The sequence below is a fragment of the Notolepis coatsorum genome (assembly GCF_963971535.1).
Source record: "Notolepis coatsorum genome assembly, chromosome: 14".
NCBI classification, from domain to species: Eukaryota; Metazoa; Chordata; class Actinopteri; order Aulopiformes; family Paralepididae; genus Notolepis; species Notolepis coatsorum.
Window position 1 is genome coordinate 94938070 of NC_140178.1, and position 63583 is coordinate 95001652.

General features: G+C 44.2%; 1 protein-coding gene across 2 annotated transcripts; it reads right to left on the reverse strand.

Moving 5' to 3' along the window:
* Positions 1 to 20466: 20466 nt before the first annotated feature.
* Positions 20467 to 59377, reverse strand: LOC311240967 (uncharacterized protein). Of its 2 annotated transcripts, XM_084329604.1 has the most exons (5): positions 58665 to 59377; positions 41911 to 42078; positions 34047 to 34171; positions 27776 to 31985; positions 20467 to 23550 (listed from the first exon to the last, which is right to left on the reverse strand). In XM_084329604.1, exons 1-5 carry the CDS (start codon positions 59205 to 59207, stop codon positions 22888 to 22890), a joined length of 5709 nt encoding a protein of 1902 aa, XP_084185730.1. In that variant the 5' UTR covers positions 59208 to 59377; the 3' UTR covers positions 20467 to 22887. The 2 variants fall into 2 exon arrangements, with proteins under 2 accessions (XP_084185730.1, XP_084185731.1); XM_084329605.1 differs by lacking the exons at positions 34047 to 34171; positions 58665 to 59377 and having other exon boundaries at positions 41911 to 42003.
* Between the last annotated feature and the right edge of the window lie 4206 nt (positions 59378 to 63583).

Here is a 63583-nt window from a genome sequence, read left to right on the forward strand (position 1 = left end):
CTCCGCTACCTTTGACTCAGAAACCGTGAGGGGTTCGGGGTCGGTGAAAGCTGTAAGAAGGCCGCCGTATGTCGCCTCATCGCGGACACATGCCAACGAAGCCCGTGTCTGTGCGTTTATCAGGCGGCCATGTCTAATGTCCACGAGGAGACCGTGTGCACCCAGGAAATCTGCCCCGAGTAGTGGGAACGAAATGTCGGCCGTGATGCAGTCCCACGTGAACCGCTGGCCCCCAAAACACAGTTCCACGGTCCTTGTACCGTAGGTGCGGATAGGGGTATCGTTGGCGGTCGTCAGGCGTGGACCTCTATCATCGCCGGCGGTGTCCTCTTTCGTAGCTGGCAGGACGCTCCTCTGCGCTCCGGTGTCGCAGAGGAACTTGCAACCGGAGAGTGTGTCTCTAATGAAAAGCAGCCGGTTCGACATACCTGCGCTCACCGCTGCTACTGGGCGCAGGTGTCTGCGTTTATGCGTCATGACGAAAGTGCAAGGGGAACGGCATCTTGTCGCCCTCGCGCCGAAACGTGTGTGGTAATAACTGCTCCTGTTCTTCCTCGCCCCTCCCCCCTGCGGCGTGTAACCGCGAGTCGAGGCTATTAGCCCTGGGGCAAAGTGTCGAGTGGCCAGGTAGAAGCGGTCTGCCTCTTCTGCTAAAGCACGGGGATCAGTAGTCGCTGAATTGGCAAGTGCCGTCTGCACGTGTGGCGGCATGTGCCTGAGAAACAGTTCGATAAACAGGAAATCAGGCCGTTCCGCACCCAGCAGGTTTAACATCATCTCCATGTGCTCTGAAGGTTTGCTGTCCCCCAAGCCTCGTATAGCCAGCAAGCGTCGGGCCCGCTCTGACTGTGACAACTCGAATATTCTGAGCAGGTGCGTCTTAAACGCCTCATATTTATTCCGGGCAGGCGGAGCTGTTATGAAGCCTACCGTCCTCGCCGCTGTAGTGCTCCCGAGGCTCGAGACGACGTGGTAATATCTCGCGGCGTCGTCGTCAACCCCTCGTAGGGCGAACTGCGCCTCTGTTTGAGCGAACCACGCCGCCGCAGAATGCTCCCAAAACTGCGGCAATCGAATAATAACGGCATCGTTTGCCATGTTCGGTTCGGTCCCTGATACTTCAGCGAGATCACGTCGGGGTCACCAGTGTAGTGCCGAGAGATGGGAGACGGAGACGGTAGCTCGAGGTAGAGCGAACAGCATTTATTGGGTACACAAATACAACATGCTACTGCTACGTTGCGTGCAGTCGACTCGTGTGTGGTGGCAGGAAGTGCCACCTCATATAATGTTCGGGCGGAACTCTTGTTCCTAACAATAGTTCCGTGGGTGAATTATGTACAATTAACAATCACTACAGTATATACATTTGAGGGGGAATACATTTACATTTAGTCATTCAGCTGACGCTTTTATCCAAAGCGACTTACAAGTTCTGTACGACAAGCCATCAGGAAGGGCACAACTCTATCAGCTGAGTAACAATGTTCATAAAGTGTTGAGTGCTACAGTGTAGGTTAGTTTATTAGGACAAGTGCATGACAGTAAGGTTAGTTAGGGTTAGATTTTTTTAATTTTAATTTTTTAATTCAGATAATGGTTGAAGAAGTGCGTCTTTAGTCGACGGCGAAAGATTGGACGGGTTTCGGCTGTCCTAACTGGGGTGGGTAGTTCATTCCACCATTGTGGGGCAAGGACTGAGAATAGGCGGCTTCTCTTTGATGACCCTCCCGGAGCTTGGATAGGAGTAGGAATAAACTGTACATATACAGCACTGTTTGAACCTGGCACACAACATACTTCACATGTCATTTTTCTTTTTGTGGAGACGAAGATGATGAGTACCAGTCTTCTCCTTAGACATATACAATCAGTTTTTCAATACAAGTACGACTCAAGACACAGAACATTAGTATGCAAAATAAAAAATGAACACAGATTTTGAGTGTGAATGAAAACTTTATTTTAACAAGATTGCAGAATGGGTACAATACAGTACGGCTCAATACACACAATTGTTAAGAGGATGCAGACCAGAGAAAGACGTTTGTCTTGTTTACATCAGGGTCATAGCGAGAGAGCCCCCCCCCCCCCCCCCCCTCATCCGCATGCGCAGTAGTGCAAATACTTGTCCAGGCCACTAATACTTGTCTACGCCACGAAGCCCCGCCTCAAACCCGTCCACGCCTGGCTCTGCAGCTCTGCAGATACCCCCTACTCTCCCACTCAGGGCATTATGGGGTAGAACACATAGTAGTAGCATACTACAAAAACCTAGGGGTCCGCAAAGACGACTTCAAACTAGAAATGGTAACAACCGATGAGGTACTCAAAACATTTTGCGCCCTCCAACCTAACAAGGCCACTGGCCATGACAACATCCCCTCCAAATTCCTCAGAGACTCAGCAGCCGCCATCACCCTAGTCATCACACACATAATAAACCTCTCCATAAAACAGGGACACGTCCCCAAGGACTTCAAAATTGTGAGAGTGACCCCTCTGCACAAAAAGGGCAGCAAATTAGACCCAGGCAACTACCGCCCTGTTTCTATTCTTACCTCCATCTCGAAAGTCATGGAGAAAATAGTCTACGAACAGGTCGAAAAGTACCTGGCGGAAAAAAATCGAATCTACGAATTCCAATCTGGCTTCAGAACATCCCACTCCACTGACACATGCCTTCTCTATTTGAACGACCACATCAAACAAGAGGTGGACGCGGGGAAAATACAAAAGGCCTGCGACACTGTCAATCACTCCATTCTGATTGACAAGCTAAAAGCAATTGGTTTTGATAGTTTATCAGTGAGCTGGATGCAATCCTACCTGGAGGGGAGAGAACAGATGGTGGAGGTAAACGGTACCCTATCCCCCCCCCCCCTCACAATGAGCTGTGGTGTTCCACAAGGAAGCATACTAGGACCGCTACTGTTCCTAATTTATGCAAATTACATGTCGTCAGCCCTGCTGGTCTCTGACAAGAACAAGTTGCAGGTTGAAAAAACCCTCAGCTCGGAACTAGGCAAAATCTGCATATGGCTCGCTGATAACAAACTATCATTACACATGGGCAAAACAGAGTCCATTCTCTTCGGTTCAAATAACAAACTCAGCAAGACCGACGGCTTCTCAGTTACAGTGGGTGACAATATTGTCACAAGGAAAGATGAAATTACCTACCTGGGTTCCATCCTAGAGGCAAATCTTTCCTGTGACAAAATGGCATCCAATGTAATAAAAAAAGTCAACCAACGAACTAGATTCTTGTACCGGATCTCCTCTCTGGTAAACAAGAATACCCTGAAGACTCTGGCAGGAGCACTCATTCAAGGGTACTACGACTATGCTTGCACCTCATGGTACCAAAGCACCTGGTACCAAACAAACTGGTCAGACTACTACTTGACCTTACCCCTAGAACCCACCTCACCCCTGCCCACTTTGACAACCTAGGATGGCTTAGAGTAGACGACAGAGTACAGCAACTTGCAATGGGCCTGGTCTACAAGATACACTATATGACTAAGGTACCCATGTACATGTCAAAATACTTCCCAAAGGTCAGTGAATACCACGACCACAACACCAGAGGAAGCTCAACAAATCATGTTAAACCCAGATTCGGCTCAAACAAGGGACTAAACACGTTTCGCAATTATGCCACATCAATGTGGAACGCCCTACCCAAAGCTGTAAAGGAATGTGAATCCCTACCCACATTCAAAACCGCTCTTAAAGAGCACCTACGGGAGGCTGCAATTCGAAACTGGCCACCGTAAATGTCCAAACCCCCCACCCCCTCCTAATAGACAGTCTCCTCCCCACCGCATGTATATATTCTCTCCCCGCCGTATGTATATTTCTCTCTCACCCACCCACCCCCTCCAAATGTACAGTCTCCTCCCCACCGTATATGTATATTTCTCTCCCACCCACCTACCGCCTCCTAATGTACAGTCCCCTCCCCATCATATGTATATACTCTGTCAGGATCTATGGGTAACAGTACTGTATATTTGAATACCGTTTATGTCACAAATGTATCAGTACTAAATACCTGTATGTCCCTATGCCATAAATGTCATGTATGTTGTGTATGTCATAAATGTCAATATGAATTGAAAATGGGGGACCCTGATGTAAACAAGACAAACGTCTTTCTCTGGTCTGCATCCCCTTAACAATTGTGTGTATTGACCCGTACTGTATTGTACCCATTCTGCAATCTGTTAAATAAAGTTTTCATTCATTCATTCATTCTGGCTGTCTGCCTCTCTCTGTCTTCCTCTCTATCCGCCTGTCTTCCTCTCTCTGCGTCTTGTCTGCCTCTCTCTCCTTCTGGCTGTCTGCCTCTCTCTTTGTCTTTCTCTCTCTGTGTCTGTCTGCCTCTCTCTCTCTCTCTCTCTCTCTCTCTCTGGCTGTCTGCCTCTCTCTTTGTCTGTCTTCCCCTCTCTCTCTCTCTCTCTCTCTCTCCTCTCCTCTCTCTCTCTCTCTCTCTCTCTCTCTCTCTCTCTCTCTCTCTCTCTCTCTCTCTCTCTCTCTCTCTCTCTCTCTCTCTCTCTCTCTCTCTCTCTCTCTCTCTCTCTCTCTCCTCTCTCTCTCTCTCTCTCTCTCTCTCTCTCTCTCTCTCTCTCTCTCTCTCTCTCTCTCTCTCTCTCTCTCTCTCTCTCTCTCTCTCTCTCTCTCTCTCTCTCTCTCTCTCTCTCTCTCTCTCTCTCTGTTGTCTGTCTGCCTCATTGGAAGCTGGTTGTCAGTCCAGGCTCGTATGTGGGCCCAGGCTGATCAGAAAGGCCCAGATGAAGCTGAGTCACTGCTTTGTGTGTGTGTGTGTGTGTGTGTGTGTGTGTGTGTGTGTGTGTGTGTGTGTGTGTGTGTGTGTGTGTGTGTGTGTGTGTGTGTGTGTGTGTGTGTGTGTGTGTGTGTGTGTGTGTGTGTGTGTGTGTGTGTGTGTGTGTGTGTGTGTGTGTGTACATCAGGGTGCTTTAATGGCCTGCCCTATTGTGTCCTTGTCTCTGTTGCTGCCCCTGAGGCTGACTGGTCAGGCAATATCATTTATGATGTACTCTGCTGAAGATGTCACCATGCTCCCTTTATGTGTGTGCGTGTGTGTGCGTGTGTGTGTGTGTGTGTGTGTGTGTGTGTGTGTGTGTGTGTGTCTAATCTCCATATAAATGGCCTTAGGGAAAGGAGACGGTTTCTATTTAAATGTGTGTGTATGTGCGTGTGTGTGTGTGTCTGTGTGTGTGTGCCATCTTACCTGAAACAAAGGTACCTGTAAATCATCTGTGTGTGTGTGTGTGTGTGTGTGTAGTGTAGTGTGTGTGTGTGTGTGTGTGTGTGTGTGTGTGGGGGGGGGGGGGGTACAGTATATACTGGGTCTAGAGTACACAGTCTAGACTGTGTATCTGCTGGATACAGTAGTTGAATGAGCAATAAGTACTCAGCCACATCTCATGTACAGTACTGCAAAAACGGGGGAGGGGAATAATGAAGTATATAACCTAATGGAATTTGTACAATTAGAAAATAATACTAAAGAAATCAAGTTTCGCCTTCATGTCTGCTTTGGTCTTTATACTATGATTGCATTAAAAAAATAAAACAATTCAAACTTTAGTAAAGTAGTAGATGAATGTTTGTAAAAAATAAATAAAAGAAAATCACACTCATGGTTGTCTGTCTCGGAATAAGCAACAGTTTGAAATAGGGGTGTAACGGTACACGTATTCATACCAAACCGTTTCAGTACGGGACCTTCAGTTCAGTACGCGCTGTGTACCGAACGAATACAACGTACGTTATGTAAAAAAAAATGTAATCTATTTTTTGTTCTCCCCCGTTTTTCCGTATTTTTCTCCCATCCCAATTTAGTCGTTATGCCAATTCCCTTCCTGGGCGTTGCGCGAATTTGCCCCCTACTGTCGGCCTAGGGAGGGTGAAGACTACCACATGCCTTCCTCCGATACATGGAGTCAGCCAGCCGCTTCTTTTCACCTGACAGCGAGGACTCTCACTGGGGGAACGTAACGCATGTGGAGGTTCATGCTATTTCCCCCAGATCCCTTCCCTGCTGAACAGGCGCCCCGACCTACCAGTAGGAGTCGCTCTTTACAACGACCAGGACGCGACTTAAGGCAACCAACTTGTGTTCAGCTTTTCATTCAGCGTTTCTCTGATTGGCCACACGGCCACGTGACTGCGCTAGCACACGCCCTTATCCGCGCCCTGCCGCTCTGTGTATTACGCCCTGCCGCTCTGTGAGTGTTGCGCCGTATAGTTTGTTTATACTTCAGAAGTATGATATTTGCGTGAACGCTTAATGTTGCAATCTGTTAAATAAAGTTTTCATTCATTCATTCATTGTCCTTGTGTTACATAAAACCCATCTGTGGCCTTGTGCAGAGGAAGGTGGTAAATACATGTTAAGATATTCAAAATTGTCACAGCAGTATAGTTTGTTTATACTTCAGAAGTATGATATTTAGCCATGGTCCCCAAAATGAATGGAAGCGAATGAGGAGCCTGACACCTGCGTTGAATGGGGGTGTTGCAGCGTTGGGGATGTTTAAAAAATATAATTTATATATAATATAATATAATAATTTGTGCTTCACCTAAAGATTTCACCCAAAAATTTGGTCAGCAGCCTCCACTGATGTACAGTGATTCAAACCCCCTCAATGTGCAGTTTCTAGTTAATCAGTCAGCAGCCTCCACTGATGTACAGTGACGAGTGAATCTGGTAGTTGTTTTATGACGTTAAAAACGCGAAATAACATATAACGTTACAGCGTAGTTTCTAGTTAATCAGTCAGCAGCCTCCACTGATGTACAGTGAGGCGTGAATCTGGTAGTTGTTTTATGACGTTAAAAACGCGAAATAACATTATACATTATATAGCGTTACAATTAGCGTTCTAGTTAATCAGTCAGCAGCCTCCACTGATGTACAGTGACGAGTGAATCGCGTAGTTGTTTTGATAAATGCGTTGTGTATTCACGTGATTCGATTCGGACATAACATAACAGCTCCGCATTTCATTTCCGCAAGGGACCTCTGCCGCTCGCAGGAGCGGCAAAAGGGGGCGGGCTAGCGGTACGGCCAATCAGAGAAAAGCTGAACGCAAGTTGGTTGCCTTAAGTGTTCACGCGACCAGGACACATACCCCACCGGCTTCCCACCCACTAAGACTGCCAATTGTGTTAGTAGGGACGACTGACCAAGCCGGAGGTACCGCTGACAGCTGGATTAGATCCCAGAGTCTCTTGCGGTGGTAGGCGAGCGGTTAGTCCGCTGCGCTACCCAGCCGCCCCCTATTTTACGTTAATTTAAAACTCAAAAGCCCCTCCCCCCTTCCCAAAATATAACTTGCGCAAAGGGCTGGATGTTGTTCGTTCAGCCCACACACATGCACCACTGAGAGATTAGCTGTAATTTAGCATCGTCTCATAGTATGGCGAACGCAAATGACCTACCTACCTAGAATACCTGTTTTTTTCACAATCTAATATTAATTTTACAATCTAATGTATGTTTTTAATAAGTCGATTATTAATTAGAATATAGAATATTCGTTGACAGCCCTACTTAACAGTCACTGCACACTACGTCCCCCCTGAGTGGAACATGGAAAGCCACGTTCTGCAAACTTTCCCCCACTGTACCAAAATGAACCGTGACTTCAAAACCGAGGTACGTACTGAACCGTGGTTTATGTGTACCGTTAGTTACACCCCTAGTTTGAAAGCAACATTCCCAACCATATGAACTGACATGATGATGGAACAGGTTAGTCTGCCTGGCTTTTATGACCTGTATCTCTCTGCTCTCTCTGCCCCCCCCCCCCCCCCCCCACACACACACACTATTCCCTCTCTGTTCTCTGCATCTAAATTATTTCATCATCTCTCCATTCCCGTCCAGTCCCTGTCACTACGAATGAGAGAGAGAGAGAGAGTGAGAAAGAGAGAGTTGACTCATGCTGACTATCATGTGACCCAGAAAACAATCTAAAATCATATTTTTCTATTTCCATTTGGAATCTTTATGAATACCAATGAATTAGAGTTCATGAATGACTCATTCCAACAACATCTGTCCTGGTGCTTTGGATTTAATGATTTAATTTATATCGCTGTATATATACCGTATATATATATTTATTCTCACCACATATATATATATATCTATCACAGACACCTGTCTGTACTTACCTGCACATAGTCCTTTTGCTGTAGATACTATATATATATATCTGTAACTGCCCCCCCGGCTTGGTGTTGAAATAAAGATGCGGTTATGTTTCGTACAGATGCTTTTATTTGTTTTCTCTTTTGCATTTCAGCTTAGCAGTACTGTAGCTTGTCTTTGGTAGTTTGTCGTTTGTACAGGTAGTGACGGTTGCCTCATTTGCTCCGTTTTTCACCTCGTTTGCACCTCGTTTGCACCTCGTTTGCACCGTGAAAACTGCATAGGACAGTCAAACACAAACATACAATTAGTTACATATTTCACAGTTCAATATTGTTCACATGTTGTTCATTATTATACCAACGTGTTCAAACAAACAATTGCATTCAAAGATATTTAAAGGTGAACTCGTCTTCCATAACAAAGGCACTCAGGGAAAAACAATGATATATAATAACGTTACTTGTCCGGCAGCAGGTGCCTTTGATTAGAAGCTACTTCGTGAGTGCACCACTTTATATGTTTATAAATGTTTGGCGGGTACACACATAAATACAACAACATATCTTCAACAACAGTAATAATAATAATACATTTGAGTGTTCGACATACCTTATTCCGCTTTACCAAGGGTAGTTAATTTAACTGGAGTAAGGTCCTTCTATCATACATAATTCGCTGCCTGCTCCGTCGTTATCTCTGAGTTACTTCCGCCTTGGTCACACAGGAAGCTGTGACTTTTATACTAAAGGAAGACGAGCTCTGCCCCCATGTGGACACTAAATGAAAATGCACAAGTGGCTCCGAAATATTATTTTCTTAAATAGATAAATAGAGGGCTCAGTATTCTGAGCCAATACAGAGAAATTGATCATCTAGACCAACGCAAATCAAAGCTTACTGACAGTAAAGATGATAGGCATCTTTACCCTTGGCGGTCAGTTACACTCCCACCAAATCCTGCTATGACGGATAAGCACAAAACAATTAATTTAGTCATACAGGATTTCCTTTTAGATTTCACATAGCATCAAAATAATACAATTCAAGCGTTTCTATACTAATTACTCTCGAGGAGGAGTACCAATTTCTGGATCGGTCGCTCGAGGACTGAAGGTCTGGCAGAGTGATCTTTTCGCTCCCCAGTCTGTATTTTTACTCGACGTACTAGACCGTCGCTCTCTTGAGTGGCTTCGACGACCCGACATAGTTGCCACTGGCTTCTTGGCAGGTTACTGTCCTTGAGGATGACTATGTCGTTCACCTTGAGGTTACGCCGTGGTACGTGCCACTTCTGGCGTGTAGAAATGTTCAGGAGGTATTCCTTCTTCCAGCGGCTCCAGAATTGTTCGATTAGGTACTGGACTCTGCGCCATCTCTTGGTTGCATACATGTCCTCTTTAACAAATCTCCCAGGGGGTGGAAGAGCGATTTTAGACTTCATCATGACGAGATGGTTTGGTGTTAAGGGTTCTAGCGCCATAGGATCGTTGATACCATCTACTGTCAGTGGTCGGCTGTTTACAATAGCTGTAGCTTCATAGAAGAGTGTTCTAAGAGAGGCGTCATCAAGTCTGCCTGGACACAGAGCGATAGTGGCGTTCAGCACATTTCTTACTGTCCTGATTTGACGTTCCCAGACAGGCGAATTAGAATGTCTGTACAACTGTTAACTTTGGTTGTGAAAGCTTGGACAGCCTTAACCTCAGGATCGCCTACGAGTAGGTCTGCGAAGGGATTCAGTTTGGGATGTACTTCTTGCTCCCAGAGAAATGTAGGACCTGACATCCAGTTTGTTGAAGGAATGTGAGATGCCTGAAGGCCTCTGGAGGCATGATCTGCCGGGTTCTCTGCTGTTTCGATATAGTGCCATTTACTTGGGTCAGTGTTTTCTCTTATCAGTTGGACTCTGTTCGCGACGAACACATGGAACCTTCTTGCCTCATTATTGATGTAGCCCAGAACTACTTGTGAATCTGTCCAGAAGAATTCTTCATCGATCTTCATCTGCAGTTCTCTTTTCAGCAACACACTTAATTTGGTTGCGACCACTGCCGCTGAGAGCTCTAGTCGTGGGATGCTTGAGACCTTTGTGGGTGCTACTCTTGCTTTGGCCATCACAAGACTGGAGTGTACTGTATTTTTGTCATTTTTGTACCCGAGGTAGGAACAAGCGCCATACCCCATGCTGCTGGCATCGGCAAAGTGATGCAGTTCCGTCTTGATGATGTTGCCGAAGTCATGTGGGTGATAGCATCTAGGGATTGTGAATTCCTTTAAGTTATATAGCCCGATCTTCCATTCCTCCCACCGTGGCTTTAAGTCATCTGGCAGTGGATCGTCCCATCTTATGCCTCTGCGGCATAGTTCTTGGAGTATGCGTTTTCCGCTTAGGGTGAATGGGGCAACAAACCCGAGTGGGTCATAAAGAGAGGCGACGATGGAGAGGATTCCTCGACGGGTTGAAGGCTGGTCTTTCATGTTGACATTGAAGCTGAAGGTGTCGTTGTCTATAGACCACTGAAGGCCAAGTGCATGCTCAGTTGGGGTCGCTTCTAGCTTAAGTTCGAGAGGGTCAGTGATTGTTGCTCTTTCTGAGGGTTTCACACAGTCGAGGACGTCTTTATGGTTGGAGTTGAATTTGTGGAGGCGTAGGCCTCCTCGTTTGCACAACTTTTGTGCCTCGATGATTAGTTTCTTGGCTTCTTCGACTGATGAAACGCTGGCTAACCCATCATCAATGTAAAAGTTATTCTCAATGAAGGCTGAGGCTGATGGGTAGTCTTCTCTGTGTTGGTGTGCCATGTACCTTAGGCCTAAGTTGGCACATCCAGGAGACGAAGCAGCTCCGAATAGGTGAACTGTCATCTTGTTTTCCGGTGGTTCTTTTCCCAAATCTCCTTCCTCCCACCATAGGAACTTAAGGTACTTTTGGGATTCAGGCGTGGCGAATAGTTTTGCTGAGCAGTCGACGAACACGACCCTTAGCTTGTTGGGCCTTTTGGGATGGTAGGTGCTGTGATGAGGAAGGTACCAGGCAGTCTCTCCCTTTGCTGTTGTATGGTCCAGTTCTGCATCACCTTTCTCAATGATTTCCTTCATGAAAATCTTATAGCGTTCGTGATATTCTTTATTTGTCTTTAGCTTCTTCTTTAGAGACTGGAGGCGGACTGTAGCTAGTCTCTTGTTGCTTGGTAGGGATGGTGGGCTGCTACCCTTGAAAGGTAGAGGCATCTCGTAGTGCCCATCTTCTTTCTGTCTGATGTTCTCGCTGAGGAATTGTATGAAGTGAACATCTTCTTGAGACACGTACTTGTCCTCGTAGTTCCTTTCAGAGAAGTCCGACTCAAGTACTTTAAGTACATCTGTTGTAGACGGGGCTGGTATTTCTTTTACTGACACTCTATGTACAAAGCTCTGGCTCCCTTGTCGGTCCAGATGAGGGTTAGGTAGGTGGTTCCTGCTTAGTGCGCTTGCTTGGGCTAGACTGAAGGCCTCTTGGTTCACAGTTGCTCCAGGAGATACTTGATGTTGGAATGTTGGATGTAGCAGAGCACTATCTTCAGGTTTTTGGTGAGCAGTTTTTATTTCATGATCAGTGTTTTCTTCTTCTTCTTTGTTATCTTGATCACTTCCAGAACCGTATGCCCTCACTCGGGCTGCTGCTACCTTAACTTCATTTTCTGCTTGTAGCTGCTGTAGCTTCATCCTTTCCGTCTCCAGCCTACGTCGACTCTCCACCTTCATCTGCTCCATTTCCGTTAGCATGGCTGCCTCTTCCTCCTCTAGTTTGAGGAGATTTGTTTGCAGAGCCTGTATTCCCCAGATGGCCTTCACCTCTTCCTCTTTAGCTGCAAGTTCAGCTTCCATCCTTCTGCTTGACGCTTTATTCAGTGCTATCCTCACTCTCTCCTTTTCATGTCGTTCATTACAATCTTCTTCCTTTGTTTCCAATCGTTTACAAACAAGTTCCTGTGTGTCTGTCGTCAGCTGGATACAGGCGTCCATTTTATCTGCTATCTCTGGAGTTGTGGCATGATTGCATAGAATTGACTCATACACACTATATACTAGGTCACAACTTGTTTGAATGTCTTGTTTTAATTTTCCAAGTTCTTCTGTCGGACAGAAGGCTCTCAGTTTTCCTCTAATTTCCTTTGCCATCTTCCTCCAGGTGTGGTAAACCTTGTTAAATACCTTCTCATTTTTCATATTTTCCACCTCACGATTCTCCTTTCCTTTCTCTGTTAGAGTTCCTCTGCGAGCACCTGTCCTGTTCCGTTCCATCTCCAAGAGGTTGCCAGCATCGTCTTCTTGGGCCGACATTGTGCTTGATCACACACACTCAAAATATCAAATAAATAGATGGTATTTAAGAGTTCCACTTGCTGGGATGGATATCAGACAGCATAATATTCATTAAATATACAGGAGTTGCCACACGTCCGTGGTATTGCTGGGATGGATACCAGACAGCATAAGGGTAATTAGATATACAGAAGTTGCCACACGTCCGTGGTATTGCTGGGATGGATACCAGACAGCATAGGGTTAATTAGATATACAGGAGTTGCCACACGTCCGTGGTTTTGCTGGGATGGATACCAGACAGCATAGGGTTAATTAGATATACAGGAGTTGCCACACGTCCGTGGTTTTGCTGGGATGGATACCAGACAGCATAGGGTTAATTAGATATACAGGAGTTGCCACACGTCCGTGGTTTTGCTGGGATGGATACCAGACAGCATAGGGTTAACTCAGTAGGTTCATTCTTCCTTCTCTTCATACATGTATTTTCTTTAGTGTAGGGTCCTCAACATACATGTATTCTCTTCGGAGTAAGATCTTCAACATACATGTATTCTTTTCGGAGTAAGGTCTTCAACATACATGTATTTTCTTCGGAGTAAGATCTTCAACATACATGTATTTTCTTCGGAGTAAGATCTTCAACATACATGTATTTTCTTCGGAGTAAGATCTTCAACATACATGTATTTTCTTCGGAGTAAGATCTTCAACATACATGTATTTTCTTCGGAGTAAGATCTTCAACATACATGTATTTTCTTCGGAGTAAGATCTTCAACATACATGTATTTTCTTCGGAGTAAGATCTTCAACATACATGTATTTTCTTCGGAGTAAGATCTTCAACATACATGTATTTTCTTTGGAGTAAGATCTTCAACATACATGTATTTTCTTCGGAGTAAGATCTTCAACATACATGTATTTTCTTTGGAGTAAGATCTTCAACATACATGTATTTTCTTCGGATGGTGGTCTTCATTGTACATTTATCCACTTCAGAATAAAGTCTTCATAATACATCCATCCTCTTCAGAACATCTATCCTCTTCAGAGTAAGGTCTACTTCACATTTATCCACTTCAGAATGAGGTTTCATAATACATTTATCCTCTTCAGAGTATGGGTTTTACTCACTGTTTATCATCTTCAGAGTATGGGTTTACTCACTGTTTATCATCTTCAGAGTATGGGTTTTACTCACTGTTGATCATCTTCAGAGTACGGGTTTTACTCACTGTTTATCATCTTCAGAGTATGGGTAAGTCTTCGCTCACCACTGGTCGGTAAGTTTTCACTCACCACTGGTCGGTAAGTTTTCACTCTTCAGAGTTGGGTAAGTTTTCACTCTTCAGAGTCGGTAAGTTTTCACTGTAACTGCCCCCCGGCTTGGTGTTGAAATAAAGATGCGGTTATGTTTCGTACAGATGCTTTTATTTGTTTTATCTTTTGCATTTCAGCTTAGCAGTACTGTAGCTTTTCTTTGGTAGTTTGTCGTTTGTACAGGTAGTGACGGTTGCCTCATTTGCTCCGTTTGCACCTCGTTTGCACCTCGTTTGCACCTCGTTTGCACCGTGAAAACTGCATAGGACAGTCAAACACAAACATACAATTAGTTACATATTTCACAGTTCAATATTGTTCACATGTTGTTCATTATTATACCAACGTGTTCAAACAAACAATTGCATTCAAAGATATTTAAAGGTGAACTCGTCTTCCATAACAAAGGCACTCAGGGAAAAACAATGATATATAATAACGTTACTTGTCCGGCAGCAGGTGCCTTTGATTAGAAGCTACTTCGTGAGTGCACCACTTTATATGTTTATAAATGTTTGGCGGTTACACACATAAATACAACAACATATCTTCAACAACAGTAATAATAATAATACATTTGAGTGTTCGACATACCTATATCTATATGAATTGAAAATGGGGGACCCTGATGGAAACAAGACAAACGTCTTTCTCAGGTCTGCATCCCCTTAACAATTGTATGTATTGAGCCGTACTGTATTGTACCCATTCTGCAATCTGTTAAATAAAGTTTTCATTCATTCATTCATCCTTATTCCGCTTTACCAAGGGTAGTTAATTTAACTGGAGTAAGGTCCTTCTATCATACATAATTCGCTGCCTGCTCCGTCGTTATCTCTGAGTTACTTCCGCCTTGGTCACACAGGAAGCTGTGACTTTTATACTAAAGGAAGACGAGCTCTGCCCCCATGTGGACACTAAATGAAAATGCACAAGTGGCTCCGAAATATTATTTTCTTAAATAGATAAATAGAGGGCTCAGTATTCTGAGCCAATACAGAGAAATTGATCATCTAGACCAACGCAAATCAAAGCTTACTGACAGTAAAGATGATAGGCATCTTTACCCTTGGCGGTCAGTTACAATATCTGTACATATCCTAGTTACGCTGCTGGCCAGTATGACTACTACCATACTGTCTTTACACCTGTATCACTGTACATATTATACTATACTACAACTCTGTGCATACATCTGATTAGCACTACACTCAGTGGTACTAATTTCTATATTTCATACCCAGTTTAATCACCTTTACATTGTATATTGCTGATGCACTTTACTGTTACATTGCACTCTGGTTGGATGCCAAACCTATTTTCGCTGTACTGTACTTGTGCTATATAATGACAATAACTTAGAATCTAATCTAATTGAATATAGGGGCTTTGATGAATGTTGAAGGAGAAATTACTGCATTCCAACACATGTAGTTTTCTCTGTGTTTTGTGCCGAATCAAACGCTAAATCTGATTTCTATCATGAACCTGTGGGTATAATTTTCACCAGTTTCTTTAATTTGGTCATATTCTTTCAAATGATCATACAATGGAAACTATTGGATAAAGTTGAGGAACGAACAAGCTACATCTTTACGTGTAGTAGCAGCAATTTGTCCTCTCCAACTGTTCTAATGCCAGTGCCTTGCTCAAGGGGTAATGGCAGGAAGTTCAGGAACCATGTATGTCTTTTACATCCAGGAGAGATATGTAACCATGAGAGTCATCTTGCGTTAAACGGCCACTTTGCTGTTTTTCAGCCTTAATCCTATGTTGTTGTGTTGTGAGGAGGATGTGATTGATTGATTGATTGAACATTTTATTAACAGATTGCAGAATGGGTACAATACAGTACAGCTCAATACACACAATTGTTAAGGGGATGCAGACCAGAGAAAGACTTTCGTCTTGTTTACATCAGGGTCCCCCATTTTCAATTCATCATAACATAATATGACATACATGACATACACAGGGCCGCCTCAGGGGGTGTGCGAGCAGTGCAGTCGCACAGGGCCTCGCGGGAAGGGGGGCCTCGCAAAAAAAAAAAATTTTTTTTTTTGCGAGGCCCCCCTTCCCGCGAGGCCCTTTTTCATCACAGACCTAAAATCTAGTTTGCTTATATGCTTATATATTTCACATTAGACACGTTTGTAGAATGTGTCTGACTTGTTCCTGCCTCTGCGGCTCTGCAGACTGCAGTGTTCCGGTTTCTGCGGCTCTGCTGCTCTACAGATTTTAGAATAGTGTTTCCGGGCTCTTCTCGGACCCACGAGGTACAGGGATCTATTCATCGCTATTCAGAGGAGCGAATGGATGTCTTTTCAAAAGCAGCATGGATCAGAAGAAATTACACCGTGGGCCATAAGCTTGTTATCAATACCAAGTATGATGGTTATGCCAACTTTGCCAAGACGAAGAGGATGTTCGGCAGATGGACTGAAGATGAAAGTTGAGCTATGTCGGCTAGTACTAGTAGCAATTTGCTAAGGGCAGGGACACGTAACTAGCATTAGCTAATGCTAGCTAGCGTTAGCTAACACTAGCTAGCATTAGCTAACGCTAGTTACGTGTCCCTGCCTTTAGTTAATTGCTAAGTTATCGAGTGCTAACGTGTGGCAGATAAACTAGGACTCCCAATGGACTGGTACTTTTCATCTCCACGGAGTCTCCTTCCAACTTTACCATTGATACTGCGTTATGGTGAGTTCATGCAACCTATTCTATTCCCGCCGTGGATCTCTCTCTCTCTCTCTCTGGAGCCAAACTGGCCGACTAGCTGTTGTAGTACTAGTAGGTAGTAGCTAACGGTGTGTGGCCTGGTGTCAGCACCTGTATTGCTTTTCTCATGTTGTACAGTTTCAGTGGTAGCCGCATAGCTTGCTTCTGCGTTAGCTAATGGTTAGCGATAGCCGGGTTGAGCTAACTGTTAGCCAGTTAGCTGTTTAGCTACGACGTTAGCTGCCGGCTGCGCACGTTAGTTTGATGCTATCAGTTAGCCTAGAGTTAGCTGTTAGCTTGTGCTACGACCATTGACATTAGCCGTGAGAATAGCAGGGGGTTCTGGCACTCTGACTACGACATCATCTTTGACAGAAGATGTAGTCGGGCCTGCACCATGACAAGGCTCCGGCCATAGATAGCTTCTTTTTGTCCCGCCAGCGAGAGGCCTTTCGTCAACATGGAGACCTGTGTTGCGGCCTTTCGCCCTGCGTTCCTTGGTGCAGGTAAGATGAATGAAAATGTAATGACATTACCCCACTCTTCCTTCCTTCCCCTCCCGAATGTTTTGTTAATAACGATGTTTTTTTCCAGGCAAAACATATGTTACTTCACAACATTTGGAGATACGACATGTGATGTGTGTGAATTGTCTTGGTCGTTTGTGTAGCTTGGGCGTTGGGCCGTTGGCCAAAGCTGTGTGTGGCCTGGTGTCAGTACCTTGCTAGCCTATTTAGCTGATGTCGGCCATTGGCTCCTTGCTGCTTTGTTTTCTCTGGACCCTCTTCTCTTTGGATTTAAGTGTTGATCTTTGTCCTTTTGGATCTCTCATACATGCTCTCTCTCTAACACACACACACACGACAAACAAACATGCTCTCTCTCTCTCTTTCTAACACACACAGTCTGCCTATGGCGGCCTTTCTCGATGGCTAGGCTGTGCTCGCTGAGTCTGCACCTAGTCAAGGATCTTCAGTCACAGTGCTCAGGTATTCTGCCACTGTGTACTCTCTGTTTAGGGCCAAATAGCATTTCAATTTCTTTCCAATGTGTCTCTCTCTCTCTCTCTGTACACTGTATATTGACTGTAGAACGGGAGCTCTCTCTCGCTCTCTCTCTTGCTATATGTTGACTGTATCATGCCCAACCTCGGGCAGCGCTATTATTTAAGAATATGTTGACTGTATGAAAAAAAAAAAAAAAAATTATATATAATATAGGGGGGGGGGGGGGGGGGGGGCTCGCGTTTAAATCTCGCACAGGGCCTCGCATTTCTCCCAGGCGGCCCTGGACATACAGATAGACAGTACTGCTACATCTATACATTTATGACATACCAGATTTACAAGTACATTACTGTTTTTGATACAAGAGTCTAAAAAAGAGAGTATATACATTTGACGAAGAAACTGTACATTGGAGGAGGTTGGTAGGTAGGAGGGGGGGGGGGGGGTTGGGTAGGTGGGAAATTGTACATTATAGGTGGTGGGGTGGGGTAGGCGGGGTGTAACTGTACATTGGATTATCGACTAAACCTTACTTGGTCCCAAGAAGAGAGTCTTGTGTATTATTGGGTTAAATAGGACATTTATTGTACATTGGAGGGGGTTGTGTTAGGACATTTACAGGGGCCAGTTTTGAATTGCAGTCTCTCGTATAGGTGCTCTTTGAGAGTGGTTTTGAAAGTGGGTAGTGCTTCACATTCCATTACAGCTGTGGGTCCCTTGTTTGAGCCGAATCTGGGTTTAACATGATTAGTGGAGCTCCCTCTGGTGTTGTGATCGTGGTATTCACTGACCTTTGGGAAGTATTTTGACATGTGTACATGGGTACCTTGGTGGTGTAGTGTATCTTGTAGACATGGCCCATTGCAAGTTGCTGTACTCTGTCGTCTACTCTAAGCCATCCTAGGTTGTCAAAGTGGGCAGGGGTGAGGTGGGTTCTAGGAGTAAGGTCAAGCAGTAGTCTGACCAGTTTGTTTTGAGATGTTTGTAATTTTGTTTTTAGCGCCTTTGAGGTGCTTTGGTACCATGAGGTGCAAGCATAGTCGTAGTACCCTTGAATGAGTGCTCCTGCCAGAGTCTTCAGGGTATTCTTGTTTACCAGAGAGGAGATCCGGTACAAGAATCGAGTTTGTTGGTTGACTTTTTTTTATTACATTGGATGCCATTTTGTCACAGGAAAGATTTGCCTCTAGGATGGAACCTAGGTATGTAATTTAATCTTTCCTTGTGACAAAATATTGTCACCCACTGTAACTGAGAAGCCGTCGGTCTTGCTGAGTGTCTCGAGAGCTCGGTCGCCCCATGAGAAAAATCTTTCAGATACAAAATCGACGAATTTTCGCCCCTTTAAACAACAGAGTACTACTAGTACTGTTCTGCTTAATTTATTAAGGTAAACACGTTATGAACCTCCTCTAGACTGTGTATCTGCTGGGTACAGTAGTAGTTAATATGAACCTCCTCTAGACTGTGTATCTGCTGGGTACAGTAGTTATTATGAACCTCCTCTAGACTGTGTATCTACTGGGTACAGTAGTTATCATGAACCTCCTCTAGACACGGTGGTGTAGTGGTTAACACTGTCGCCTCACAGCAAGAAGGTCCAGGGTTCGATTCCCGCTTGGGGACCAGGTTTCCATGATGCCAGTTACCCAGGTGGGGTATCTCCCAGGCCTTTCTGTGTGGAGTTTGCATGTTCTCCCCGTGCTCGCAAGGGTTTCCCCCCCGATAAGATAAACCCAATGGAAATACATGCACAACAACAAGATCGCTAACGCTGTGGCGTCCTTGACGAAGACGGACAGGAGCACTTGGATTGGTCCCCTGGCGCGGCTCACGTTGACGCCTGTCTGCTCCCGGCTGCCCTTGGGGGGAAGGGCGACGGGATGGGTTAATCGCAGATATGAATTGCATGTGTGCCAATTGATGACCTCGGAGCAGGTCCTAAATTATTAATTATTATAGACTGTATCTACTGGGTACAGTAGTTATTATGAACCTCCTCTAGACTGTGTATCTGCTGGGTACAGTAGTTATTATGAACTTCCTCTAGACTGTGTATCTACTGGGTACAGTAGTTATTATGAACCTCCTCTAGACTGTGTATCTACTGGGTACAGTAGTAGTTATTATGAACCTCCTCTAGACTGTGTATCTACTGGGTACAGTAGTAGTTATTATGAACCTCCTCTAGACTGTGTATCTACTGGGTACAGTAGTAGTTATTATGAACCTCCTCTAGACTGTGTATCTGCTGGGTACAGTAGTTATTATGAACCTCCTCTAGACTGTGTATCTACTGGGTACAGTAGTAGTTATTATGAACCTCCTCTAGACTGTATCTACTGGGTACAGTAGTTATTATGAACCTCCTCTAGACTGTGTATCTACTGGGTACAGTAGTAGTTATTATGAACCTCCTCTAGACTGTGTATCTGCTGGGTACAGTAGTTATTATGAACCTCCTCTAGACTGTGTATCTACTGGGTACAGTAGTAGTTATTATGAACCTCCTCTAGACTGTATCTACTGGGTACAGTAGTTATTATGAACCTCCTCTAGACTGTGTATCTACTGGGTACAGTAGTAGTTATTATGAACCTCCTCTAGACTGTGTATCTACTGGGTACAGTAGTTATTATGAACCTCCTCTAGACTGTGTATCTGCTGGGTACAGTAGTTATTATGAACCTCCTCTAGACTGTGTATCTACTGGGTACAGTAGTAGTTATTATGAACCTCCTCTAGACTGTATCTACTGGGTACAGTAGTTATTATGAACCTCCTCTAGACTGTGTATCTACTGGGTACAGTAGTAGTTATTATGAACCTCCTCTAGACTGTGTATCTACTGGGTACAGTAGTAGTTGGACTTAGGACCAAAGCAAAAATTCACCTCAAAACAAAATGGACATGTTATTCCTATGCTATCTAGGACAGTTCAGTCTTTATTTGCGAACACAGAAAAGTCCTTCCTAAAACTGGAAACAAGGGAGCAAAGCGAAAATACACCCCAAAAATGTAATCGTACATTTCCCCATTTATACAGTACTTTTTATTTGTCTTGCAAAGGGAATGTTTGTGGTGCATGTTGCCCATAGAGGAATTTACCTGTTTCAAACCCGCCCTCTTTTCTTGATCCTCCAATCACAACTGTTGCTTTCCTCTGACAAACTTGTCAATTCCATGGGACAGTCATCGTCCCGGGACAGTCTGAAGGACATGTACTGTGTGTCTGAAGAGTCACAAGGCTGTTTTGTCTCATTGTTATTGAGCTACAGGCAGCACAGCAGCTGCCTTCAAGGCTTCATCTCAATCTAAATAGGATTTGATGTAAACAAAGAACAACTCAATAATTGAATCTCTTTTAGTGTTGCCATGTCCAGTATGCAATGTAAAAATACAAAAAGGCCAACCCACTGGATTTCTACATTCAAATGAATACCTAAAACACTTTACCCCCCCCCCCCCATTAAACTTACTGAAATACCAAGTTCCAACAACAGAAAACAGTTAGGCCTATTTTCAGACTGACTTGGGGCAGAATGGCACCGTGTGGCACTGGAGACACAGAAGTGTGACTTCACACCCAACTGGTAACATATTACAATGGAGAAAAGAGCCGGAGAACAAGATGCAGTGATGCACATATGGGAGTGAAGCTGTTTCAGTCCCAGCTGTTTCTTTATGGTTTCAGAGAGATGTGATAGTGTATCTTTATGGTTTCAGAGATATGTGATGGTGTATATCTATCGGTTTAGAGAGATGTGATGGTGGATATGGTTTCAGAGAGGTGTGATGATGGTGTATCTTTATGGTTTCAGAGTGATGGTGTATGGTTTTAGTCCAGATGTCCAGGCATTCAGTTCATGACCTATTCAGAAAATCCAAAAGGTCAGAGGTCAGAAAGGCACCCACGCATGTGACTAGTCCGTCTCAAAGTGTCCCTGTCCTTCAACTCCAACAACACATCACGCAAATCAACTGGCTTGTTTGTCATGTGGATATGTGAGCCATCGCCCAATAAGTCCTTAAGCTCTGCTACAGTCATGAACTATCAAGGTTGTATTCACACCTCGAGCAGTTGTTCCGATGCAGGGAGTGGTTATGCATAACGCGAACACAGCGATCGCATCTGTGGATCAGATGCGGAACAAAACAAGCGTGGTCTTGGCTTGCTTCCATTCCAACCCGGAGCGGTTCGTCTGAGGTGTGAAAGCAATTGGACCAAAATTATGTCCAATAAAGGGTTGACCTGAGTGATCACCTGGCTCTGTTTAGAAGGTGTGGCTTGTTTTGAATGTTGCCGTGGCAACACAAACCATCCAAGGGACAAATGCAACAATTGTAGCCCCCTGAACCGGAGCAAAGCAAACAAGCTACAGGTGTGAAAATGCCCGATAGTCTTAGTTTGGTTTTCTCACTCAAATTCCATAAAGTCCTTAAGAGTAAGGAATCTCACTTTCTTTCTTGGGCCACATTTAAATTGCAGTATATGGAGACCTTTTGGGAGTCCATGCGCCTATGACACTTCTATGACACTCTTATGAAACTCCTATACTCTACTGTGATACTTTTGTGGTGTCCAATGTGGTTTGACTGTGACAATATGATTGAAACGAACATGTACATTCTTTCACGAGATGTGCCCCATCTAGGCAGACTAGGCAGCGAGGCCTCGCAGGTCATTTTCATCTGGTAGCTAGCCTGTGCTCTTGTAAGGTCATGGTTCATCTGGTAGCTAGCCTGTGCTCTTGTATCCATGTGTCACGGTTCCTCCAGTAGCTAGCCTGTGCTCTTGTAAGGTCATGGTTCATCCGGTAGCTAGCCTGTGCTCTTGTAAGGTCATGGTTCATCCAGTAGATAGCCTGTGCTCTTGTAAGGTCATTGTTCATCCGGTAGCTAGCCTGTGCTCTTGTAAGGTCATGGTTCATCCAGTAGCTAGCCTGTGCTCTTGTAAGGTCATGGTTCATCCAGTAGCTAGCCTGTGCTCTTGTAAGGTCATGGTTCATCCGGTAGCTAGCCTGTGCTCTTGTAAGGTCATGGTTCATCCGGTAGCTAGCCTGTGCTCTTGTAAGGTCATGGTTCATCTGGTAGCTAGCCTGTGCTCTTGTAAGGTCATGGTTCATCCAGTAGCTAGCCTGTGCTCTTGTAAGGTCATGGTTCATCCGGTAGCTAGCCTGTGCTCTTGTAAGGTCATGGTTCATCCGGTAGCTAGCCTGTGCTCTTGTAAGGTCATGGTTCATCCGGTAGCTAGCCTGTGCTCTTGTAAGGTCATGGTTCATCAGGTGGCTAGCCTGTGCTCTTGTAAGGTCATGGTTCATCCGGTAGCTAGCCTGTGCTCTTGTATCCCTGTGTTGCTGGTTTGGTGCTGCTCCTCTTCCTCTGCGCTGCGGGTCTGCTCATCCTGTCCTTCAGACCTGTCAGGTTGTACAGCCTGCTGAAGGAGAAGCCAAACGAAGCCTTTCCCAGCTCCTGCCTCAGTGCTTCTGCAGTGCCGATGTCGGTCCCGGCTCCTGGTTCCGGCTGTGAGCTGGGCTGGGCCTGGGCAACGGCTGCCTGGTTCTGGGGATGGAGCTGGGACTGTATCTTGGAGGCGTGGGTATGGAGGAAAGAGGCCTGGGGCTTGGGGTAAAGAGACTGACCATGCGTCTGCCCGGCTCTCGCCCTCCCCGTCACCACCGGCTCGGACTGCCTCCTCCATGGCCCCAGCCCGACGGCCCCCGTAGGCCCGACTCCAGGCATCAAAGGGGCTTGTCTGAAGGGCGGCCTGCGAGGAGCGTTATCCAGACCCTGGGGGGCACTCCGGCTCATACCCATCGGATGAGTCATCGGACGGCCACCCCCGGGACGGGCCCCCGAGGGGTGGGGAACTGAGAGGGGATGAGTGGGTCTGGCTGGCAGGGTCGGTCGGGGGTGGAAGGGTAAACGGCCATCCTGCTGGTGCTGCTGCTGGTACTGTCCTCGTGGCAGTCTGGGAGGAGTTCGCAGAACCTGTGGCCGTGGAGTTGAGAGGGAGATTAGATGGAATGAAGTCCAAGCAGAGAAAAGGACAAATCAATTTGGGGTTAGTTATTCGACATTACCAAATAGCCATTCATTCTGTATTCCTTCGGTGTGCTATACCGGTAGACGCCGTAATACAGAGTGAAACTGTTTAAATTGCAAATACACAATACATTACACAATACAAACACACAATAACATTACACAATACAAAATGTGTTTTCTCCACGCGTGAAGAGAAGAGGCAATCTATTTTTCATTCCCTTCTAAATATTTCATGACAGGACGGCGCTGAGGAACACACGGCCAGCGAGCGACTCGCTGAGATGAAGATACTATGCTGCTCGTATGAAGGGCAGGATTATTGAGCGCATGGCGGAGTGAGTGGGCATTCTATCAATCTTTCACCCACTGATCAATATTCCATGACTGTGAATGATTAGTTGAAAGTAGGTGACTTTAATCCACACACAAGAACCTAGTTCAATTATGAAGGACTGTTGTGTTTCGTAGAAATCACACACGCGCGCGCACACACACACACACACACACACACACACACACACACACACACACACATTCTAGAAGGATATCTATCCATCTCTACACACACAATTATAAACATAAACCTCACTGCACTTACATGGCAATGGATAAAGGGTAAATTATGGTAGCAACATACTGTATATGAATTTGACAGGGTACCTGAAATACTTCACAAGCTCCGTTTCGCAGGCCTACGACTACGTGTTAGGCAGACAGCGAGTTGATGAGACGGGGGAAGAATAGAGACGGGAAAACATTTGCGAGTACTAACAGCGTCACCCAATTTAATTTAAAATCACTTTGGAGTTACATCGTGTTCACACGGCGGGCACCTCGGTCGATGGGCTGTTTTGTTCCGATACTTGTGAGAGGCTGACTGTGTCCTGGTAGTGATATCATGGCGCTACAGAGTTTTGACCGAGGACGTTTATTTCCGTGGCGTTTCAAATAAAAGGTGTAGAACACCGGGAAGCTTTGAACAGCTGTGATCCACTTCTCTTCCATTTTGGTGCAAATGATAAGGCGTGTATCTCTCCAGCCATTTGGATCAAGGAGGAAACTGTACATTGGGGCCGTCAAGGGCAGGGCGGAACACTTATTTATGGAACTCTTGTTACGTCGGTCTGGAAAACAAGGTAGCACAGAAATCTGATGTTCGTCGAAAATACAGCAACGGTCAACTTTTGTGGGACCGTCGTAACATCGTTCCAAGTTTAACGTGTCACTGCGCTATATAGACAATGGGTCTCATTCCCCAATATTTTCCAAAGACTTCTCTTAGGATCCGACTGAGACAGAATCGACGACAAGTTCACTCTGATGCCCCAACGCGTGGGGAAGATGTCTTAAGTGGCTCAAACGATCACAGCTGGTATACCGGCGATGAGGACTGTCACTATGAACGAGCGTTCTCGTCTAGGTCAGACACGCCTCCGAGAGCTCCTTATAAGCCAGGCTCTGTGCCGTGTGCAAATGGAATCGCAAGAAGTCGAGAGTTTAGACACACCTGTCCAGCTCATTAAATGCAACTGTTGCATGCAGATTAGATTAATGTATTGTCATCATATACAGGCTACTACAGCTCGTGGCCACCTGCCGCAGCGCGCGCGCACACACACCCACCCACACACGCTCGCAGTACTGTATAGTATGCGTAATGAATGAACACAGTAGGCTTATATTATTCTAATGACTTGTTTTATTAGGAAATCGCATAGATACTGCGCTGCCTATAGTAGTACAGTCCACCAGTCCCGACTCAGGCGGCCTAAATATGTGTACTGTACTTACTGTACTTACTAGGGCAGAGCATATATATTATCTACTAAATCCTAATTAAACAAGTAATTAGAATAATATAAGCCTACTGTTAATTCATTAGACACGTAGGCTACATAGTGTATTCAAATATCTGTTTCATTGATTAATGATATATTTGAAAGAATGCAGGTTATAGCTATATAAAACAAATATCTGTCCCATTACCAATCAATGGGATATATTGCATGTTGGCTATAACCTGCATTCTTTCAAATGTATAATTAATCAATAAAACAGATATGTAATAAGAAATACAAATTCCACAGAAGGCATTAAATAATTATTATTTTCAATCATTTCACAATAATTGCATAATTGTGTTTGAATATCTGAGTAATTAAAGTAATTATACATTTGTCCAAAATAGCTGGTTCAGATATGGTTAATCCAGCTGCCCTGTGATCAGATGAATCCATATTATTTATTTTTCCGACATCAAATGCATAATTTTTTATCATACAAATATTGTCATATTTATTGAAATTATGATTAATTAATTAATTCCAAGGAGGCTTGTAGGGTTGACATGAAGGAATCACTATGATTCCTCCCAAAATAAAGGCATTAAGAACATGGAGCACAAAGTGTCAGCACTTGTAAATTCTGCTCTCAGCCACGGCCGAATCCAATCTTAGGGACGTTTGGGGAATCTCTCTACCAGCCCTAATATGTCGCAAATCGGCCTGAGAGCAGATTTCTTGTCGTAAATCCGTTGGGGAATGAGACCCATTGATTTGGACTTCAGGTGACTGACTGGTGGGGTTGCTTGTACACACGTGATCTGATCAAATCATTTACAAATTAAGATATTTTTATTAGGGCTGTTTCCCTGATGAAAGAAAGTCGACTAATAGTCATAGGATTTGTTCGCTAATTGATTAATTGATTTCATCAACATATCTGTAAGATTTAAGTTTTTCACGTGCAATAATGCAGAAGGACCTCTTTAAATCTAGTGCTCACCAGAGATGTGCTTATCGATTTCCAGGAAATAACTCTTTATTAGTCTTGGTTGACTAAAACCAAACTGACGGACTAATTGATGTACTAAAGTTTAGCGGTTCTCAAACTACGGGTCGCGACCCAAAGTGGGGTCATGGGTAGCTGACAGCGCATTGGTAAAATAAATAAATAAAAAAAAAATTATAATAAAGAAATTATTTAAATGTTAAATGTTCTAATAAATATGCATGATACAGTTCAACAATGTGTGCTTTTATTTCGATATTCCTTAATTCCACGTTGAAATTACACAATACAGTAATTGTGGGGTCGCCAAAAAAATTCCTAAATAAAACGGGGCTGTGGTATAAAAAAGTTTGAGAACCCCTGGACTAAACGATTGATGGACTAAACTGACTATGGGCAGGCGGCCCCTAGCTCTTATCTTTTTCAAATATCTAAAACACTGGCCTAGTATTTTGCCTAGAGCAGGGGTCTCAAACTCGCGGCCCGCGGGCCAGTTGCGGCCCGCTGGATGATATTTTGCAGCCCCCCAGATGATTTCCACATTCAATAAAAAAAAAAGATTTCCCAAAAAAAGATTTTTTTTTTCCTTTCTTTTTTTTTGCAGTCATGTCATCACAAACACTGGCATTTTAAAGGGTACAAATAAAACAATTCCTGCACCAGAATGCAGGAAATTAAGTCTTTGTAACACAAAATCTCCTGGTGGGGGACCCCCCGCTTAAAAAGTGGCCTGACTGGGGCTATATTTCGCACTATATTTCCTGGCCTGAATGATTTTCCCAGTCTGGCCCTGGTTAAAAGCCTCCAATGCTTATTAGTGTGTGTGCGTTTGAACGTTTGCATGTTTCAACCATACATTTCCATAAAAATAAAAATAAATACTTGAAACCCTTTTTGTGTGGAATATTTGATGCGGCCCAGCCTCACCCAAACTCTACCTCCAGCGGCCCCCAGGTCAATTGAGTTTGAGACCCCTGGCCTAGAGGTTTAGTGTTGGCTGAGCACCAGTAGAACTAGGCTAATAACTATATCACCTCAGCGAGTCACGTCTGTCACACCACACTGCAGTATTTCTCAGAGGCTGAGGTCAGGAGCCAACAGTGGGTCATTGATTGAAGATTAAACTGGCATCAAATGATTGTGCCTTCAGAAGCTGTCATTATTATTACTATTATTTATTCATGTAAGCTGTATATAAATATGGGCCAGGAGGTTATAAACATGTTAAATATTAGCCTACACAGACACTCAAAAAATCATTAAGGCTGTGAGAACATTTTGGGGCCACGGGTTCAGAACAGGGTAGAAAGGAATCCCAACGTGAGCATGACATAAGAGCAAGATGGCCGCCATGTGAATAATATGGCTAATAGCATACCTCCTTTCCCTCTGGCTCTCTCGCAGCCAGAGGCCTGTCTCTCCTCTCCGTGGCGCCGGGTCCTAGTACTGGAGTTTCTGCCATTCTCTCCACACTTGAGGCCAATGCAGCTTGTCTGTTTTCCCCTTCAGTCAGCTTCACCCGTTTCACTTCCACCGTGGAGTCCTCTGGTTGAAATTCACCCAGGCACACCTTTTCTGATTCCAGTACCGTGTAGAACACTTCTCCCGGCCTCTCGCTGAGAGTGGGTAGCTCTCCTGCTCTTGGTCTCTCAATAGGTATCTGTTCTGATCTCTCCCCTGCCTCCTCCATTACACTAATCACCAGTCCTTTAGCTGATGTCTTCTTTCCATACTGAGACTGATATGTTTCCATTATCTCATCCTTCTTTGCTCTCTGTCCCTGACGAGGGTGCATGGCATGTTTCCCTGGTGCTCCATCCGTGTCTAAGGGCTGTGCTCGGGCCAAGCTGGGAGAAGGCTTTGGGCTGACTTTCCTGTGGGTATGGGATAGGGCGGTGGTGGGGAAGGCCGGAGTTGGGGCCTTTTCTGAGCTTCTGTTGGAGGTTGGGGTGAAGGACTGAGTGGGAGCTGTGGCTTGGGTTGGTGCTTGGCTTAGGGGTAAGGCTGTAACTGTGGCTGGAGCTTGGCTTGAGGGTAAGGCTGGGGTTGGCGCTTGGCTTGGGGGTAAGGCTGGGGTTGGCGCTTGGCTTGGGGGTAAGGCTGGAGCTGTGGCTGGAGCTTGGCTTGGGGGTAAGGCTGGGGTTGGCGCTTGGCTTGGGGGTAAGGCTGGGGTTGGCGCTTGGCTTGGGGGTAAGGCTGGAGCTGTGGCTGGAGCTTGGCTTGAGGGTAAGGCTGGGGTTGGCGCTTGGCTTGGGGGTAAGGCTGGAGATGTGGCTGGATCTTGGCTTGGGGGTAAGGCTGGGGTTGGCACTTCACTTGGGGGTAAGGCTGGAGCAGTGGCAGGGGTTGGTGCTTGACTTGGGGGTAAGATAGTAGTAGTAGTAGTAGCATTAGCAGATGTAATAGTAGTAATAGTAGCAGTAGTAGCAGCAGTATTTACATTTTTACTGCTAACATTTTCCTCTGTTGTCCAGTGTTTTCTGTTGGGCACTCGGTCAAAGACGTCCACAGAGTCATGGACCGAGAACGGAGTCTCGCTGCACTCATAATACTCCTCTGAGGTGGAGGTGGAGACGATGGAATCTTCCCGCGGGGACCAGTACCCATCGCTCAGCACGTCAGGGCTGAGCGATGATGGGCGTAGGTCTGGAGTGTGCGTGCGCGAGTCCGGGGTGGGCGTGCGCGGAGAGAACCTATCCGGCGTGGGGGTGCGGAGAGGCGTGGGCGACCACAAGTCTCTGTCGGAAGTCGGCGAGAGCAAATCTAGTGTGCGTGCGGCGGCCGAGTCGGGGATATACAAGCGCAGGTCTTTAGCCTTGGGGTGACATCGGTATTCTCTCACAGTGTCGCTTGTTGTGTGCTGTATCGGCCTGCCCTGTGAGTTGTGTGTTGACGTGACACTGTGTTGACCGGTGTCAACACCAGAACCCTCTGGGGCAGGGGTAGGTTTCGTACCATCAAGATTGTACTTAGTCATGATTATACAGGAGACCGGGGTGTGTCTCTGTGTATGTATAGTAGAAGGTGTGAGAGCGTGTGGATCATCCTCGGGGGATGATGTAAGACCTTGGCCTTCATTCTGTGACTGCAACACACTCCCATAATCTCCCAGAGTTTCTTTAGTGGCTCCAAGGTCTGTGTTCGGCTGTGTCACATTCTCGTGGCCTCTCTTTGCCACTTCAGAGGACTCGCTGTGTGTTTGCGCTCTCGTTAATGCCTCGGTATGTGTCAGTAGCATGGCCACAGAGTGTCTTTGTGATTTTGGTGTCGACTGGATGTCTGTTACTGTAACAGTCTTGGTCTCACGTTCACTTGCCGTTCTTTCTTTACCGATTACATTGTCCATCTGTGGTTTGCTGGCCGTCAACACGTCTGTCTGGGCTTGTAGTTTGGTTCTAGTTGCCATCTGTGTCGCTGATATCCTCTTGTAGTCACTCCGTAGTCCTGTGCCCGTCTCGCAAGCTCCCAGCGTTTCCTTTTTAGTCTCGTACTGCGTTTGCTGTGTAGACAAACATCCCTCTCCCGGTCTCGCAAAGTTCTTCACAGTGTCCGTTTGCGTTCCAGTTTTTATTCCACTTCTACTCTGCAGTTCTCTCTCAGATCTCAGTACAGCGTCAGCACCTGGTCGCCTCACTTCCTGGTCCACTAGCGGCCCAGTGGCAGTTCCAGTTTGGTCCGTCTGTGGCCAGCTGCCGGTCAGACACCCCGGCCTTTTCACAACATCGACCAGACCGCCACCGCTGCCCTTGATGAGCAACTGGACTGTGCGAGGCTTGGGGACAGGGGGAGCAGGGGGTCGAGAGGGGCTCATGGCAGAGGAGACGGGAGGAGACGTGATATGTGAAGTGGGGGTTGTGGCGGGTAAATGGGGGGAGGAGGCAGGGATAGGGGGAGACTTGACGAGAGGATCTAGAACTATAGCTGGCGAGGAGACAAGGTGGATGGAAGGAAAGGAGATGGAGGGAGAGGTCGTAGGAGCTGAGGACATGGGAGCAGGGCGGGAGGTGTGCATCGAGGAAACGGCTACTGAGGTAGAACCAGAGGAGGAGGTGGAGGAGACGGAGAGAGGGGGAACGGAAGAGTCGGAAGAGTGTGGAATGTGTTTATGAATAGCAGGAGTGGGAACGAAGGGAGAGGGAGTGTTTTTAGGGGGGCTTTTCAGGGGCTGCGGACGCTGAGCCTGTACATGTAACTGTACATTTGTCTGAGCAGCCTGTCCCCTTGTATGTGACTCTATGTGAACATGTGACTGATCCCCGGTGTGTGGCTGATTGAGCATATGCGTTGCGTGTGTGTTCAGGCTAGCAAGGACATGCGAGGAAGCAGGGTTAGATGTACTTGTGGGGTCAGAGTCAGGGCTGGGTGTACCATGTGCATCGGGGGCGAGTGTGTTTAAGGCAGATGTGGTTTGTTTAGTGGGTCTCTCCTGTGACACGGGGAGGGCTTTCAGAACAGGGGTGTTCGTGGCGACTGTGTGTGCAGGGTGTGTAGGTATTATTGATTCAGGGTTACGTTTCGATGTGAGGCCCGAGGGCGTACGTGCGGTGAGCAGAGGTGTGGTTCTTTCATTTTCATTTTGTCCGGTGGGTGTGTCTGAGCTCAGATTATGGGCGTTTGCCTCTTTCTTTAGAGTCTCTGTTTTAGGTTCAGGTTTAGGGGTGTGGGTCAAGGAAGTGCATGTGGTGGTGATGTGTTTCATTTCATGTGTGTGTGTGCTCCGTTCAACCGCCTGTGTTTTAGGTTGGGCTTTAGCGGTGTGGTGGTTGTCGACGTGCTCCAGTCCAGCGTCGGGTGAGGCTGGTCCGGGAGGCATCGGTGCTTTCTGTTCAATCGTCCGCTCTTTAGGTTCAGCGTCGGGATGTCCGTTGTGGATTTGCGTCGAGTGAAACTCGCCCGGTGCCATCGGTCCAGGTTTAGAGTTCACTTCTTTCCGTTCCGCCTGGAGCTTATCCGCCACGGTGTCATATCTGGTGGTGAAGTGCCTGGGCAGGGCCACCTCCGGCCGGGCCTCCTCAGACACGGCCAGGGGGTTCTTGAACCGAATGGCCTGGCTGGTCTCGAACCTTTCCGAGCGCTGCAGGTGCACCTGCGTGGGCCGATTGGCGTCCCTGATGTTAATGAAACCAATGACGTCGCTGGGCGGGTCGGGCTCGGGCCAGACGGGCAGGTAGGGGATCAGGTAGGCCTTCTCCAGGTGAACCAGTCCGGGATGAAGGGGCGGGGCCTCCACCACACTGGCCTTCCTCCTCTTCCTCTTCCTGGATTCTTGCGACGTCTGATTCTGGGCGGTCAAGTCTTTTGGGCTGTTTTGGCCAGAGGAGGCAGGGGTGGCGCTGGTGATGCCCATGGTAACCAGAGCGTATTTGGGGTTGTAGAGTTTCCTAGCCATGGCTGCGGAGAGAGGAACTACGGCCGTGTGCTGAGGGAGGGGTCCCGGCTCCGGCGCCGGTTCCGTGGCGACCTGCCGGAGGTTGACGGCGCTGGAGCCCGCGTAGAGGTCACAGAACAGCTTGTCGAAGGCGTCCACTGCCTGCCCGGTGACCACGGTGATGAGGTGTTTGTCCAACCTTGACGACATCCACGTGTAGCTATGGAACACACACACACACACACACACACACACACACACACACACAAATACTGAGTGAGACTATGTGAAAGTAGAATATGAATTACAAAGCAAACACAGCTCTATACTGTATCTATCTATCTATCTATCTATCTATCTATCTATCTATCTATCTATCTATCTATCTATCTATCTATCTATCTATCTATCTATCTATCTATTAGGGGTGGAACGGTTCACAAAATACACGGTTCGGTTCGTATCAGGTTTTGTGCTCACGGTTTCCGGTTCGGTTCGATATATATGTTGTTTTTTATTTTATTTTTTTAAATGTAACACTCTTTACAAATGTAAAGATTTAAACATGCTTCTCATTTATTTGAAAAAAAACCCGAAAAGTTTACAGCGGTTTGCCTAATGTTTGGCACACAAAGACCGAACTGACTGAAAAATATAGGCTACATTTGTCAAAGTATTAACTTAGTGCAAACAAACAAAATAATTAAACCTTTCTATTTTTGTGGCCACAACAAAGACCATCAACATAAAGTATGCATATGCTCAACCAGCACTAGACTTTCCTTTCTTTAAAATAAACACAAAAACAATGTCAACAATGTTTAAATTCCCTGATTGTCAGTTCTTAATAGAAAGATTAGTTTTCCGCTTGAAATTAAAGTGCAGTATTTGAAATACAATGAAAGGAATATGGCTGGATTTCTTATCAAAAGGAAAAGTGTCACTGTGTTATTTAAAATAAATAAACAAAAAACAAATTAGAATGCCATCAATATCAAATGCAGCATAAATCAAACTAACACACACACTGTAGGCCTACTGTTTCAAAACAACACTACTCTGTTCATTCTATTTTTAAAATACGTACATTGTCTGTCTACATTTATTTAGAGACTAACATTATTTAAATATTGAGTGCAAGTTGTGCAACACAGTAATTGTGAAACGGTGGTGGATTCATGTAATTGACCTGTCTCAAAACCCTGCCCCTTTTCTTGATCCTCCAATCACAACTGTCGCTTACCTCGGACAAACCAAGTTTGTCCGAGGTAAGCGACAGTTGTGATTGGAGGATCAAGAAAAGGGGCAGGGTTTTGAGACAGGTCCATTCACACACGGAACTGTCTATGGGTTGGGCGTCAGCACGGACCATTTAGCGTGCGGTACCTTCGTTCTCGACTCTACCTACAGTGGAAGTTGAGTGGAGTCGAATCGAGTTGATACCATGCAGTGCAGGGAAAGCGGTAATAGTCCCGGTTGGAGTTAGTAAACACAATGTTAGCCTTCTTGGATGTTGAATAAACGTCATTGTCTTTCGACACCCCGCCTCAGGCTCCCATTTTATCCTCTGCTAGCTACGGTAACATTTCATTGATGTCTGATAATGATTTCACTGGCTGTATTGGAGCTAGCGGGCTACCAACGTGCGTTGTACTTGTAGCGTCACAAACCGTGCTAATATTATGGCAAGTTGTAGGCCTATGTAATGTGAATGCCAAATGTTTTAATGTCGTAATGAAGATTGATTTATATTGCGCATGCCATTTCCACGCACTTTCTACGAACTGACAGCACCTGCTGCTGCAGCCGGCGCTTCACCTCTCCGTGCCAAATGAAGACAACTTATTTTTTTTGCATCCCCTGAACCCAACAATACCCACACGCGCCGAACTGTGGAGGTCGTGCCGAACGGTGTACGGTCCGAATGATTTGATTTGTATTTGTCTCGAACATAGAAACATAAAACAAGTTTAAAAAACAAAAAGGTAAATAGTCAAAGACTATTTCCATACAATAAGTGTTCGAGAAGGAACAGGGGGAAGTAAAACAACTTATCAAGCCCTGCCCCTTCCTTACAATATTTGACATTATAATTTAATAAAAATAAAAATAATATAACAAATAATAAAAAATAAAATAAAAGTACAGTTTTTTATATATCCAAATGAGAAAAAATAATAGGGTCACATTACTGCATACCGCATACCGTTCCACCCCTACTTCTATCCATCTATCCGTCTATCCGTCTGTCTGTGGAATTGAACCTCTCTCTCACACCAACCTGTAAGAGCCAGACACGGCCTTGTCTCCGTCTATGAACATGAACCGGTGTCCCAGGCGACCTCTGACCCTGGAACAGGACCGAGTGTAGAACTCTACTCCCTCTGCACAGCGCACACGCAGGTTCTATGCACGCGCACACACACACACACACACACACACACACACACACACACACACACACACACACACACACACACACACACACACACACACACACACACACACACACACACACACACACACACACACACACACACAAAACATAAAGAACATGTTGAACTTTCATTAAAATACTTGTTAAGATGGTGGTGTTTATAGTTTAAAGGTTCCTAAATGTGTTATTTTGAATATTCTAACCACGTATAACTGTAAAAGACTTAATACCACACAGTAAACCTATAACATTTACATGAGAGACTCAGCTGATATCTACAGTGCAGTGAACTAGTCTTAACACATACAGTACTGAATGGGAACCAAGGAATGTTGCAGTCATAAAGGTCTGTGATGACATCTCAGATAACAGATAGTAGCTGAGTGCTGCTGGCGGAACACTTCTTCTCTCTGTTCTCTCTGTTCTGTACTCTCCTTTCTGTTCTCCCTGTTTCTCCTTTTCGGTTCTCTCCTTTCTGTTCTCTCTATTCTCTCCTTTCTGTTTTCTCCTTTTCTGTTCTCTCCTTTCTCTTCTATCTCCTTTCTGTTCTCTCTGTTCTCTCCTTTCTGTTCTCTATTATCTCCTTTCCGTTCTCTCCTTTCTGTTTTCTCCTTCTCTGTTCTCTCCTTTCTGTTATCTATTATCTCCTTTCTGTTATCTGTTCTCTCCTTTCTGTTATCTGTTCTCTCCTTTCTGTTATCTGTTCTCTCCTTTCTGTTATCTGTTCTCTCCTTTCTGTTATCTGTTCTCTTTCTTTCTGTTCTTTCCTTTCTTTCTTTCTGTTCTCTCTTTTCTTTATCTGTTCTCTCCTTCCTTCCTTCCTTCCTTCCTTCCTTCCTTCCTTCCTTCCTTCGTTAATTTCTTCCATCCTTCCTTATGTTCAGGTATTGGTGAGACGTGTTAAACTCTATCATGAGAAACATAAACACTGCAGCAGCTCCAGACAACCTGTCCCTGGATTCTCTCACGGTAGAAATACTTATAGTTCTTCATCCCTCCTCCTCCTCCCTCTCATTCCCTCCCTCCTCTTTTCTCGTCTTCATCCCTCCTCCTCCCTCTCATTCCCTCCCTCCCTCCTCTCTTCTCGTCTTCATCCCTCCTCCTCCCTCTCGTTCCCTCCCTCCTCTCTTCTCGTCTTCATCCCTCCTCCTCCCTCTTGTTCCCTCCTCTCTTCTCGTCTTCATCCCTCCTCCTCCTTCTCCTCCCTCTCGTTCCCTCCCTCCTCTCTTCTTGTCTTCATCCCTCCTCCTCTCTTCTCGTCTTCATTCCTCCTCCTCCTCCCTCTCATTCCTGCCCTCCTCTCTTCTCGTCTTCATCCCTCCTCCTCCCTCTCATTCCCTCCCTCCCTCCTCTCTTCTCATCTTCATCCCTCCTCCTCCTCCCTCTTGTTCCCTCCCTCCTCTCTTCTCATCTTCATCCCTCCTCCTCCTCCCTCTTGTTCCCTCCCTCCTCTTCTCTTCTTCATTCCTTCTCCTCCTCCTCCCTCTCGTTCCCTCCCTCCTCTCTTCTCTTCTTCCTTCACCTGACTGATTAGATAAAACCAACACGGTCCTCTTTTGTGTTTGTATGTACGTGTTCTGTTCAAGGCCACTGATGCACTTGGAGCAAAGTAAGTTATCATTCCTGTTCCTTATCTTCTGATCCCTGCATGCTCCCTCTGTCTGTCCTACCCTCCACCGTCACCCCTGATCCCTGCATGTTCCCTCTGTCTGTCCTACCCTCCACCGTCACCCCTGATCCCTGCATGTTCCCTCTGTCTGTCCTACCCTCCACCATCACCCCTGATCCCTGCATGCTCCCTCTGTCTGTCCTACCCTCCACCGTCACCCCTGATCCCTGCATGTTCCCTCTGTCTGTCCTACCCTCCACCATCACCCCTGATCCCTGCATGTTCCCTCTGTCTGTCCTACCCTCCACCATCACCCCTGATCCCTGCATGCTCCCTCTGTCTGTCCTACCCTCCACCATCACCCCTGATCCCTGCATGCTCCCTCTGTCTGTCCTACCCTCCACCATCATCCCTGATCCTGTTTTTAGATAATGATTTAGATCATTTTAGACAATTAACTATTTACAGTATACTACTTTTTGCTGAGTTTTAGGAAGAAGAAGAAGAAGAAGAAGAAGAAGAAGAAGAAGAAGAAGAAGAAGAAGAAGAAGAAGAAGAAGAAGAAGAAGAAGAAGAAGAAGAAGAAGAAGAAGAAGAAGAAGAAGAAGAAGAAGAAGAAGAAGAAGAAGAAGAAGAAGAAGAAGAAGAAGAAGAAGAAGAAGAAGTATTTTATTGTAAATCGTTGTCTTTTTGCATATCCCTCCTAGTTACACATATACACAGTGCAACGCCCCCTGGAGACGTTTTGGGGTTCGGTGCCTTGCTCAAGAGCACTTAGACAGAATGGTGGGCACCGTGGATGTAATACCAGCCACGCTTCAGTCACCAGCTGGAATACACCCTCCTGTCGGGGGCCAGGGATCCAATCAGCGACCTTGCGGTTACTGGCCAGCCTCTATCCTGCCTCCTCCTTAGAGCCTCTTTGAGTTTATTAGGATAATGATTTTAATGCAAGCAGTCCGGGGGGGGGGGGGGGGCATTATGAAATGCCTGCGCCTCCCCACCCTGCCGGTCCTCCCCGGGGACACATACCTGCCTGTCACATGTTCAATCTCCCCCCCCTCCCCCCCCCCCCAGTTGCTATTGCATGTACTTATTTGTGTTTCATTACACGTATATGTACATGCTTACCAACTGTTTCGCCTGTTTTATAGCAACACTACTATCACCGACATCTAAGAAGGGAGATCCCCCTTATTCCCGTATTTTTGTCTTTGTTTTTTATTTATTGTGATGTTTCTTCTTGAATTGTTTAAAGAAGACGTGTCCGGCCCATGGGGACATCAACGTGTGTTGCTGGGCCTTACAAATAAATTTGATTTGAGTGGTAGTGAAAGGTTAACCTTCTGTAGTGTGGTAGTGAAAGGGTTAACCTTCTGTAGTGTGGTAGTGAAAGGTTTAACATTCTGTAGTGTGGTAGTGAAAGGTTAACCTGTAGTCTGGTAGTGAAAGGGTTAACCTTCTGTAGTGTGGTAGTGAAAGGTTAACCTTCTGTAGTGTGGTAGTGAAAGGTTAACCTTCTATAGTGTGGTAGTGAAAGGTTAACCTTCTGTAGTGTGGTAGTGAAAGTGTTAACCATTTGTAGTGTGGTAGTGAAAGGGTTAACCTTCTGTAGTGTGGTAGTGAAAGGTTAAACTTCTATAGTGCGGTAGTGAAAGGTTAACCTTCTGTAGTGTGGCGAAAGGTTAACCTTCTGTAGTGTGGTAGTGAAAGGGTAACCTTCTGTAGTGTGGTAGTGAAAGGGTTAACCTTCTGTAGTGTGGTAGTGAAAGGGTTAACCTTCTGTAGTGTGGTAGTGAAAGGTTAACCTTCTGTAGTGTGGTAGTGAAAGGTTAACCCTTTGTAGTGTGGTAGTGAAAGTGCTAACCCTTTGTAGTGTGGTAGTGAAAGGGTTAACCTTCTGTAGTGTGAAAGTGTTAACCCTTTGTAGTGTGGTAGTGAAAGTGTTAACCCTTTGTGTGTGTGCATGCGTGCACACATGCGAGTGCACATGTGTTTTGACTTTAGATATCTGAATATCTGGAATATTTCGAAACAGGCCTCAACAGTGTGTGTGTGTGTGTGTGTGTGTGTGTGTGTGTGTGTGTGTGTGTGTGTGTGTGTGTGTGTGTGTGTGTGTGTGCGTGCGTGCGTGCGTGCGTGCGTGTGTGTGTAAAAAAGAGAGCTTGTGTTTTGTCCATGTTTTGTCAGTGGGACCAATAGCAGCAGGAGCCTCTGGATATCTAGCCTCTAATGAGATCATTACTGGTTTGATCTGCTAAATAATGCTCTCAGCATATTGACCGTCTCATACCATATTTATCACATCATTAGATCAGCTCGTACTGCTGGCCCATGGCAGCCATTATATACAGGTCATCACATCCTCCTGTATCTATCCTGTATTAGTACTGCAGTTTTACCACCGTTCCTGCGGGTTTTCCACAAACAGTTCCTCTTAACCTTCTGTAGTGTGGTAGTGAAAGGGTTAAGGCGTGGGGGGGAACAGCAGCAATGTAGCAAAACGTAATACAAGTGTGACTCCTGCAACGGGGGCCATCTGAAAGTGTCTATATTTCTCTGAAGATAGTATAGCTTTTTATCACTGCTGACTTTAGAACATGGTTGAAAGAAAGCAGCAGTCGCAGCCATAGATATCTATAGAACACTAGATAGCTTAAGGCGGAGTCACCAGCGTCACTGAACCGCCGCCATCTTGCTCCAGTCAGCCTTGAGTGAGAGTGAGTGAGCTGCACAGACAAAAATACTCATAACTCGCTGAAATATTGACGGATTTACAAACGGGTTGGTTTGCTATAAACATCAAAGATGTAGTTATGATACTGCATACTTATACTTTTTTTTTTTTAAAGATGTATTTTTTTTACAAACCGCTGGAATCATAGCCACGTTAATAATGCTTGTAATAAACCAAACCGTTTGTAAATCCGTCAATATTTCAGCGAGTTATGAGTATTTTTGTCTGTGCAGCTCACTCACTCTCACTCAAGGCTGACTGGAGCAAGATGGCGGCGGTTCAGTGACGTCGCTCTCCATTGGCCGGGAGCGCGGGCAAGCTATCTAGTGTTCTATATATATCTATGGTCGCAGCAGCCCCTTGGTGTGAACTCACTTCTAAACACCCACCTCACTGTCTGAACTGGATCCTTTTCAGGTGGTGGACCGAGTAAGACTGTCATGGGTACATGGTGTCGGTGAGTGTTGAGGTTGGTCGGAGTGCAAAGTACCTGCCAGTAGCCAATAGCCATTGTGTTTTACATGTTTTTATGTGCTTATGTTATGTCTATGTGATGTGTTGTGATGGCATGTGTCTTTACGATGTCTGTGTGATGCATGTCTGAACACTTCGCTCCCCTACCCCCCCCCCCCCCTACAAGGACCACAATGGAAATAAACTCTGAGCTTTTTTGTGTCTATCCTTGGCAGTATTCCAGACTGTGCTTATGTCACATGTTGTTTTATATATTGTCCAAATAAAATCAATCAATATATGCCATACATTTAAGTGTTATATTTTGTTAACCGTAATCCTATCGTTGTGTTGTGAGGAGGACGTGTGTTAATCTTGGATATAAAACTTACCAAGGTGTTCTGCGTCTCTAGAGCTTGGCTGCATCGGCCCCCTGAGAGACTCCTCTGGATGACATCACCCGGAGGAGAGCAGACCTCTAGTGCAGTGGTTCCCAAAGTTGGGGTCGCGACCCAAAGGTGGGCCGCGAGCAGCCACGGGAGGGCCGCGAGATGATTTAAAAAAAATAAAAATAAAAAAAAACGTTTTTCTTTTTTTTGTCAGGCCACTGCACTTAGAAGCAGGCCAGGACAGTGTTTCTAGTTGTATTCTAAAATTATATTCTATTGTATTCTAAAATGTGACTATATGGTTTTATATTAACTTAATAAATAAACAAACTAAAAATCTACTTATTTCAACGAACATTTCAAACTAAAAACAGATTATGCACATAAAACACTGAAAACAACCGAAGCAACAATAGTATTTTAATGAGGCTATTATTATTATCATTATTATTTTGCAACAAGTTAGCCCTCTCATAAATAGCACATATAAATGAATAACTAACTTGAACTAACTTAATAGGATTGAAGTGATATTTGGCTTAAAAGATCGGTCGCCTGGCAATTTTTTTTATAAAAAAAGCCTGACGATGTGCATTGGGCTGCGGCTCTCTGACGCCTTATTTTCTGGGTCCCGGCCTGAAAAGTTTGGGAACCCCTGCTCTAGTGAACTGGAGTGAACTTGTCCTCAACTAAACATCGAACATAAAGTTCGGAAGTTTGTGTTTGGTAGATATTTCTCTGTTGCAATGCTTCTTGGCAATACATTTTATACCGTTGGAAAGCCTGTTTATTTACCTTGTAAATGGTGCCCCATTTGTAAAGAACATGCTTTTATGGGATGAGCAGCACAGCTGAGTATGTGGGTTGCGCCCATGGAAAGTTTGCCAAATCTTCTCTGCCAATGCCAAACAGCTTATTCTGCTGTTGCTATTGACTCTTGTTTGGTGTTGTTTGGTGGATTGGATGATTGAAGTCTATCAGTAACAAGGAAGAAACAAGACATATTGGCAATTCAAATCCTTTTCAAAACACAAGGTGATACGACCATTACCTCCTCAAACCCTTTTCACCACACAAGGTGATACGACCATTAACTCCTCAAACCCTTTTCACCACACAAGGTGATACGACCATTACCTCCTCAAACCCTTTTCACCACACAAGGTGATACGACCATTAACTCCTCAAACCCTTTTCACCACACAAGGTGATACGATCATTACCTCCTCAAACCCTTTTCACCACACAAGGTGATACGACCATTAACTCCTCAAACCCTTTTCACCACACAAGGTGATACGACCATTACCTCCTCAAACCCTTTTCACCACACAAGGTGATACGATCATTACCTCGCCATTATATCTTCTTTTCAATGCCCTCATCTCTCTCTCTTGAACGAGACACCATTGAGCCACAGTATTATCTGAGAGGACAGTGGGGAGAATCCTTCCCGCCCGCTCCCCTTGGAGCAGCAGAGTGTTTGGCTCAAACACGTTAGAGGCAATGGAATAATAGCTTTTGTGTAGGCTGCCAAAAGAGATTAGTTATTCTTAGTTAAACACAGGTGTGTGCTTGTGTGTGTTTTTGTGTGTGTGTGTGTGTGTGTGTCTGTGTGTGCGTGCGTGCGTGTGCGTGTGTGTGTGGTAGGGGTGTAAAGGTACACATATCCCAATCTAATATAATTATTTTATTTTAATTTTCTTTAACAAGTCGATTATTAATTTCAATATAGAATATTTGTTAACAGCCCTACAAGTACAATTAGTTACTGCACATTAGGGCTGTCCCCGACTAAGGATTTGGATGGTCGACTATGATTGGCCAAAAATTGCCGTTAGTCGACTATTGGTCGACAAAAAAAAAAAATATATAATAAAAAAAAAATATATATATATATTTTTATTTTTTTTATCATTCCATTTGGGCTGTGGGGGGTGCTTAATGTCTGAAGGAGTCGACGGAAGGCTTCTTGTCCTCTGCAAAAGCATGCAATTGGTCCACTGATGGATACATCTTGATATTTGTCTAGTCTAGTGTGTTCATTAGATGGGTGAAATCCTCTTTCAGTGCCTCTGTGCCTGTTTTCGTAGGCAGTTAGCCTCTGGTATGCGCGCCATTAGCGTTAGCCACGCTTCTAGGCCTCTTTTCTTTTGGAAATAATGATAAAAAAATATAATAATAATATTATAATTATTATTATTATTTTTGTATATATATTCGACTAAGAGGTTGGCCAGTCGACTACGGCTCCTTTCGACCGATTAGTCGACTAATCGACTAATAGGGGTCAGCCCTACTGCACACTATATCATCCCTGAGTGGAACATGGAAAGCCAAACCTTCCCACACTGTACCGAAAACCCATACCGAACCGTGACTTAAAAACCAAGGTACGTACTGAACCGTTTTTGTATACTGTTACACCCCTAGTGTGTGGGGTGTGTGTGTGTATTTGTCCCCACATGCTTGGAGTTCTCCATTCATACGATGCCCCCCCCCCCCCCCCCCCCCCCTCACCTTCAGGTGTCCCACGTGCATGTTGGCTCTCTGGCTCATGGACAGGAAGTGAGGTAAGGAGGTGCGTTCCAACATGATGTACACGGACACGCCCCTCTTAAAGCCGGCGTCCAGCAGATCCCTGAAGATGTCCACGTCTGTGAACATGTCCATCACCACCGCTATCACCTGGAGGCACACACACACACGCACACACACACACACACATGCACGCGCACACACACAAACACACAGGAAAACATACCAATATATACACAGTAAGCAAATATTATATGCAGATGGAGATGCATGTATGAATTAAAACACACACAAGCAAAGAAAAGAAAACATATACACTCACATAAACAAATGCACCCACAGAGAATGTACAGTATGCATGCATGCTCACATTATGCGAGCACGTGCACCTACATACATGCAGACACACACAAGCACAGACAGGAGAACATGCACGCATACCATACGGTCCACAGTCCACACAGAGAGGGCACACATTTTTGTTTCTTTGTTTTTGTTTCTTTGTTTTTACTTTGCTCCCGACTATTGTCAGCGACTTCGGGTTATTGATAAGCGCTATATAAATTAAATTAATTATTATTATTATTATAGGGCACAGACATATTAAAGGGGCACTTTAATAAAACAGTGCTAATTATTTTGCACATAATCTCACACACATTCAAAAACTCTATACAGTGTACACTTGTACTGTATAATGACAATACATTTGAATCTTATCTAATCTAATAAGTGTTTCCTACTGTGTGTGCCCACAGCAATGTGACTGTAATTAAAGAATGTTCTACAACTGTAGCTTAAACCCATATTTCACTTCTGTGTGTGGAAATAGCTAGAGCAGTGGTTCTCAACTGGTCTAGCCTCGGGACCCAACATTTTCCTTAGTCATTAAGTCGCAACCCACATTTTTTAACCACTATGATTTATTTCACTTTTTTGCAGTAATACACAATCTTTCATGCACTGTTAAAAACATGAAATAAACACAAAAAAGTGCAACAAAAGTGCAACTAGGGCTAAAAACCCAATGAAATAAAATAATAAATGCTTCTTAGCCGATTTCTTAGCTTAACATAACAGACCTAAGTTTGGGGGAACTAATGGGATAACTGGGGTTGCAACAAAAGTGCAACTAGGGGTAAAACACAATGAAATAAAATAATAATAATAATAAATAATTATGCTTCTTAGCAGACTTCTTAGCTTAACATCCCAGGGAACTAATGGGATAACTGCGGATGTTGTTTGCTCCTGACAAGAGTCTCAAAGTATGGGGTGGTAGACAAAGCAACTCTGAGGTCATGCTCAATGTCCAATCTGTTCCTCTGCTTTGTCTTCAGCTGGACCAGAGCTGAGAAGCCACTTTCACAAAGATAGGGAGTGAAAAAAAAGCTTTCATGCTGGGTCAGTTACAGGTCACCGTGATGTGTAGAGCCTGAGTGGGTTTATTCTCTGATAAAATGTATTGTGATTCACAAAGAACTCTGCGTAATCAATATGCACTTTGCTTCACTATCTCAGCCAGTGTGCCGGACTCTGATCTGAGAAGATCTAACTTACAGTAGATTTCATTCACAGTCTTTGCTGCCCTGTTACGGGCGCCTGGTGGTACTAAATCCAGATTGAACTGTGCCATTGGAAAGAGGAGATTTGACCCAATCCATAGATGTATGATGGCCATAATAATGAATTGCTGAATTGCTTGCCTGGGTAAAGAAAGGTAAAAAAAAAAAAAAAAAAAAAAGTCATTTATAGGCCTGATTCTATATTCTATCTGATTCAGAAGACCTGGCTGTGCTGTTTACTAGGGATACCGATCACTGATCGTCTATGAGCCATATCGGCCGATACAGATCGTTTTTGGTTTTATAAAAAATATATATATATATATATATATTTATTTTTTAATAAAATATATATGATATAATTATACTTGTAGTTGTCTTATCTGCGAGACATCGCCACCACGCAACAAGTCAAAATGCTCGCTATCTGCAAACAGCTCCACTGTCTGTGTGTATACTCTGCTTTGGTCAAATCACATTCAGCATGCCCTCAGCGTCCCCAGTCAGAGCGATAGTTCAACTTGACTAACAGGGTCTGAAACGTATGTGTTCAGTTATGAAGCATGATAGCTAATTAGCCAATGTTCAGCTGCAAAAATGAATAATGTCAATTATGTTATAAGACATTGATATCAGGAGCCATCTGTAGCTACTGCTAGCCGGCTAGATGACGTTAGACAATGCATCATGTATTAAAATAAAGTGAACTATTTAGTTTACTGGGTCATTTTGTTAAAACAGTGAGCTAACGTTAGCTACCTAGCTAACGGAGGTCTCATGCTTGCCGATCGATCGGCACGGGGCATCCCTATTATTCTTAAACTGAAATGCGCATTTGTTGATATCAGGAGCTATCAGTAGCTAGCCAGTTAGACAATGCATCATGTATTAAACTAAAGTGAATAGTTGACTGTGTAGTTTTGTTTAAACAGTAACGTTAGCTAGATAGCTAACGTTAGCTCACGAGCGATAGCAAGTTAGCCAACGCTAGCCAGCACTTGCGAAAACTAATGCCAAACTGATGATATCAGACGTTGATATTAGGAGCTATCAGTAGCTAGATAACATTAGACAACGCCTCATGTATTAAACAAAAGTGAATAGATGACTGGGCCATTTTGTAGAGCCATATGAAATCCGTTTAATTTTTTTCCAAATTCCATTTTATTTTTTTCCAAATTCCGTTTTTTCCGTTTTAATATTTCAGAATTCTGTATTTTGCTTTGTACGCTCATTTTACCATCAGAAATAGTGTCTAATAAGTGGGAATGAATAAATGTCCACAATTTAATAAGATATAACAGTCCAATTAATAGGGCTGTCTTAAATACTTCGAAGCTTCGTTCGATGGGCATGGGATTCGAATATGAAAATAAAATTCGATTATTAAAAAAAAAAAAAAAAATTATATATATTTTTGCTAAATCAACTCTGCCTCTCTTTGTTAACTACAACAAGCAATGCTGTTTGTTATTTAAGATGAGGTCGGACTCTGCACTGACAGATTTGTGTTCATTGTGCTGCTTTTATAAAGCCTCAAATGACGGCTTACAATATTTCATGAAAGCAAAGTGTTTTGTTTGTCTAAGATTTAAAAAGGTTTAAACTTTACAGCACTGACAAAGTTGAACAACGTGCTGTACAAGTCCCACAATGTTTTTTTCTTCTCTTTTTTTTTTTTAGTTGATTCCATTTTTACTGCTCAATTCCGCGATTCCGTCCGCGATTCCGTGATCGCGGATTCCATATGGCTCTACCATTTTGTTCAATGCTTGTTATCTTGAAAGAGGAGCTCTGAGGTGCTCACCCACTCGACTCTTGCCGAAGGGTTTGTTGACATGACGGGTCTGGGAGGGGGAGGAGGAGAAGGGGCAAGACGTGTGATCATGTTTTCCGTGTCATCGATCGGTTTTCACGATCGGCGAAAATAAAGCATTATCGGAATTCACCGATCTCATATTTATACTGAATATCGGCCGATACCGATCGCTGGCCGATCGATTGGGTCATCCCTACTGTTTACAGCAACGATATTAGAGTTAGATTAGATATTCAAATCAATTCATTTTCATTGCAGAAGTACAAGTACAGAGTACAACAAGCTCTAAGGCTGCGGTTACATTAGGGCCATTTCATTTAGTTTCATTTCGCTTTTCAGAACGCTGCGTATTGGCAGGGAAGTAAGAGTTAAGTTAGACGTCGTTTTGTCTCGTCTACTATATACATGTAGTACAATGCCAAAGCAGTAGGTGGCAATGTAGTTCAAACATGAAGGCCATTTTCAACCAATTAGAAAAGGTTGAACGCGTCACTACACTTCCTGCTAAAAAACAACAAAGTCACCATCTTTAAATTAGGGATGCACGATATAGATTTTTTGACACCGATACCGATAACTTTATGCTCCTCAAGCCGATACCGATAACCGATATTTATTGTATTATAATATTTTTTTTAACTGTATATATATATATATATATATATATATATATATATATATATATATATATTTTTTTTTATCAAATCTTTTTTTTTTTTTTTTTTAGTATTTATAAGCTCCGACGTCATCGGTACTGCTATCGGTACTCGAGAAATTATGGAGGTTTTTTTTGAGGAATTTAAACGTCGCAAACTAATCTTGTTGGCCGTTGTCTATTATCTCTCCTGCCTCTGTCTCTGCCTGCGAGCGGGCTCCCTCCCACATACACACACTCACTCACACACACACACACTCACTCACACGGGTGCTGCGCTGCCGACTCAGTACAGACAGCTCTGCTCTCATAATGGCGGAGAGAACGAAATGTTCAAAAGTCTGGGTCTATTTTACTAAAGTCGATGCTGACAAGTGCAACAAGACATTTGCCAGTAATGTATAAGCGCTGGTACTTGTCAATGTGGCTGGCGGGGAGATAACATTAGCTCCGAGTAGAGTAATGGCTGACAATCCGGAGGTAAATAAACGAACGAGAGCTTCTGATTGGTGGTAAGAAGAAGAGGTGGGTGCAAGCCGTGGGACGTAATTGGCAGATCGACTGTCTGTCTCCGAATGTAACGTGACTACGTCACAGCCAAGAAAGGGAGCGCTCGATTTGTGAAAAACTCCCTGTTCCTAAACCACACGCTATCAGTTTTACCACAGTACTGGCAAAACGGGAGGAGGCTATAATAAAAACAAGCGCCCTTCATCCAAATCCACCCACACCGGATTTCTTTTAACCAAAAAATGTATTATATGTTATCGGAGCTATCAATAACGTTATCGAGTTTATCGGGATGACGTCATAATTGCTGATATTGGCCCGATAATTATCGGCCCGATAATTATCGTGCATCCCTACTTTAAATACCTTGCATGAGCCATTTAGCAACTTAGCATTTATTTTTCAGTGTGCAATAAACAAAAACGGATACATTCACTGTGTGTTCTGCCTCATTTGTTGATGATTTGTTGATGAAACAAAACTAACATCAACACAATTGACCACCAAGAGCGGAGTTTAGTCTCACAAAAATATCGCTGATTTTGTTAGCTTACGTGCTAACGTGATTGGGATATGCCATTATAACAGTATAGCATTGTGGCTAGCAGCGTAGTAACGTTAATGCTAGCAGAATTAATGGATGTAAACGTTATTTAACAGATTGCAGAATGGGTACAATACAATACGGCTCAATACAAACAATTGTTAAGGGAATGCAGACTGTTGGAGTTTTGGACTGGGTTCCTTATAACAATAACTTGACAACACATGATCTTAGTTTAGCTACAAGCAATTAGGGCTGGGCGATATATCGAGTATACTCGATGTATCGCGGCTTGTTCTACGTGAGATGTAGTAAATTACTATATCGTGAACATCGAGTATATGTTGTCACGTCGCGGCTGATATGAGACTTGCTTTAGTGCAGAGCGTTCCTCTCATTTCATTATAGACAGACCAGCGCGGACCTTAAATGACATGCAATTGTAATTTCATTACACAGACCAGCGCGGACCTTCAATGACATGCAATGGGCTAACGTTAGCTGCTAAGTTAAACCATAATAGGCTAAGCTAACTAGCGTTAGCTCTTAGCTGCTAGCGTTAGCTCAAAGCGTACTCCACTACACTAGTTCCATTAGTGAGAAAAGGGGGTGGGTTATATTGACGACGCTTGACAACAGAGGTTTAAAGATATTTATTGGTTATTCGTTTCTTGCATCCAGTTTCAATCTCTGTGTGTTCAACTTCCTGTGTTTACATTCGAGTGTGACATCATCGCCTACGGCAGCTTATACGCTCAAAACGCAAACGCAAAAGCTATGGGAGGCTGTTGGGGTCAAAAAGGGTAATGCAGTTAATTGCATTATTTTGAAGGTGTTATGGTAACTTTCCATGTACCACATGTGTGTGGAGCCTGCAGTGTATGTAGCTAGTACTACTGTACTAATGTACATTCTATAGCTTGTGCTTGTTCATATAATGGACTTATACTGCGAGTAATCTCCTTATGATGGAAATATTTATATATACTCATGCTTGTCAGCCTGCACCACTGTCCTTGCAGCATATAATAACTAGAAAGGTATGCTCAGTAGAGTGCAAATCTCTCTCTCTCTCTCTCTCTCTCTCTCTCTCTCTCTCTCTCTCTCTCTCTCTCTCTCTCTCTCTCTCTCTCTCTCTCTCTCTCTCTCTCTCTCTCTCTCTCTCTCTCTCTCTCTCTCTCTCTCTCTCTCTCTCTCTCTCTCTCTCTCTCTCTCTCTCTCTCTCTCTCTCTCTCTCTCTCTCTCTCTCTCTCTCTCTCTCTCTCTCTCTCTCTCTCTCTCTCTCTCTCTCTCTCTCTCTCTCTCTCTCTCTCTCTCTCTCTCTCTCTATTCAATGATTTAAAGTGGCCAAACGTTACAGTATAAATACTAACTGGATAGTTGATGATATAAATATTTCATTTCATTATCTGAAATATTCTAAAATCATTAAGTCTGCTATAAGCCATTATCCCTTTGTAAGGCTTTGTGTGTGATTATTATTTTCTCACAGTGTGTGTATATATATATATGTGTGTTTGGCTAAAGTGGATAGAAAACACAGTACTGTGCAAGAGTCTTAGGCACCCAATAGTTTTTATATAAATTGTCTTAGATGTAAATAAATTTTTTTATTAGTGTGTCAGTAGACTACTCTTAGTACATTTTCATTTAATTATTTTTTAAAGCATCTTCATGGTTTAATAATGGAAACATATTTAGCAGGGACTTATTATAATCATCATATTGGCGTGACTGTATGCATCAAAGGGTTAAATCAAGCATTTTTAAGTGATTTAGAGGAAATGTCAAAATATCGCGATATATATCGTGTATCGTGATATGGCCAAAAAATATCGCGATATCATTTAGAGGCCATATCGCCCAGCCCTACAGGCAATCTGAGGAGGACGCAGCTGATATCCTGTATAGGTCCAGCCAGGGGAAAATTTGGCGTCGGTGTTTACTACTGCCCATGGGCATTGGGCAAGAAACGGCTCCGTATCCGGCTTGCGCAAATTACATGGCACCATTGTCGGCGAGTTTCGGCGAGTTTCCAAAACAAAAACACCCTTTCAGGTGGAAAGGGGGCCTGGTGAGGCCAACGATGGATGCCGCAGCATCGAGACCCCACCAGACGGTCACTAGTGACACCACCCCCCACATCGCCAGCATATCGGACAGGGCCCAATCCAAGAGCAGGCCCTTCCCCCCTACAGCACGCCGCCCTGAAGCACTCCACAGAGGCTACACCCCCACAACACAGTGGGGCCAGGCAGCGCACCGGGGAGACAACCCCCAAAGACGTTGATCCCTCAATCCTGGCAACAGGTCAAGAGCAAAACTCGACCTGTGCCCGGACCACTGCGGACTAGACAGTAGAGCCATATGAAATCCGCGTTCACGGAATCGCGGACGGAATCGCGGAATTGACCAATAAAAATGGAATCAACTGCAAAACGTGGAATATTGCAGAATTTGGCCTAATCTGGACTGAAATTCCGTTTTTGGGTGGAACGCTTGGTGCACACGCGACCGGAGAGGCGGACGCTAGAGCGGGTTACACACAACACAGGCAGTCTCCCAAGCGTCTCGCTGCTTCGGTGTTTACATCGTCAAGAAGCTAATAAATTCCCCAATAAGCCCTCAATTCAGAGCAGAGCAGTATCCTAATGACTTTTATGCCTCCGGCGATAAGGTGTTTTGCTAATTCTGTCAACGTTCCGTGGACTGGAGCCACAAAAACACTTGCGACACTATTGTCATTAAATAGCTATAACGTTAGGACATGATCGCTTCTTGCTAAATCTAGTGCACCCATCCATTTGTTTAATGCAAACGAGTCATTATACACTGCCCTTTATAATCGAAATAAACTTAAATAGCTATGAAACGTTTTACAGTACATAGGACTATAGATGGAAATGATAGCTTCTTGCTAAATCTGATTGATTGATTGATTGATTGAAAACTTTATTAACAGATTGCAGAATGGGTACAATACAGTACAGCTCAATACACACAATTGTTAAGGGGATGCAGACCAGAGAAAGACTTTCGTCTTGTTTACATCAGGGTCCCCCATTTTCAATTCATTTGTTTAATGCAAACGATTGTCATTATACACTGTCCTTTATAAACGAAATAAACTAAACTAAAGGTGCCTAAATTATGCATTACTATATTTCATCACAATAAAATAGATATAGCTAGGCTACTGACATTGTGATAATGTCAGTAGTAGCTAGCTGTATCTATTGTTTACACTTGAAATGTGTATTTTTATTTTGTCACAATATTATTTGAAAAGTATTGTGTAAAATGTAACTGTATTTCTGAGTTGCAGCACTTAAAAACATTAAATGGACTGTTATATCATATTCAATTGTAGACATTTATTCATTCCCACTTATTAGACACTATTTCTGATGGTAAAATGAGCATAAAAAGCAAAATACAGAATTCTGAAATATTAAAACGGAAAAAACGGAATTTGGGAAAAAATAAAATGGAATTTGGAAAATAATAAAACGGATTTCATATGGCTCTACTAGACAGGCGCCTAGGGGTCTACTGAGAACAGCACCCCGGCGGAAGGGGCGTTGTAGTAGGCAAACATTTTTTGAATAGATATCACTATGAAACTTTCCCAGTTTGTTATGTATATAAACTAAGAAAAAATATATTGCAAGTTTTCTGAAATGTATGTTTATATATGCAAATTAGGCACTTCCCCATTAAATATGTGCACATTTATGGATGCAATAAGGCAAAATGAAGTCAAATAAACAACTAAATGTGTGTTATTGATGTTTTATTGTCACTAGTTTCATAGAAGACATGTTTAGGAAGCAAAATATAACAAAATCTCAAAATCAACTAAAAAAAGTATATTTGCCTATTCACCTGGGGTGTCTCGCCTTAACACATTGAGTGCCAGCCACGAGAAATCTCGTTATTTCATGCCATGCGTTGAGTCCCAACGACGAGAAATCTTGTTATTTAATCGTTATTTTTTTTATTAGCGATTTCCATTCATTTTTCATCAATCTAGCCATTGGATTGGACTGAATGAAATGGATGGGAAAAAAAGAGTCCGGAATCCACATTTTACTTATCAGGCATGTAACCGGAGACGATCGGATTCATTGCCGAGCCGCAGAACAGCGTGGAATATGTGTTTCCAGTACCCAGCGTTGGATCAATAAACGCGATCGATATTTGGAATGGCGATCAGGAATTGGAATAATCATTTTGGAGAACATCTGATCTGAGGTAAGGAATCTATTTTACCAGTCTTGGGATAATCAAAGTTTTTTCACCTATATCTCAGCGTGTCCCATATGTGTGTGTGTGCGTGTGTGTGTGTGTGCTGATCAGGAAATGGATAATCGATTTTTCAGCCCACTTCTCTAGCGTGCATAAGTACACATATACTATCAATAATCTAGCGTTTATTTGAAAACGATTCATAAAAATGACAACGTGTTTTGTGTATTCCACTAAAGGGCGATTCCTGCAGAATCACCTTTTTTTCCTGTAAGTTTCCAAAAACGAACGTTTTTCAAAATGGTATAAAACGGAAATGTACTGATCTGTTTCGACAATGTTGACTGCAAACAAGTCCTTGATAAGCGACGGGCGTATTAGACACATAGCCATAATTTAAGATATAGTTTATGCGTTCGCAAATGTGCTCGCCCTCCCATTGACTACAGCGCTGGCACTCAAGCGCTAAATCGTGCACCCCCTGCTGGCACTCAAAGTGGTGATTGTTTTTAAAAAACAAACATGGATTATTGTAATGTGAGTCCAAGATGTGATACTGAGCTACTTTTTTGGCATATACATCAAATCTAGCCAACGCTATCCACAAACACACGTAAAAAAATTGCTTTTTGACCAGAACTGCGACAAGGTTGACTCAAGGGTTAAATGGGAAACATATTTCCCCTCATACCCAGAGTAATATCTATCCATCCAGATAATTTTGGTGTGATTTGCATATAGTTTTAGAGACAACTATACTGTAGAGATATCCGCTGTCACTCCAATACAATGGAGCTGAATGGCACTGCGCTCAAAGCATCAACAAAATGCTTTTGAAAAACTCAAAAGCAACATCTCTTTCCAGAAATCATGACCTGGCTACTCAGGATCACAGACCTTGTTGTGATCAGTTTCATGTAGGAACTATTGTCTACTGAAGTACACCCCCATTCATTATTATGGAAAGAGTTATATTGGAGTCACAGCAAATATCTATACAGCCGATATCTCCAAAACTAAGCGGATCACCGAAATTATCTGGATTGATAGACAGCATTGGTAAGGGGGAAATATATATATTATGTTTTGGTGAACTGCCCCTTTAACGTGCACCCATGTTGCATTGTTGATCCCTGAAGATGAACGGTGTGTGAAAATCCAGCAGTAGCCAATTACTGCAAATATCTTGATGGTGGCAATAACTAACATGATACACCTGCTACCATTATAGGCATCTATCCAGAGGTAAACAACATGCTTTAGTGAGAAAACAGTTATCTTTATAATAAATATATATAATAAAACATATATACTGTAAAGAAGACACACTTATTGTAATATTCATGCTTTGAATATATCTTTACTATATTATTCATGCTGTGAATATATCATTTACGACAGGCGCGCCAGGCGCACCTTGCTTATGTATACCTGACCAGGGGTCCTCACAGGCAGTTGGCTGCCAGCCGTGAATGGAGTTACACTCATGCTGAACGATGCTTACCTTTGAATAAACATATAAATGTTATCTCCTCGTCCTGAAGATTATTCTATTTAATCGAATACGACATGGTGTCAGAAGCAGGATGAACATGGATATCAACGGAGTCCCGTCGCCACGGATGAATTGGGATTCTCTGGACTTACCGGGAGAATGGAAGAAGTTCAGGCAGCACGCGGAGTTGATGTTTTCGGGCCCACTCAAGAAGAAAGGAGAGGACGAGAAATGTAGCTACCTGCTATTGTGGAGCGGAGAAAGAGGGAGAGACATTCACAACACATGGACTCTCAGTGCAGATGAAGCAAAGGTACTGAAGAGATACTATGACAATTTCGAAGCATACGTACTTCCAAGGAGGAACACAATCTTCGCCAGGTACAAATTCCATGAGAAAACCCAGCAACCGAGCGAGTCATTCGAACAATTTGTCACTGCATTGAAACTACTGGTGAAAGACTGTGCATATGTGAACAATGATGAGATGGTTAGAGACCGCATAGTGTTTGGCATACACTCAGCAAAAGTAAGAGAGAAACTATTAAACGTAGGATCAGACTTGTCGTTAGACAACGCGATAGATATAGCTAGAGCCCACGAGCTAGCACAATCACAGATAAAGAGCTTTACTGGCGCCACGTGCAGCGCGCAGGAGCAGCTCGTGCACGAGGTGCACAGACTTGAACAGAAGCATAGCGCTCAGAGATATCGCCCCAGAGCAGAGTGGACAGAGAGAGCGAACAGAGCGAGCGACACAGACACACGTAAGAACTGTGGATACTGTGGGGGTAGAGCTCACAAGGAAGGGGATAACTGTGTAGCTAGGGGAAAATGGAGCCACTTTGCCAAAGTCTGCAGGGCCGGTAGCTTCCAGAAAAAGTCAGTACACGAGATTAGCATGCGCTCTGAGTCAGGAGAAGAGTCAGACGAACTGTATGTAGACACCGTGACAGACAGACGGTTTGATGCAACAGAACAAGCGTTCGCAGACATACAAGTAGGAAAACAGGGCACAGAGCTTAAATTTAAGTTAGACACAGGTGCACAAGTAAATGTAATTCCTTTGAGAGAGTATCACAGTTTACAAGATAAACGCAAAATACAGCCTACCTCACGCAGACTGACAGGATATGGTGGAGAGAAGCTAGTGGTAAAGGGCACATGCACGTTAAAGTGTAAATACAAAGAGCGTGGCATGTTGTTAGACTTTTACATAGTAGACACTCAGGCACCCCCAGTTCTAGGTTTACAGGCATGCCTGAATATGGACCTCATTAAACTAGTATTGTCAGTGAATGCACACACAGATAAACAGTCCATCATGGAAGAATACCACAACGTGTTTAAAGGGATAGGACTATTCCCAGGAGAGTGTCACATCCATATAGACCCAGACGCCAAGCCAGTAGTCTGCCCACTGAGAAGGACACCGATCGCCCTGCGTGGCCGACTAAAGAAGGAGCTACAGAGTATGGAAGACACACAGATCATCGCTAGAATCATCGAACCAACGGAGTGGGTCAGTGCACTGGTCATTGTTGAGAAAACACGCACAGGCAAGCTCAGACTATGTTTGGATCCTAAGGAGCTAAACAAGGCTATCAAGCGCCCGCACTACCCTCTGCCGACACTAGAGGACATCACACCCAGACTAACAGGCGCACGCTATTTCAGCGTACTGGATGCAAGGTCGGGATACTGGTCCATCAAGCTCTCCACAGAATCATCGAAGCTGACGACGTTCAACACACCGTTTGGACGGTACAGATTCCTACGATTACCATTTGGGCTCGCTTCTGCCCAAGACGAGTTCCAAAGAAAAATCGACGAGACATACGAGGGACTGAACGGAGTAGCAGCTATAGTAGACGACATCCTTGTATATGGCGCGACCAGAGAGGAACACGATAAGAACCTACATGCAATGATGGTGAGATCACGGGAGAGAGGCGTTCGGCTCAACGCAGACAAGTGCACCATCGGAGCCACCGAAGTGAGCTACTTCGGGCACATCCTTTCAGCTGACGGCATGAAGCCTGACCCAGGCAAGATAGCTGCCATCAAGGAGATGGAGGCGCCAAAGAGCCGTGCAGAACTGGAAACCGTGCTAGGTATGGTCAACTATCTGGCGAAATTCGCCCCGAGCCTCTCCGAAATCAACGCACCCATGAGACAGCTGCTTAAACAATCGAATGAATTCCTGTGGGACGCGCAGCACGACGCTGCATTCCAAAAGATGAAAGACATACTTACCAGTGAACCTGGGCCAGTCCTCATCTACTTTGACCCAGATAAGGAGCTCAGCTTACAAGTGGACGCATCAAAGTATGGTCTGGGTGCTGTGCTGATGCAGGAAGGAAGGCCCATTAGCTACGCATCCAGATCACTCACGGACAGCGAGGTCAACTACGCACAAATCGAAAAGGAGATGTACGCAGTCCTTTATGGATTTAAACGTTTCCACCAATATGCCTACGGTCGCCATGTTATGGTGCAATCTGACCACAAGCCCCTGGAGTCGATCATGAAGAAGCCGATCGCCGCAGCCCCACCGCGGTTACAGAGGATGATACTGCAACTACACAAGTATAACTTCACGATCGTGCACCGCCCTGGGAAAGACATCCCAGTAGCCGACACGCTGTCCAGGAAATCACTCACCTCTCACAACGACGGTCTCAGTGAAGGGATGGACCTTCAGGTACACATGGTGTACAACAGCTTACCTGTACACGACGACAGGCTACAGGAGATCAGAGAAACGACAGACAATGACACACAGCTAAAGCTGCTCAGCCAGGCTATCCTGGAGGGATGGCCTGAGGAAAGAAAACAATGCCCCCAGAACATTACCGAATACTGGAATCACAGAGATGAACTATCCAAGACGAATGGAATAATTTTCAAGGGGGAGAAAATAGTCATCCCTACCAGCCTCAGAGGAGATATGCTGATCAAGATCCATGCAGGCCACATGGGAATGGAAAAATGCAAACTGAGAGCACGAGACATCATGTTCTGGCCTGGAATGGGTAGACATATAGAGCAAGTCGTGGAGAAGTGCTCAATATGCCAAGAGCGCCGCCCATCAAACACCAAGGAGCCCATGATGCCTCATCGTATCCCAGACCGCCCCTGGCAGGTTGTAGGGACAGATCTCTTTAACTGGAACAACCAGGACTATGTTGTGACCGTCGACTACTACAGCAGATTCTTCGAACTAGACAGACTTCACAGCACCACATCGGCAGCTGTTATCCACAAGCTAAAGGCAGCCTGTGCCAGGCATGGCGTCCCAGAGACCATAGTCTCGGACAACGGACCACAATACAAGTCTAAAGAGTTCGAGGCATTCGCCAAGTCGTGGGAGTTCACACACGTCACGTCAAGCCCACACTATCCGCAAAGCAACAGACTAGCGGAGAGAACCGTGAAGACGGCAAAATCACTCATGGACAAGGCTAAGGCAGACGGAAGAGACCCGTACCTAAGCCTCCTGGAGTATCGTAATACCCCAGTCGACAACTTCAAATCGCCGGCACAACTGTTGATGAGCCGCAGGCTACGCTCAACCCTCCCGAGCACCAACCAACAGCTGCGGCCAGGGGTAGTAAGCCAAAAAGATGGACATAACAAGCGAGTGCAAAGACAACAGCACCAGAAGAAATACTATGACAGGTCAGCTAGACCGCTGCCCCCACTACATTGTGGTGAATCTGTCAGGCTACAAGAACTTGGACGCTGGAGGCCAGCAGTAGTCATACAACCAGCTGACACTGCGCGGTCATACCACGTTCGCACCCAAGATGGACGCGAATACCGCCGCAACCGCAGGCACCTGAGGGACACGAAAGAGGAACACTTCCAGGACAGCGACGGTATGCCGAGTCCAGAGAGCGTCGATCAACCGCCGGAGACCAACGACCCTGAACTGCCAGAGGACTCAGAAGAGAACTCAGCTTCATACTACACCAGATCCGGCCGAGCAGTGAAGCCTCGGGACATTTTAGACCTATAAATGTACAGGGTGCAGGCGGATCGCTGCCCTATTATAACACCATTTGCCCCATTAAAAAAAAAAAAAAAAAAAAAAGGGTGGTGAAATGTAACAAATATTAATGTATGCTGAAATGATGACTTACTATGTGTTGAATCTATGACCTACTTACCTTGCTTAATTGTCGATATATTCCCATTGTGTTAGCAAGATACTTCTACAAATAAGAACTGCATATGGTAAGAGTGCTGAGACACGACCAAATAAGCCATGAATACATACCTTATTCACAGCTGAAGTATTCAAATATTAAAGCAGACTATCCAGAATAAGAGGGCACACAATACGAACTGTAATACCTTGATACATGAATCTTTATGTTTAACATATTAATCCTACCTGTTTACATTGCCTGGTCCTGACACAGGTAACGCACTTGTTATTGTTTACAAAGAAACTCTTACAGAGTATTGCACAACCATTCCTAATTTCAATTTTGTTCATAGCTTATTAAGCTTTCTCTAAAAGAAGGAGGATGTAATATTCATGCTTTGAATATATCTTTACTATATTATTCATGCTGTGAATATATCATTTACGACAGGCGCGCCAGGCGCACCTTGCTTATGTATACCTGACCAGGGGTCCTCACAGGCAGTTGGCTGCCAGCCGTGAATGGAGTTACACTCATGCTGAACGATGCTTACCTTTGAATAAACATATAAATGTTATCTCCTCGTCCTGAAGATTATTCTATTTAATCGAATACGACACTTATGTGTATCATTTCTGCACTGTATATCGAATGAGCTATTTTACTTTTATTAAATAATTTCTTTACCTTTAGTGTTTATGCAGGTTTTTTACGTTTCATGTTTCATTGTGAGACTCGTGATAGATTCTTGCTAATAAAGTCCACTGACCTGAGAGGAAATTAAATCTATATCATATCTATATATGTTTTAAACACTGGTTAAAAAAAAAAAGCTGTAAAGGAATGTGAATCACTACCCACTTTCAAAAACACTCTCAAAAAACACCTACGGGAGACTGCAATTCGAAACTGGCCCCTACAAATGTCCTAACCTAGTTGTACAGTAAATGACCAAGTATGGCTTTGTCAGTATTCCAATGTACAGAGTACAATGTGTGTGTGTCCCCTACCCAACCCACCCAACCTCCTCCAATGTACAGTTTCTACGTCAAATGTATATACACTCTTTTTCTGGACACTTTTGTATCACAAACAGTACTGTATTTGCAAATCTGATATGTCATAAATGTATAGATGTAGCAGTACTGTCTATCTGTATGTCATGTATGTCATTATGTTATGACGAATTGAAAATGGGGGACCCTGATGTAAACAAGACGAAAGTCTTTCTCTGGTCTGCATCCCCTTAACAATTGTGTGTATTGAGCTGTACTGTACTGTACCCATTCTGCAATCTGTTAATAAACTTTTCAATCAATCAATCAATCAATCAATCAATCAATCAATCAGATGCCAGCTTAATTTCTTTGTACTCTCGTGCTTGTGCAATGACAATACATTTACTCGAATCTCTAATCTCTTAAACGATCTACGGTATAATGTTCAGTGTATCTGTATCAGATGAAAAGTTTATCTGACCGTGGGTCTGGACTTTGTCTCTGAAAAGACAAGTCTGTTTTAACAGCGAACCGGACTGTCAGGCCAAAGTGAAAGTGAGAAGTCCTAGCCATGGCCTTACAGTATAATGTCCAAACAATATGTTCCACTGATTTGACTTGGTATAAATATGGAAAGAGGGTGATATACTGTCCTGACTGTAATCATTTGAAAACAAAACACAATTAAACTGGTATTGCCGTGTGGTTTTCAAAACAATTATTTTGTTAATTTCCAATAACTTTTTACCTTTTGCGCCTGCGCAATTGTTTTTCTGACTATCTCTTTGATGTGAGTCTGGCCTTCCAGCGGTGGCTGCGCGTACACGGTGGTGCGCGTCACGCCCCTGTACGACACGCAGTCCGGCCAGCCCAGGTCCAGCTGGGGGACGGTTCTGTCCGACAGCTCCGGCCAGTAGTGCAAAGACAGCGGGGGCTCGTCGTCCTCCGCGTCCGACGGATAGAGGTCTAATCCCGGGTCATAGGGCTCCACGGCCCCGGTGAGAACGTCCAGCTCCGGGTCCGACAGGAAGCCGCGCAGGCTGTGCGCCTGGAGAAACTGACCGAACGCCCCGCGCCCGTCCGCCAGCAGCGCTTCCAGGGCGAGCCGCTGCTCCTCGCAGTACAGGAACTCCGCTTTGGACTCATGCGTCCGCGGGTTCACGTTGTTCTCGTCCAGGCATTGGATCTGGGACAGAGCCATACCTCGAGAGAGACCAATGCAATAGCAGTAAATAAATAATAGGAGAAGGACGCGGTGTATTCCACAAAGTTCAACTAGACACTCTCTCATAAACGGGGTCTTCCCCTAGCAGACCAAGTTGCATAAAACTAAGCGTCCATAATCTCTGTCTGCGATCAACGTACACCGGCTGTTTGGCGCCGGATGTTGTTGCAAGTAATCCTTTAGTTTGGTAATTGTTGGCCATGGTTGGTTACTTGACCATAACTCCCGTTAACGGCTTGAAGAGTTCATTCTCCTGCAGGAGCGCAACTAAAGTGACACGCTGCCCGACAGGTGTGACCTCAGACCTGATATGCAAACGAATAGTCTACACCTCCTCCACGTGACCTGTACAGCTCCACAACGAGTCGATTGTGTGTGTGTGCGTGAGAGAGAGAGAGAGAGAGAGAGAGAGAGAGAGAGAGAGAGAGAGAGAGAGAGAGAGAGAGAGAGAGAGAGAGAGAGAGAGAGAGATAGAGAGAGAGAGATAGCACCATGCCCCCAGGCTGTAAAGTGATACTTAACTTTCACTGAATAATATGCACCAGTCAATCTTCTCTCTCTTGTCAGATCCTCATAAAGTCATCAGTCGAAAAGTCAGTTCTTAACAAACCGCATTTTCACGTCATAAATAATTTTCCGCTCCAGCGTGGACGGGTCTGCTCCGTCACATAGCCTACAGCATCACACAGACATCACATGTCAATCTGAAGATCAGAATCAAAAACATAATTAGGCCCACACCATAGGCTAGGCTAGCAAGCAACCCTCTCTCGGAATATGATATTTAAATTCAACTGGAGGGAACGGATTGTGTTTTTCATTCTCTGCAAGACAACAATTACAGCGTATGTTACTTTGTATCTATTATGTGTTGATGTGGACTGAGTGTATGTTACTTTGTGTGTTGATATGGACTGAGTATGTTACTTTGTATCTATTGTGTGTTGATATGGACGTTCTATCTATTATGTGTTGATGTGGACTGAGTGTATGTTACTTTGTGTGTTGATATGGACTGAGTATGTTACTTTGTATCTATTGTGTGTTGATATGGACGTTCTATCTATTGTGTGTTGATGTGGACTGAGTGTATGTTACTTTGTGTGTTGATATGGACTGAGTATGTTACTTTGTATCTATTGTGTGTTGATATGGACGTTCTATCTATTGTGTGTTGATGTGGACTGAGTGTATGTTACTTTGTGTGTTGATATGGACTGAGTATGTTACTTTGTATCTATTGTGTGTTGATATGGACGTTCTATCTATTATGTGTTGATGTGGACTGAGAAATTCTGACTTCCTACTAGGAACAATTTAATAAAATGGTTCCTAGTCGGCGTTCCTAGTCGCAAACTCTGGTATGATTTCTCAACCCCCAGTTCAAGCCTCTGCGTCATCTGACGGCATTTCAACATGACCACTCACATCTTAAAATGCTAATGTCATTATTAGGCGTTTTAAATCTGTAAGTATATTAGCTATACAGTATGGTGTTGTAAACTGTCTTTGTGAGTTGTAGTTAATCGAAGAGAAATTGTAAGAAAAAAGTTTCGATCGAACGCACGAAGGTCGTGGGTGATCAAACTGCCCACCTCCCACCATAAACACATGCAGCATATCATCACAACCGATGTGATAGAGTGAGGAATTATGTTGCTTTTAAGGTATTTTGTTCAGTAAGTCAGTTTTGTGTTTCCTTTCCTGGTGAGCCTCTCATGCTGAAGAAACTTCACGTCATGGAAAGTCATGGAAAAAATTGTATACGAACAGGTCGAAAAATACCTTGCGGAAAAAAATCTAATCTACGAATTCCAATCTGGCTTCAGAACATCCCACTCCACTGACACATGCCTTCTCTATTTAAACGACCACATCAAACAAGAGGTGGACGCGGGCAAATACTGCGGCATGGTCATGCTGGACCTACAAAAGGCCTTCGACACTGTCAATCACACCATTCTGATTGACAAGCTAAAAGCAATTGGTTTTGATAGTCTATCAGTGAGCTGGATGCAATCCTACCTGGAGGGGAGAGAGCAGATGGTGGAGGTAAACGGTACCCTATCCCCCCCCCTCACAGTAAACTGTGGTGTTCCACAAGGAAGCATACTAGGTCCGCTACTGTTCCTAATTTATGCAAATGACATGTCGTCAGCTTGTGACTGCAACTTGTTCCTGTTTGCGGACGACTCAGCCCTGCTGGTCTCCGACAAGAACAAGTTACAGGCTGAAAAAACCCTCAGCTCAGAACTAGGCAAAATCTGCATATGGCTCGCTGATAACAAACTATCATTACACATGGGCAAAACAGAGTCCATTCTCTTCGGTTCAAATAACAAACTCAGCAAGACCGACGGCTTCTCAGTTACAGTGGGTGACAATATTGTCACAAGGAAAGAAGATATTACCTACCTAGGTTCCATCCTAGAGGCAAATCTTTCCTGTGACAAAATGGCATCCAATGTAATAAAAAAAGTCAACCAACGAACACGATTCCTGTACCGGATCTCCTCACTGGTAAACAAGAATACCCTGAAGACTCTAGCAGGAGCACTCATTCAAGGGTACTACGACTATGCTTGCACCTCATGGTACCAAAGCACCTCAAAGGCGCTAAAAACAAAATTACAAACATCTCAAAACAAACTGGTCAGACTACTGCTTGACCTTACTCCTAGAACCCACCTCACCCCTGCCCACTTTGACAACCTAGGATGGCTTAGAGTAGACGACAGAGTACAGCAACTTGCAATGGGCCTGGTCTACAAGATACACTACACGACCAAGGTACCCATGTACATGACAAAATACTTCCCAAAGGTCAGTGAATACCACGATCACAACACCAGAGGGAGCTCCACAAATCATGTTAAACCCAGATTCGGCTCAAACAAGGGACTAAACACGTTTCGCAATTATGCCACATCAATGTGGAACGCCCTACCCAAAGCTGTAAAGGAATGTGAATCACTACCCACTTTCAAAAACACTCTCAAAAAACACCTAAGGGAGACTGCAACTCGAAACTGGCCCCTGTAAATGTCCGAACACAACCCCCTCCAATGTACAGTAAATTACCAAGTATGGTCTTGTCAATAATCCAATGTACAGTGTTGTTTGTACAGTTGTACAGTGTCCCCCACCCACCCCTCCTACCCAACCCCCCCCCCCCCCACTCCTACCCACCCCCCCCCCCCCCCACCCACCCAACCACCTCCAATGTACAGTCCCCCCCCACCCCCACCTACCCAATCCAATGTACAGTTTCTACGCCTAATGTATATACTCCTTTCTTTCTGGACTCTTTTTGTATCACAAACAGTACTGTAATTGCAAATCTGGTATGTCATAAATGTATAGATGTAGCAGTACTGTCTATCTGTATGTCATGTATGTCATATATGTTACGATGAATTGAAAATGGGGGACCCTGATGTAAACAAGACGAAAGTCTTTCTCTGGTCTGCATCCCCTTAACAATTGTATGTATTGAGCTGTACTGTACTGTACCCATTCTGCAATCTGTTAATAAAGTTTTCATTCATTCATTCATTCATGTATTTTCTTGTTTGTTCAAGTGTGAGACGCAGGCAAATGGATTTAGCACAACACGTTTTTAAGTGAGTGAGTGAGTGACATATTTATTGGTAGGCTGGCTATTTGACTGACTGACTGACTAAGTTATTGATCAACTGGAAAGCTGATGGATGGCTGACCAACTAACTAGCTTGCTAGCTGACCTACCAGCCTTCCCAATGTATACTTATCAACTGACTATAGCTGATTGACTGGTTTGCAGGTTGCCTGTCTGAGACTGACAGACAAATCCTAATCACTTACTGACATTAACTTGTTAATTTACTGATTGACTGACTTACTGGCTGACAGCCTGTCTAACATCATCATCATCAAATTACAATTGAGGTCACCCTCATTTTCAATGTAGTCGAGACTTTACAGACATTTCAATGCACACATTTCTACAATATAACAATAATAAATATTAATAACTATCTACATAGTACTCTCAGTCCAGAGTGCACCACAGCAATTAGTATAAAAAGGAACATAGGCATAAAATCAGCACACAAATTGACAAAATAAAAAAATTGCATACATTTCAGACATAATAATAGGTATAAAAGACAATAAAAGTAGTGCAATGTAAACGTGCAGATTTAAGAATAGGCATAAAATAAGTACAATAGTACAATGTCACTCGAAGGCATGTGAACCCCCCCCGGAACAGTCAGTCCCCCGAACACCTCACACATCAATCATATTAATTGAATAGCTCCCTGCATGTCTAATCTAAATGTTTGGCTGGTTGATTGGCTGTGTACATATGGGGTGGCCTCTCCCCAGGGCTGCTCTGTCAGAGTTTAGAAGGCCTCAGGCAGTCTGTCAGTCAAACTGGTTTCTCTGACACCCGCTCACAT

What these genes read in the sequence shown, in the direction of transcription:
- LOC311240967 (XM_084329604.1), bottom strand. Translation starts at nt 59,207, where the DNA reads ATGAGAGAGTGTCTAGTTGAACTTTGTGGAATACACCGCGTCCTTCTC. An exon ending in CAATTGCGCAGGCGCAAAAG is followed by an intron (nt 42,079 to 58,664) that starts GTAAAAAGTTAT and finishes GTGTGCCTCCAG; the next exon opens with GTGATAGCGGTGGTGATGGA. An exon ending in TGCACGTGGGACACCTGAAG is followed by an intron (nt 34,172 to 41,910) that starts GTGAGGGGGGGG and finishes GCGCGTGCATAG; the next exon opens with AACCTGCGTGTGCGCTGTGC.